The sequence below is a fragment of the Salmo salar genome, chromosome 06 (assembly GCF_965601325.2).
Source record: "Salmo salar chromosome 06, fSalSal1, whole genome shotgun sequence".
NCBI lineage: Eukaryota > Metazoa > Chordata > Actinopteri > Salmoniformes > Salmonidae > Salmo > Salmo salar.
Genome location: NC_138296.1, coordinates 69,650,996 through 69,723,084, shown reverse-complemented (window position 1 = coordinate 69,723,084; position 72,089 = coordinate 69,650,996). Strand labels below are relative to the sequence as shown.

At 41.3% G+C, this 72,089-nt stretch overlaps 1 protein-coding gene across 2 annotated transcripts; it reads left to right on the top strand.

The window, feature by feature from the left end:
* Positions 1 to 25,578: 25,578 nt before the first annotated feature.
* Positions 25,579 to 69,482, top strand: LOC106607867 (protein cornichon homolog 3-like). Of its 2 annotated transcripts, XM_045720890.2 has the most exons (7): positions 25,579 to 26,126; positions 37,773 to 37,841; positions 42,415 to 42,462; positions 61,124 to 61,236; positions 65,546 to 65,689; positions 66,430 to 66,478; positions 68,835 to 69,482. In XM_045720890.2, the coding sequence occupies exons 1-6, from the start codon at positions 26,049 to 26,051 to the stop codon at positions 66,443 to 66,445; spliced, it is 468 nt and encodes a 155-aa protein (XP_045576846.1). In that variant the 5' UTR covers positions 25,579 to 26,048; the 3' UTR covers positions 66,446 to 66,478; positions 68,835 to 69,482. The 2 variants fall into 2 exon arrangements, with proteins under 2 accessions (XP_045576846.1, XP_082833052.1); XM_082976926.1 differs by lacking the exons at positions 61,124 to 61,236; positions 65,546 to 65,689; positions 66,430 to 66,478; positions 68,835 to 69,482 and adding an exon at positions 49,782 to 51,701.
* Positions 69,483 to 72,089: the final 2,607 nt, after the last annotated feature.

Sequence of the window (72,089 nt, the reverse complement as noted above, 5' to 3'; positions counted from 1 at the left end):
CTCAGGCGAGCAAAACCCTGAGACTTCCTTAGATATTATGTACCAGCTATTGTTTACAAATATGCATAGGCCCCTGACCCGTGTCTTACCAGAGGCTGCTGTTCTGTGCTGCCGATAGAGTGTATAACCCGCCAGCTGTATGTTCTTAATGTTGTCGTTCAGCCACGACTCGGTGAAACATGAGATATTACAGTTAAATGTCCCGTTGGTAGGATATATGTGCTTTCAGTTCATCCCATTTATTTTCCAGCGATTGAACGTTAGCTAGCAGAACGGAAGGCAAGGGCAGATTAGCCACTCGTTGACCTGATCCTCACAAGGCATCCTGATCTCTTTCCGTGAAAACTACATTTCCAGTGAATCATGGGGATCTGGGCCTGGTCGGGTGTCCATAGTATATCCCTCACGTCCGACTCATTGAAGAAGAACCCCTTGTCCAACTTGAGGTGAGTAATCCCAGTTCTGATGTCTAGAAGCTCTTTTCGGTCATAAGAGACGGTAGCAGCAACACTATGTACAAAACAAGTTATGAACAATGCGAAAAAACAAACAAAATAGCACGGTTGGTTAAGAGCCAATAAGACGGCTGCCCTACCCTCTGGCATCGTCTTTAAGACCGAGTCTGCGTCTCTCAAATAGATAGGCAGACAATTTAATAAAAATGTAACTCTATAGGAAAAACCCTGCCTCCAGATGTTTGCTTAGAAATTATTGGGACAATAAGGAGGCCTGCATCTTGTGACTGTAGTGTACATGTAGGTATGTATAGCAGGACCAAATCGGAGAGATACTGTAGGTAGGAGCAAGTCCATGCAATGCTTGTAGGTAAGCAGTAAAACCTTGAAATCAGCAAGTACATCACGGGGGCCAATCTTCTTGTTATCCAGGACCTGTATACCAGGTGGTGTCAGAGGAAGCCCCATAAAAATTGCCAACGACTCCAGCTACCCTAGTCTTAGACTGTTCTCTCTGCTACCGCTCGGCAAGCGGTAACGGAGTGCCAAGTCTAGGTCCAAAAGTCTTCTTAACAGCTTCTACCCCCAAGCCAAAGACTGCTGAACATATAATTAAATGGCTACTCGCATAATTAGCATTGGACCCCGCTTTTTTAAATTTTTTTATATAATACAGTTGAAGTTGGAAGTTTACATAAACTTAGGTTGGTGTCATTAAAACTTCTTATGGCTCAAATCCCGTTAACGAGATCGATTTGACAACATCCGATGAATGGCAGAGCGCCAAATTCACAAAACAATTATTACAAATATTTAACTTTCATACATTCACAAGTGCAATACACCAAATTAAAGCTGAACTTCTTGTTAATCTAGCCACCATGTCAGATTTCAAAAAGGCTTTACGGCGAAAGCAAACCATGCGATTATCTGAGGACAGCACCCCATCAAACAAACACAGACAATCATATTTCATCCCGCCAGGCGCGACATAAAACTCAGAAATAACGATATAATTCATGCCTTACCTTTGACGAGCTTCTTCTGTTGGCACTCCAATATGTCCCATAAACATCTCAAATGGTCCTTTTGTTCGATTAATTCTGTCGTTATATATCCAAAATGTCCACCGGTTCCAACTTGCGCAACATGACTACAAAATCTCTCATAAGTTACCTGTGATCTTTGTCCAAACATTTCAAGCAATTTTCCTAATACAACTTTAGGTATTTTTTTACGTAAATAATTGATAAAATTTAAGACGGGATGAACTGCGTTCAATACTGGAGGAAAACAAAGTGGAGCGCGCTTTTCAGGTCACGCGCCTCTATCAAACAGTACACTTCACTCTACCTACGTTCTGAACAGGGCTACTTCTTCATTACACAAAGGAAAAACATCATCCAATTTCTAAAGACTGTTGACATCCAGTGGAAGCGATAGTAACTGCAAGCAACTGCCTTAGAATTCTAGATTCTCAATGAAAAACCATTGAAAAGACAGTGACCTCAAAAAAAAAATCTTGGATGATTTGTTCTCGAGGTTTCGCCTGCCAAATATGTTTTGTTATACTCACAGACATCATTCAAACAGTTTTAGAAACTTTAGAGTGTTTTCTATCCAAATCTATCTATCTATATATCTATATATATATATATATATATCTATATCTATATATATATCTATATATCTATATATCTATATCTATATATCTATATATTATATTTATATATATTATATATATATATTATATATATATTCTATATATATATTAAATATATATATATTAATATATATATTATATATATTTTATATATATATATCTATATCTATATCTATATATATATATATATATATATCCTAGCTTCTGGGCACATTTTTCATCCGGATGTGAAAATAGCACCCCCAAGCCATAAGAAGTTAAAGCAAATTTTTTAACCAATCCACAAATTTCTTGTTAACAAACTATAGTTTAGGCAAGTTGTGCATGACACAAGTAATTTTTCCAAAAATTCTTTGCAGACAGGTTATTTCACTTATAATTCACTGTATCACAATTCCAGTGGGTCAGAAGTTTACATACACTAAGTTGACTGTGCCTTTAAACAGCTTGGAAAATTCCAGAAAATTATGTCATGGCTTTAGAAGCCTCTGATAGGCTAACTTACATCACTTGAGTTAATTGGAGATGTACCTGTGGATGTATTTCAAGGTCTACCTTCAAACTCAATGCCTTTTTGGTTGACATCATTTGAAAATCAAAAGAAATCAGCCATGACCTCAGAAAAACAATTGTAGACCTCCACAAGTCTGGTTCATCCTTGGGAGCAATTTTCAAATGCCGGAACTTACCATGTTCATCTGTACAAACAATAGTACGCAAGTATAAACACCACAGGACCATGCACCCGTCATACAGCACAGGAAGGAGACGTGTTCTGTCTCCTAGAGATGAACGTACTTTAGTGCGAAAAGTGCAAATCAATCCCAGAACAATAGCAAAGGACCTTGTGAAGATGCCGGAGGAAACAGGTACAAAAGTATCTATATCCACAGTAAAACGAGTCCTTTATCGACATAACCTGAAAAGCCGCTCAGCAAGGAAGAAGCCACTGCTCCAAAACCGCCATAAAAAAACCCAGACTACGGTTTGCAACTGCACATGGGGACAAAGATCGTACTTTTTGGAGAAATGTCCTCTGGTCTGATGAAACAAAAATAGAAATGTTTGGCCATAATGACCATCGTTATGTTTAGAGGAAAAAGGGGGAGGCTTGCAAGCTGAAGAACACCATCCCAACCATGAAGCACGGGGGTAGCAGCATCATGTTGTGGGGGTGCTTTGCTGCAGGAGGGACTGGTGTACTTCACAAAATAGATGGCATCATGAGGCAGGAAAATTATGTGGATATATTGAAGCAACATCTCAAGACATCAGTCAGGAAGTTAAAGCTTGGTCGCAAATGGGTCTTCCAAATGGACAATGACCCCAAGCATACTTTCAAAGTTGTGGCAAAATGGCTTAAGGACAACAAAGTCAAGGTATTGGAGTGGTCATCCCAAAGCCCTGACCTCAATCCTATAGAAAATGTGTGGGCAGAACTGAAAAAGCGTGTGTGAGCAAGGAGGCCTATAAACCTGACTTAGTTACACCAGCTCTGTCAGGAGGAATGGGCCAAAATTCACCCAACTTACTGTGAGAAGCTTGTGGAAGGCTAACCGACACGTTTGACCCAAGTTAAACAATTTAAAGGAAATGCTACCAAATACTAATTGAGTGTATGTAAACTTCTTACCCACTGGGAATGTGATGATAGAAATAAAAGCTGAAATAATTCATTCTCTCAACTATTATTCTGACATTTCACATTCTTAAAATAAAGTGGTGATGATAACTGACCTAAGACAATACATTTTTTCTAGGATTAAATGTCAGGAATTGTGAAAAACTGAGTTTAAATGTACTTGGCCTAGGTGTATGTAAACCTTTTATCGTTTTGTAATTATTATATTTATTACATTTTTTGAATTATTATAGATTTTTTTAATCACGTTTTAAAACCTTGAAATCAGCCCTAGCCTTAACAGGAAGTCAGTGTAGAGAGGCTAGCACTGGAGTAATATGCTCACATTTTTGGGTTCTTGTCAAGATTCTAGCAGCTGTATTTAGCACTAACTGAGTTTATTTAGTGCTTCATCCAGGTAGCGGGAGAGTAGAGCATTGCAGTAGTCTAATCTAGAAGTGACAAAAGCATGGATGGTCTTTTTTGGATAATTGTTGGACAAAACGTTTTTTGCAATAAAAATATGGAAAATAGCTACCTATTAAATATTCTTGATATGTTCGTCAAAAGAGAGATCAGGGTCCAGAGTAACGCCAAGGTTCTTCACAGTTTTATTTGAGATGACTGTACAACCATCAAGATTAATATGTCAGGTCAAACAGCAGACCTCCTTGTGTCTTGAGACCTAGAACTAGTATCTCTGTTATGTCAGAGTTTAAAAGTAAAACATTTGTTGCTTTCCACTTCCTTATGTCTGAAACGCAGGCTTCCAAAGTAGGCAATTTTGGTGATTCACCATGTTTCATTGAAATGTACAGCTGTGTGTTGTCCACTTAGCAGTGAAAGTTGACATTATGTTTCTGAATGACATCACCAAGAGGTAGAATATATGGTGAAAACAATAGTGGTCCTAAAACGGAACCTTGAGGAACACCGAAACTGATTAATATATATATTTTTCATTTATTAGGATATCCATTTGCCGATGCGAATGGCGACAGCTAGTCTTACCTGACATACAACAAAAAATACATTACAGACAAAAAACTTTACATACATTTAAAAACATTAACGTGTAGTTTGAGTGTGCATATATCAGTTACACATACATGTCAGTATATACACACAACAAGTAGGTCACATGGGGGAGAAACGTTGTTTTATTCATTTTTTTTAAACCAGGTTTGCTGTTCACTTGCACTAAATAAGATGGAAGGGTGTTCCATGCACTGATTGCTCTCTATAATACTGGGGAAAGGGGGATACCTCGTCAATTGTACAACTGAATGCATTCAACTGAAATGTGTCTTCTGCATTGAACCCAACCCCTCTGAATCAGAGAGGTGCGGGGGGTCTGCCATAATCAACATCCACGTCTTTGTCGCCCAGGGAACAGTGGGTTAACTGCCTTGTTCAGGGGCAGAACGACAGATTTGTTTATTTTGTCAGCTCGGGTATTCGATCCAGCAACCTTTCGGTTACTGGACCAAAGCTCTAACCACTAGGCTACCTGCCGCCCCAGGTAGCCTAGTGTATGTATCTTTGAATTTGTTCTGAACCTGGGGACTGTGAAAAGACCCCTGGTGGCATGTCTGGTGGGGTAAGTGTGTGTGTAAGTTGACTATGCAAACAATTTGGAATTTCCAACACATTAATGTCTCTTATAAAAACAAAAAGTGACGCAGTCAGTCTTTCCTCAACTCTTAGCCAAGAGAGACTGGTGTGCATAGTATTAATATTAGCTCTCTGATTACAATGAAGAGCAAGACGTGCCACTCTGTTCTAGACCAGCTGCAGCTTAACTAGGTCTTTCTTTGCAGCACTTGGCCATATGACTGGACAATAATCACGATAAAAATAGAGCCTGGAGGATTTGCTTTGTGGAGTGTGGTGTCAAAAACCTCTTTATTATGGACAGACCTTTCCACATCTTTACAACCATTGAATCTATATGTTTTGACCATGACAGTTTACAATCTAAGGTAACACCAAGTAATTTAGTCTCCTCAACTTGTTCAACAGCCACACCATTCAATACCAAATTCAGCTGATGTCTAGAACTTAAGGAATTATTTTAACCAAATACAATGCTATTAGTTTTAAGAGATCTTCAGGACCAGTTTATTACTGGCCACCCATTTCAAAACAGACTGCAACTCTTTGTTAAGGGTTTCAATTACTGAATAAGCTGTGGTTGCTGATGTTTGAATCATCAGCATACACGGACACACATGCTTTGTTTACTACCAGTGGCAGGTCATTGGTAAAAATAGAAAAGAGTAGAGGGCCTAGAGAGCTGCCTTGCGGTACACCACACTTTACATGTTTGACGTTATATAAAGCTTCCATAAAAAAAACTCAGTTCTATTAGATAGATAGCTCTGAATCCACAATATGGCAAAGGTTGAAAAGCCATAACACATGTTTTCTCAACAACAGATTATTGTCAATAATATCAAAGGCTGCACTGAAATCTAACAGTACAGCTCCCACAATCTTCTTATTATCAGTTTCTTTCAACCAATCATCAGTAATTGTGTCAGTGCGGTACATGTTGAGTGCTCTTCTCTATACGCATGCTGAAAGTCTGTTGTTAATTTGTTAACAGAGAAATAGCATTGTATTTGGTCAAACACCATTTGTTCCAACAGTTTGCTAAGACCTGGCAGCAAGCTGATAGGTCTGCTGTTAGAACCAGTAAAGGCCGCTTTACCACTCTTGGGTAGCGGAAAGAATTTGGCTTCCTTCCAGGACTGAGGACAAAGACTTAGCTCTAGGCTTAGATTAAAGATATGACAGATAGTAGTGGCCATGGAGTCAGCTACCATTCTCAGTAGCTTTCCATCTAAGTTGACAATGCCAGGAGGTTTGTCATTATTGATCAATAAAAATAATTTTTCCATCTCTCCCACACTAACTTTACAAAATTCAAACTTGCAATGCTTTTCTTTCATTATTAGTTTTTTATATGCAAGAGTATGATGGCTCACTGTTCGTTGTTGGCATTTCCTGCCAAAGTTTGCCCATTTTGCCAATAAAGTAATCATTAAAATAATTGCCAACATCAAATGGTTTTGTGATGAATAAGCCATCTGATTCGATGAAAGAAGGAGTTGAATTTGTCTTTCTGCCCATAATTTAATTTGAACTACTCAAGTTTTTTTTGTATCATTGGTCTTGGCTTCATAATACAGTTTCTTCTTCTTTTTGTTGAGTTTAGTCACATCATTTCTAAATTTGCAGTGAGTCAGCCAGTCAGATGTGCAGCCAGACTTATTGGCCAGTTCTTTTGCCCCATGTAACGTGTGCACTAGGAGTCGGAAAGCAAGGACAGGGAGTGAATATTTAATAAACCAACGAACATAGAACAAAACAAGAAACACAAAAAACGTGATGGTACCCCCTCCCTGACGTGTGGCTCTAGCCGCAGGACGACAACCAGAGCGATGTTCCCGGAGACCAGTAGCGGGCAGATCGCTTCTGCTGAGGTGCGGGAAACTGTCGAGCCGGCTAAGGCATGGGAGCCTGATGAACCGTAACGATGGTGACAGGTGTGCGTAATAATAAGTAGACTGGCGACCTCGAGTGCTGGAGAGGGAGTATTTCACCTATACAGTTTTTCAATTCCTCATCAATCCTTGGAGCCTTAACAGTTCAAACAGTATGTTTCTTAATTAACAAGTGCATGTTTATCAATAACTGGAAGAAGCAATTTCATAAATGCATCAAGTGCAGCATCTGGATGCTCCTTATTAATCACATCAGACCAACAAATATTGTTTTCATCATTCACATAAGAGTCACAACAAAATCTTTTGTAGGATCTCTTATACACTAGTTTAGGGCCAGCTCTTGAAACTTTGTTCTAAAGCTGTATCCGTACCCATTGGATGCAGTGATCACAATAGAGTGGCTATATCCAAGAAAGACAAAGTTCTACAGTATTAGTACAACTGTGATCAATACATGTGGATGATCTTGTTCCTGTAATGTTTGTAAACACCCTGGTAGAATGATTTATAACCTGAACCAGATTACAGGGACTGGTTACGGTAAGAAGCTTCCTCTTGAGCGGACAGCTTGATGAAAAACAGTCAATATTCAGGTCCCCCAAAAAGTATCTGTTTACATCACATTCACTTAGTGGCTTATAGCAACACCCCAAAAGAAAAGGCTTTAGATGTGCCAGGTGAATCTGCAGCCACAACAATTCAATAACACTTGACATAAGATCTTCTCTAAGCATTACAGGGATATGGCTCTGAATTTATACAGCAACGCCTCATCCATAAGCATTCATGTCTCTTCTATAGATATTATATCCTTGTATTGCCACTGCTGTATCATCAAATTAATTATCTAAGTGAGTCTCAGAAATAGCTAAAATATGAATGTTATCTGATGTTAGCAAGTTACTGATTTCATTAACCTTATTTCTAAGGCTACATATATTAATATGGGTTATTTTCATCTCTTTCCTGGGTAGCTTATCAGAGATAGACATAATATGGAAAAGAGCAAACAAAGCAATAGAAAAATAATTTGTTGGTGTGTGTGTATGTGCTGCAGTATTGAAGCTGCAAACCCATAGGTTTGGCTCTCTCATCCTTTCCAGGCTTTTGGGAGGGATGGTGAACAATGAGCCTGTCATAGCAGATGTAAGCAATGTCCCCATGCACTCTGGCAGCTTTCATGGCTGGGATGAGTTATTTCCTCTTCTGGCGTACAGCTTCAGTATAGTCCTCATTGAGGAAGATATATACGTTCCTGTCAAGTTCTTGGCTCTTTCCAGAACAGCTACCTTGTCCTTGAACCTCAGGAACTTGACCACTATCGTCCTGGGCCTGTCACCTGGGCCCATGGTGGGGTTTCTAGTCCTGTGGGCGCGCTCCACCTCAATCTTCCATCTTCAGTTTCTCCGAGATCATTTCCCTCACTTTGTCCTCAGACTCTGTCCAGGTCTCATGTGGAGATTCTGCATTTCCGTCCACAACCATGTTGTTCTGCCTTGATTGTCCCTCGAGATAATCTGTTTTCTCTGTCATTGTTATCGTGGATTATTTTATTAGTTGACTAAACAGGTACTTGGACAAAACACTTGAAGCTATTTTCTTGTTGTAACAACTGCTTGTAGAACTATTTGTGTTTGTTATAAAATATCCTTCTCTTGTGACAGAGAGACACCACTGTCCTCAACTGTACTCCCGCCGTCTTTGGTCTTTGTCATGGTAACAACAGTAGGTTATGCTGTTAATCATCGCAGTTCCAGATAGGACAGGTCGCAGGGAAGATTGAAAACAACAACAACAAAAAGCAGGGGTTTACAGTAGACTGCCACAAGCCCAGACAAACCATCCACAAAGACGAACTGATATCTTTCCAACAGATAAGATCTAAACCAAGCAAGAACTTGTGCGTGTAGACCAATTAGGGTTTCCAATCTCACCAAAATAATTAAAAGGTCATTTATCTCCTTTAAGAGTGCAGTCTCAGTACTATGATGGGGTCTAAAACCAGACTGGAGCATTTTGTATACATTATTTGTCTTCAGGAAGGCAGTGAGTTGCTGTGCAACAGCTTTCTCAAAAATGTTTAAGAGGAATGGGAGATTTTATATACAGTAGGCCAATAGTTGTTTTTTATTTACCGGGTCAAGGTTTGGCATTTTCAGGAGAGGCTTTATTACCGCCACCTTTAGTGAGTTTGGTACACATCCGAAGGATAGGGAGCCGTTTATTATGTTCAACTTAGGAGGGCCACGCACAAGAAGTACCTCTTTCAGTAGTTTAGTTGGAATAGGGTCCAGTAGGCAGCTGGAAGGTTTAGAGGCCATGACTATTTTCATGAATGTGTCGGGAGATACAGGATTAAAAAACTTGAGTGTCTCCATTAATCCTAGGTCCTGGCAGTTCTGTGCAGACTCAGGACAACTAAGTTTTGAAGAACTAAGCAGATTCAAAGAGGAGTCCGTAATTTGCTTTCTCAATGATCATGATCTTTTCGTCGAAGAAGTTATTGAATTCATCTCTGTTGAAGTGAAGGCCATTCTCACTTGGGGAATGCTGCTTTTCAGTTACACTATATATACAAAAGTATGTGGACACCCCTTCAAATGAGTGGATTCGGCTATTTCAGCCACACCTGTTTCTGACAGGTGTATACATTGGCAGTTTAATGGCCTTACTGAAGAGCTCAGTGACTTTCAACATGGCACCGTCATAGAATGCCACCTTTCCAATAAGTCAGTTTGTCAAATGTATGCCCTGTTAGAGCTGCCCCGGTCAACTGTAAGTGCTGTTATTGTGAAGTGGAGACGTCTAGGAGAAACAACAGCTCAGCTGCGAAGTGGTAGGCCACACAAGCTCACAGAACGGGACCGCCGAGTGCTGAAGCGCGTAATCTTCTGTCCTCGGTTGCAACACTCACTACCGACTTCCAAACTGCCTCTGGAAGCAACGTCAGCACAAGAACTGTTTAACTTTATTTCCATTGAACATGCCATACAAATAAAGGCATTTTAATTAGTTATATGAAGAGTGCCTTGGTCCTCCTTTATTTTTGATCTAGTGGAAAGCATTAGCACAAGCATTAGCACAAGCATTAGCCTCTGTCTTCAGACTGTCTTCTGTAAACAAGCGCTGTAACATGGAAATGTGGCAGTGAGGGAACCCTAATTAAGAATGTGTACTAATTTAACTTTTTTTTCTTTATTTTTTTTTAGTTCCAAAATGTTTCCAAAACTGTATCGCAAACGAGGTGTTTAGAATGCGCTTCGGTTTAGCATTGGAGCGTCGGTTCATTTCCCCTCAGCTAATCGAAACGGATGTGGAATCATGAGAAGTGCCTACTGTAAGTTTTACATTTTAAATTCATCCATTGAAAAGGTTAAAAAAAACTCCTACAGTATGCAGCACAGGAAGGCATATGCATGTAAGTGTATATGTAAAATAGCTAATGAAGAAGTAAATAAATGAGAACTGCTAAGCTAAATAAGCTGAAAGAAAAGAGGCATGTATGCTGCAGGGGTATTCAAATGCACTGTGGGAGTCTGTAACAATTTATCCAACATGCCCGTGGCCATTGTTCAAACCCAAAGTCATTACCACTAATACAATTATATTGGCCTTATGGCATCTGAAATATCACAACACAACAACATCAAAACAAAACAACATCTATGATTAATGATATACAGTTTGCATAACAATGCAGTCATACGGCAGTCATTTGTATCCACATTACAAATGTGCTGACAACAAACGGTTTCAGTCAGTAACTTAAGATGAGAGGCTTTCACGTTCAGCCCATTGAAAACATTCAAAAATTGATCTGTTTTTAAAGGCAGCCATGAACGGCAGGCTTGCTTGCTGTGATTAAATCCTAATCAATACAACAACAACCTCTAATGAGGTTGCCAACTTTTTAAGTTGTGCAGACTCCTTATTAGCAAATTCTCTGAAAGAAACTCCCTGGCAAACCGTTTTCCAGAGCATGATGGTGTTTGTGAAAAGGTAAACATGCCTTACCTTATGGTCTTGGTCTTACTCTATGAGCAGGAGGCAAAAGATGGGTCAACATCACAGAACAGTTGAAAATATATGGCAAATAGAAATCAAAACTGGATCGTCTTCAGAGATAGATGGGAGGGGTTGAGGTTGCTGAAGGATGGGACTAAAAACAAACAAAATATAACTCTTGTAAATATACTGTGTCTGTAAAATGTCTATAGTATATACAGTATAAGCTGGAAGTAGAAGCCTAAGGAGGCTGAAGAAATTTGGCTTGTCACCAAAAACACTCACAAACTTTTACAGATGCACAATTGAGAGCATCCTTTCGGGCTGTATCACCGCCTGGTACGGCAACTGCTCCGCCCACAACCGTAAGGCTCTCCAGAGGGTAGTGAGGTCTGCACAACACATCACTGGGGGCAAACTACCTGCCCTCCAGGACACCTACACCACCCAATGTCACAGGAAGGCCAAAAAGATCATCAAGGACAACAACCACCTGAGCCACTGCCTGTTCACCCCGCTAACATCCAGAAGGCGAGGTCAGTACAGGTACATCAAAGCTGGGACCGAGAGACTGAAAAACAGCTTCCATCTCAAGGCCATCAGACTGGTAAACAGCCATCACTAACATTGAGTGGCTGCTGCCAACATACTGACTCAAATCTCTAGCCACTTTAATAATTAAAAATTGGATGTAATAAATGTATCACTAGTCACTTTAAACAATGCCACTTTATATCATGTTTACCTACCCTACATTACTCATCTCATATGTATATACTGTACTCTATACCATCTACTGCATCTTGCCTACGCCGTTCGACCATCGCTCATCCATATATTTATATGTACATATTCTTATTCATTCCTTTACACTTGTGTGTATAAGGTAGTTGTTGTGAAGTTGTTAGATTACTTGTTAGATATTACTGCACGGTCGGAACTAGAAGCACAAGAATTTCGCTACATCTGCTAACCATGTGTATGTGACAAATAAAATTTGATTTGATTTGAAGTGTTGTTGTCCATTAGTTTACTCCACATAGGGGAGGGGTGGTAGGGTTAGGGGAAAATAATAAAGGAAAATATATTTAAAATAACATATATTTTATATATATATATATATATATATATGAGGGATTGGCAATGATGCAGATATCTGCAATATTAAAGCTGATCTACCACTTAAAATCGCCTACAAATTTAAAAAAGGATGGGTTTAACCTTTCTGGTTTTATTCATAAACATAATGGAATAGGCTAGTGGAAGTAGTAAATAATCATTCTGGAGAAATAGGCAAAAAACAAACAATGAACAAAAATAAAAATCTAACTGAAGTCAATCCAAAACGGGATAGAATAAGGTTAGGGGTAGGCCCACTATCAAGACAAAGTATAGTCTAACCACATGGATACTCTCCTGTTCAGAGTTTACAGAAGTTTGGCGGTCAGCTCTAGGAAGAGTCTTGGTGGTTTCAAACTTCTTCCATTTAAGAATTATGGAGGTCACTGTGTTCTTGGGGACCTTCAATGCTGCAGAAATGTTTTGGTACACTTCCCCAGATCTGTGCCTTGACACAATCCTGTCTTGGAGCTCTATGGACAATTCCTTTGACCTCATGGCTTGTTTTTTGCTATGACATACACTTTCAACTGTGGGACCTTATGTAGATAGGTGTGTGCCTTTCCAAATCATGTCCAATCAATTGAATTTACAACAGGTTGACTCCAATCAAGTTGTAGAAACATCTCAGGGATGATCAGTGGAAACAGGATGCACCTGAGCTCAATTTCGAGTCTCAAAGCAAAGGGTCTGAATACTTATGTAAATATGTTTTTGCTTTGTCATTATGGGGTCGTGTGTGTAGATTGATGAGTTAAAAAAAAAATAATCCATTTTAGAATAAGGCTGTAACGTAGCAAAATGTGGAAAAGGGGAAGGGGTCTGAATACTTTCCGAATACACTGTATGTGGTAGTGGTAATTTGTGTTATCTAGATCAAGTTTAGTATATGTGGTCTAAAAAGCTGTTGGAGACAATAGGCAGTGTCAGCCTGTGTTACCTTGTCAAGGAATGTTCCCCTGAAACCCTCAAACTCAACTCTGGACCTCGAAGCAAGTTCCACTGCATTTTTTCATCGTTCCCCTCTAATTATGGACTGATTTAGACCTGGGACACCAGGTGTATGCAATTCATTATTAGGTAGAACAGAAAACCAGCAGTCTCCGGACCTCGTAGGGTAAGAGTTGAGTACCCCTGCCGTAGAAACTTTGTCCAAATATTGATTTCATCAGTGCCCGCTGGAGATCTGAAATCAGCTCGCTCAATCTACTGGTCGCTCTCATGACCAAACACCCTTATTTGCGCTACATGCTTCAGTCAATTTGACACTTTTGCTTTTTCCCTGTTCTTTCTATCAAAGTTGAAAAGACATTCTTGCTTGATTGAAAATACATTGAACAACATTGAACATTGTCCTCTTGAACCTACTTACCCTGTCCCAACCCCTCTCGCTACAGCCTCAGCCTCCGCACCTGGTTTCCTGCAACCCACCCAAGCTTCCCCTGGCCTGCACTCCATCTTCCCCCTGTGTTTCAATAAATACCATGGTTACTTCATCCCACTCTCCTCGTCTGAGTCTGCCCTTGGGTTCCCCTGTTCCACTCCGCGTAACATTATGAAATAGTTAAATATAATTAAACTGCTAACTACAGGGTTGATAAATGTGTCAAAGACTATATTGGGTGATTTAAATGTTTATATCTGAAGGGAAACACATGCTGTTTGAAAAACTGGCTGTCAGATAGTCTTGCTATTGGCTACATACAGTGCCTTCAGAAAGTATTTACACCCCTTGACTTTTTCCACATTTTATTGTGTTGCAAAGTGGGATTAAAATGGATATAATGGTCATTTTTGGTCAATTACCTACACAAAATGCTCTGTAATTTCAAAGTACAAGAAAAATTCTAACGTTTATTTAAGAAAATATGAAAAATAAAACACATCTTGATTTGATAAGTGTTCACCCCCCTGAGACAAAACATGTTATTCTTCTTAAAATTCTTCAAACTTTGTCAAGTTGGTTGTCGATCATTACTAGAAAGCCTTTTTCAAGTCTTGCCATAGATTTTCAAGCAGATTTAAGTCAAAACTGTCAAAACTGTAACTACTGTAACTACTACTAGGAACATTTAATGTCGTCTTGATGCGGCCACCACCATGCTTGAAAATAGGAAGAGTGGTTCTCAGTGATGTGTTGGATTTGCCCCAAACATAACGCTTTGTATTCAGGACAAAAAGTTGATTTCTTTGCCACATTTTTTTGCAGTAATACTTAAGTGCATTGTTACAAACAGGATGCATGTTTTGGAATATTTGTATTATGTATCGTTTGATAGTGTACCGTTTGATAGTGTATTAGCACAATGTTGTTGATCCATCTTCAGTTTTCTCATATCACAACCATTCAATTCTGCAACTGTTTTAAAATTCCCGTAGGACTCGTTGAAATCCCTGAGCAGTTTCCTTCCTCTCTGGCAACTGAGTAAGAAAGGACTCCTGTATATTTATAGTGACTGGGTGTGTTGATAAACCATCTAAAGCCGAATTAAGAACTTTATCTTGCTCAAATGGATATTCAGTATCTGCTTTTTTTCTTTTCACACATCTACCAATTGGTGCCTTTCTTTGACAGGCATTGATTGAAAAACCTCCCTATTCTTTGTGGTTGAATCTGTGCTTGATATTCACTACTCGATTGAGGGACCTTACAGAGAATTGTATGTGTGGGGTAGAGAGATGGGGTAGTCATTCAAAAATCATGTTAACCACTATTATTTAACACAGAATGAGTCCTTGCAACTTATTATGTAATTTGTTAAGCACATTTTTACTCCTGAACTTATTTAGGCTTGCCATAACAAAGGGGTTGAATACTTGACTCTCAGCTTTGAATTTTAAATTAATTTCGAAAAATATCTAGAAACAGTTTTACATTATGGGGTATTGGGTGTAGATCATTGACAAAATCTCTATTTAATCAATTTTAAATTCAGGCTGTAACACAACAAAATGTGGAAAAAGTCAAGGGGTGTGAATACTTTTTGAAGGCATTCTAGGTCTATAAACTATCAAATTGTGAAATGTCATTAAACAGCTCACTATAGGGTTGATAAATGTGTCCAAAACCTTTTGGGGTGATTTTCATGTTTATCTATAATGTGAAACCAATACTGATGGTTAAAGGACCTATCAGATAGTGTTTCTGTTGGCTACAGATGTCTATACACTCTTAAATGGGAAAGGGAAAGGGGGATACCTAGTCAATAATACAACTGAATGCATTCAACTGAAACGTGTCTTCCGCATTTAATCCAACCCTCTGAATCAAATGGTGGATATCATTCAACTGTTCTCTATGGTTGATAAATGTCTCCGAGACCATTTAGGTAGATTTTTATGTTGATTTACAAAGTGAAACCCATACAGATGTATACATGGGCCATCAAATAGTGTTTATGTTGGCTCTAGAGGTGTCAATACACTATCAAATGGTAAAATTCACTATGGGGTTAATACATTTGTCAATGTCCATTTGGGGGATTTTTATGAATCATCATTTCTGAAGGGAAATACATGCTGATAGAAAAAGTGTCTTTCAGATAGTGTTTATATTAAAGAGATACTTCAGGAGTCAGATTAACTTGTGGATACCATTTTTATGTCTCTGTACCCAGTATGAAGAAAGTTAGAGGTAGGTTCGCGAGCCAATGCTAACTAGTGTTAGCGCAATGACTGGAAGTCTATGAATATCTACTAACATGCTAGCAGATACCCATTTAGGACAATTTTGAATTTTTAAATTACTTTCTGACCTTAAAATTGCCAGTAGTCCGTCTCTCTTACAAATCCCAGACCTTAATCAGGAGCATCAAAACAACAAATCTGTTCCTAGACTTGTTCTTAAGGTTATAAGGTACTGTAACTGCAGGGTCTCTGGGGAGCTCATCAGAGATGGGGAGGTAGTTAGGGACAGAGTTTGAACTCCTCAGCCTGGAGGCGCTTTAGGCACACGTTTCGTAGCTTAGTGATGGTTGTCCTGAACTTCCTGGTTCCATTAAGATTTTCTGTAAATAAAAGAAACAGGAGAAAGAGAGTAACAACACTGAACACAGCCAATTAACTGTTTGTGTGTTTCATGATCAGTGTCTGGGGCTAACTTTATCCTACTCCTTCTCACCTGCATAAACATATGGCAGTCCTGTGTGAAAGGTGTAAGTGTGATCTGTTTGAAGAACTCGAACACATTGGTCTGTGAGTCGGCCTGCAGAACCATGGCCTGGTAGTGTCAGTTAATGGCTAGAGCCGCACAGAACGGGTTCTTACAGGCCTCATAGAATCAAGCAGTACCAGATCATCTTCCTATGTCAATACAAAATGTAAAAATCTGATATAGCCCCTGTTTCACTTAGCTCGGCCATAAGGTTCCCCCCCCCCATGTGTTTCGGTGTCTATATGACCGATTCTGTTGGACCAAACCATTGAAAATAGTGAGTTGAAATCGCTTGTTGTCAGAGAGGAAGAAAAGTCATCTTTCATCTTTGCTGTTAGTGGCAGGGGGAGGGGCTTGGTGTGTCTGTAAATGGAAAGGTGGGTGCACAGTCACAGCAGAATGATCATAGGAGACAAGACCAAAAAGACAACATGAGTACAAGCGGACATAAAATGCTAATAAAAAAAGAAAAATATATAAAACCTTGATTCTTGCGATACAGGCATTTGGAATATTGTGCAAAAACATACATTCAAATCAAATCAAATGTTATTTGTCACATGCGCCGAATACAGTGAAATGCTTACTTACAAGCCCTTAACCAACAATGCAGTTTTAAGAAAATACTGATAAAGGTAACAAATAATTCAAGAGCAGCAGTAAAATAACAATAGCGAGGCTTCATAAATGTATTTGATATATCGTGCAGTCCTAATTGATATCTCTATAGCCAACAGAAACAATATCTGACTGGCCCTTTAACCATAAGTGTGCATTTCAAATTAAATCTAATCCAATTGTATTGGTCACATACACATGGTTAGGAGATGTTATTGTGAGTGTAGCGAAATGCTTGTGCTTTTAGTTCCGATAGTGCATCAATATCTAACAAGTAATCTAACAATTCCACAACTACCTAATACACAAATCTAAGTAAAGGAATGGAATAAGAATATATACATATACATATATGGATGAGCAATGACAGACCTGCATAGGCAAGATGCATTTAAATGGTATAAAATACAATATATACATATGAGATGAGTAATGCAAGATATGTAAATATTATTAAAGTGGCATTATTAAAGTGACTAGTGATCCATTTATTATAGTGGCCAATGATTTCAAGTCTATGTAGGCAGCAGCCTCTCTGTGTTAGTGATGGCTGTTTACCAGTCTGATGGCCTTGAGATGGAAGCTGTTTTTCAGTCTCTCAGTCCCAGCTTTGATGCACCTGTACTGACCTCGCCTTCTGGATGATAGCGGGGTGAACAGGCAGTGGCTCGGGTGGTTGTTGTCCTTCATGATCTTTTTGGCCTTCCGGTGACTTCGGGTGTTGTAGGTGTCCTGGAGGGCAGGCAGTGTGCCCCCGGTGATGCGTTGTGCAGACTGCACCACCCTCTGGAGAGCCCTGCGGTTGTGGGCGGTGCAGTTGCCGTACCAGGCGGTGATACGGCCCGAGATTGGAGATGAACATGAAAATCACCACAAACGGTCTTTTGACACATTTATCAACCTTATAGTGAGCTGTTTAATTATATTTCACCATTTCATGGTGTATTGACAGCTCTATAGCCAAACGAAGCACTATCTGATAGGCTCTTAACCATCAGTATGGGTTTCACATTGTAGATAAAGAGGAAAATCTACCCAGTGGTCTTTGGCACATTGGATTTGGGTTTTTCATTGGATTTTGCTCTCCTTTTGTCTTTTACAACCCTGCTGTTCACTTGTGTATGAGAACCTCTAGTGGTATAAATTGGCACTGCTGCATTTCAGCATATTTAAAGCAAGATGGAAAGGAAAGAGAGGAGCTCCATCATGAGTCCAGTACATCAAGAGAGTTTTATTCAACTATAAATCAATCAGTCACTACTATTATAATTTGATAATTAGTAATGGAGTTAATCGGATCTTCTCTGTCCTAATCTCTGCCCCCCTGGCGCCGCTCATGTTAGCTTAGCTAGCTAACTTGCTACAGGGTTTGAGACTAACATTTTTCATCACTGTGTCAGAATCGTCCCAAACCAAAGATGAACCATCCCAAATTGATTTGAATGACCTAGGACCTAGGACCTAGGTCATTCAGAGTGATTTAAAAGACTAATAAGAGTAGCCTACTACTGAAGTAGAAAAATGGGGCTGTCAACTGAGCCAGAAATGCACATACAAAAAATATGAATAGCCTAATTTTAATGAGACTTTTAATTAGGAGTAATATCAGGACTCTTGAACAGAGAAACCCTGCGACTGCACACTTCATGGAGGCTCGTCACAACATCAGGTCTCTGAGATACTGTAACGGCCGTTGCAGGGAGTAGACCAAGGCGCAGCGTGGTTAGTACTCATCATGAATTTATTGAAAGGAACACTGAATCAAAAACCAAAGTGCAACAGCTAAACAGTTCTGTCAGGTAAGATAATACTACAAAACAGAAATTAACCACCCACAAAAGACAATGAGAAAACCCCTACATAAATATGGTCTCTAATCAGAGGCAATGAGATTCAGCTGCCTCCAATTAGAGACCAACCCCAAACAATTCCAACATAGAAACAGAAAAACTAGATATTTAAACATAGAAATAGAATAACATAGATCAACCCAAAAACCCTAAAACACACAAAACAAACACCCCCTGCTACGCCCTGACCAAACTATCATAACAAAATGACCCCTTACTGGTCAGGACGTGACAGATACATTGGTATCAAGCATGTTAAGCCTCCAAGAAAAGGGGGAGATAGATGCTAATCTATTACTGAGAAGAGAATTGTATTGGATTCACTGTTTGTCCACCATGTCTCCTAAAGGTCTGAACCAAGAGTTTGATATCAGACCATTTCTTACATGAATATGTTACAATGTAGCGTTGCGTGGGTAAAATCACTGGGGAAGCCAAGACAGAAAAAAAGCCATATTACAACCTATGTGTTGCAATAATTGAGTTGTTTGCTCTATAACTTGTTAGTTTATATGCCTTGCCACCGTGATATATAGGCCTAAGGCCGAGACAATTAAGAAGACACAGTAGCAGAATAAATTCAACCATTTCTTTGTTTCATCACAAAACAGGAGAGCAATGTGTCCAGTGAAGTCAACAAAACAAATTGCATGTAACAAACAGTTACATGACCTACAGCATGATTAAGCAAGTTAATGTTTCCCACATTTTCGGACTACTAAACAACCATTGATTTAGAACCACGGAGAGTTACCGCAAGTCACAAAGAAAACAAGAGCTGCCTCCACTGTTCCAGCACCATTTCCATTTCAACATCATTAAATCACCAATGCTTAGTCTAATATAGTGACTAAAAGATACCAAAAACAATTTAGTCCAGTCAACGTTAGCTAAATATGATGTGGCTGTCCATGGTTCCGATTTGTGTGTGTGTGTGTGTGTGTGTGTGTGTGTGTGTGTGTGTGTGTGTGTGTGTGTGTGTGTGTGTGTGTGCGTGCGTGCGTGCGTGCGTGCGTTCGTGCAAGTAGAAAAACATGTTTACCTACCCTACTTGTTGAGAAATGCCAATGCCATCCTCCTCTCACAGTACACGCTTTGTAACGCCCTGGCCATAGAGAGGGGTTTTTGTTCTCTATTTTGGTTAGGCCAGGGTGTTACATGGGTGGGCGTTCTATGTTTATTTTTCTATGTTGGTTTGTTTCTTTGGTTGGCCGTGTGTGGCTCCCAATCAGGAACAGCTGTAGTACGTTGTTGCTGATTGGGAGTCCTACATAGGCAGCCTGTTTTTCCTTTGGGGTTTGTGGGTGATTGTTTTCTGTTTAGAGTATTTCCTGACCGGACTGTTTTGCTGTCGTCTTTTGTTTATTTTTGTAGTGTTCTCTTTTTCAATTAAATTTCAAGATGAACACACGTCCTCCGCTGCACCTTGGTTTCATTACTACGACAGCCGTTACACGCTTTTATGTTATGTTGTCCTTGGCTACCTGGCTAAAATGCTTGCTCGCTGGACTAACTTACCTTTCATGTGCAACGTTAGCTAGTTAACATTAGCCTTCTACATCTAACTACAGATTGAACTTCCATCCTCTCAGTCCAGGGGCACAATGTATGAATTTATGGTTGAATAAGATTCGTTGTTATAATCATTGGCCAATACGGAGAATTAAGTAAAACCACAAGTCCAAATCCCTATCTCCATCCATGGCTAATTTAGGAAAGGGCCCATGTTAGTTAGCTAGCCACTGGAGGATGACAACACAACAAGATGCAACAATTCAAGTTGTTTCAGTCAATAATATATTTCTCTCGATGCGATGTGATGGGAGTGAAGCCAAATCCAAACTGGCTTCCCTTAACACTTTTTTGGGGTGCACTAGGACCATTCACAGTTGAGCTCACTCAGTTTAGCTCAACGCTGATTGACTATTATTTTATAATTTTTTTAATCATTCAATGCTGCAGGCGCAAACAATGTCATACTCTTTTTTACCAGACAGCATCAGATAGATGGCCTACACAGAGGGGCGCTGTTTCGCTCGCTTAGATGCTTTTCCGGTGAGATCAATTCGCAAGAGGCTAAATGTAAGGAAAATTATGAAAACACAGAGAGACAAAATATACATTATTTCAATGTTTTTGGGGGGAAGCCTGCCTTCCCTTGGCATCCATGAATACACACCACTGTTGTTACATTGATTTCTCTTGCCATCCAGGTCTCCACTTGGTTACTTTGCACATATGTATACGTTAGGTTATCTGTGCCCATCTCATTGATTTCAAATGATTAGAGGTACACAAGTTGTTTTTGAAATAGGTCACTGTAATTATATCTACAGCCACCATGTGTCCTGTGTATAAAGCATAAATCATAGTCCACAGATGCTAGCTAGGACGGGATAGTCCGCAGGCTCATTGTGACATAGCAACACGTCTCTGAGACCACCATCCATGGGGAACACACAGGCCGAACGCACACCTCCCCACAATTCCCAACCAACGTGTCTCCGGTACTCGTCCTCTATTCATTTGAATGTGTTGACAGTTGGAGAAATTTCTTGAGCTACGCTAAGAATTATATTATATGAAAGCCAATGCTCCAATATTCTAGAAAACTGCTGTGCGCACTGTACACGTTTTGGACTATGATAAATGAGCGGGTATTCCAACAGTTTCCAACTCAATCTTTTTTACTGTTGCCTACGTTTTAACTCTGACCGATTTGTACGTATATAATCCTTTATGACAATATGTACCTCTGTCATTAATTGACTATACGCAAAAGTGAATTGAATCAGGGAGGAAGAGACGAAGTGAGAGGGGTAACTCGGCCCAAAATCTGTCTTCTCCAGCAGGTGGAATGTATTTATTTTTTGCTCACCAAGGAAGGAGATTCTGTATGGAGGTCAATGAGGGTGTCGAATTTTGTCAACAAAAATGTAATGAATGGCTTATTTGCTGAGTGAGGTTAATTTGATTAAATATACTTTTTGTAATTCTTAGGTCTTTAGATCTCCCCTCTTTCTAAATATCTTACTGATATTTTCATCTGTATCACATGAAACCGCTAGCATCAGCAGAGCTCTTTCTAGAACAGTGTGTTCCTGCTTATTGAATTTTGGAACATTCATGCATAGCCTACTGCTGTGTGTGCATTGCTGCGCTTATAATGTGAAGAAATAATAGTTTATCAACATTTTAAGCGAAACGTTCTGATCGGTTGCATTAGCCTCATTGCTTTTTAACCGTTTTAGATGTACTGTAGTTGTACGATTTTGGACCTATTGTCCAAGAACTGTCCGAGAGTCGGTTTGAACTGTCCCAGAAATGATTTATTTTGTATCCCCAGGACGACAGGACGTCCTTAATTTTGAACTCTGGCTACATAGTCTATCCAGAGAGAAAGCACATCTTTCCCTCTCTCTGACTGTTGGATGATCATTTATCAGTTTCTCTCCCTTGCTGTGTTGGCTCTAGTACTGATTGGTAAGACTGGGGGGCGGTCAGGATACAGCGAACGCGGAAAACTAGAATTATGAGGGAGAAGTATGTAGCTAGCTAGTGCTGGTTAATTAAATTGTTGTTCTCACATCATTTGTGATGACTGCCTGCTGAGGCGTCTTTAAACACCAACGACAGTGTCCACACACGCACAAACCCGAGCCTTTCTCTCCCTCCCTACCACTCACTGATTCACTCACTCACTCAGCAGCAGTCTGCCTCACTCCCTGATAGTCAGCAGTAGCAGGTCACAGTGAAATTATCATTTTTTAAAAGAGAAATGCCATGGTGGCCGCAATGTAATTTAGAATTGCCGCAACATCGTTTTCAAAGTTGCTCAATTTGCAGAAAAACTGGACATGTCAACCCTGGGCTAACCTGTCACTCCAAAACCAGTTGACAAATAGAAAGGCATCATCTTAGGCTCCCTTTTTAATAACCCTGCCTACATGGAATGAATGCACCAAATCGTTGCAACCACAAAAAAAGGCAGTGAAAGCAAAGGGCAGGGTAATGTAACCAAAGATTGCAGGCAACGAGGGAAGCGTTTCAACGCAAACGCACTATCATTGAAAAGGTTTCACAGAATTTTTTTGGGGGGGGGTTTCATTTGTTCTTGCTTTTCCAAATTATTTCCTTGCAATTGTATTTATTTTGCTCTCTTTTGGATTCATGTTTTTCTTTCAATATCATTATTTTTGTTTGCAGTTCTAAGAATTTAGTTCTCTAATTCACAAGGTTTGCTTGATATTAAAAGCACAAAAGTAATTCCATAGACTATTCGCTAGAGCCCTGCACGGGCATGTATTTTAAGCCCAGGACCTACCTATGCCGGTGACGTTCAGACCCTACCCTATCCAGGCCCGATTGTTTCTGCAAAATTTAAGGACCGGCCCGACCCTGCCCGAAACCCAAATTCAGAAATAACTTCCTCCATTAGTAAATCCATTAGCTGCTCCTCTCTGTCTGTCACTCGCTCCCTGAGCACTGCTCACTCTGCATGCTCTCTGCTCTGAGTCTGTGAGTATCCATAGCAGCAGCTCCACTTGGTGTCACATCCTGACCATAGAAAGCTTTTATTTTCTATGGTAGAGTAGGTCAGGGCGTGACAGGGGGTTTTGTCTAGTTTATTTATGTCTATGTTGGTTCTAGTTTATTTTTTCTATGTTGGGGGTTTTGTCTAGTTTATGTATTTCTATGTGGAGTTCTAGTTTCTGTATTTCTATGTTGTTGTTTTTTGGGATGATCTCCAATTAGAGGTAGCTGTCTCTAATGAAAAACAGGCCCTACCCAGCCCTAACTCGTTGTATAATGTTGGGGCATGTCGGGCTTGGGTCGGGTATCAGAGCTCTTCTAAGCAGCCGCTAGGGGAACATGACCAAACAAAAACTCAGTCAGGATCTCAACTTACTGTTAAGAGTTAGAAAAGTAGAATACACAAGGTTCAATTTTGAAATGTAGATTTCTAGGTAAGTTAGTCTAGCCAGCTATCTAAACCTTGTAGTAATCATCACCAAATGACCATCCGGGCGCACAGGGCATGTGCTCAGGGGCCCTGACCTCCAAGGTTTTGTTAGTCACTGTCACTCAGAATTTGAACATGGCATAAGTTGTGATAAAGTGTGAAGATTTGTAGGAAATTAGCTTTAAAACTGCAAAAATATCTTTCTTAGGGCCCCAAAGAGGCTAAAGGTGGCACTGACAATAGGCCTGTAAGAAAAGCTTGTAACCTAGGCTAAAAGGACTCCAGTCACATGCAAGCTGTTGCTAGTGGAAAATTACAAACTTCTCTGAGAGGTATGAAAAGGGTTACTTGTGCAAAGCATAGAAGGGTTAGGCCTATGCTACGTTGGTAAGTGGCAGATGTGTGACCTGTCATAACAGCTTTGACTATGAATTTGCTCAATATTTGTGAAGCATCTATGTTGGTATTTTAAAGGGTTTATAAAGGCTTCAATCATGGAGACATTTTGTACTAATTAAAAACGTCATAATTGTCTTATGTGTCACAACCATAGAGACCACTATTACTAGTTTTTTACTAGTAGTATTCTAATTCCTAATTATATGGTCTGAACATCAAAGTGGCGCTATTATTTGTATGGTCAGACAGTAATCACTAGATGGCGCCAACAGACAAATTACTAGGCCTATATACACAACATGACCAAAAGTATGTGGACGACCTACTCGTCGAACATCTCATTCAAAAATCATTGGCATTAATATAGAGTGGCTCCCCCTTTGCTGCTATAACAGCCTACACATTTCTGGGAAGGTTTTTCACTAGATGTTGGAACATTGCTGCAGGGACTTGCTTCCATTGAGCCACACAAGCATTCGTGAGGTCGGGCACTGATGTTGGCCGATTAGGCCACTTCACAATAACAGGACATACAGTTGACCGAGGCAGCTCTAGCAAGGCAGAGATTTGTTGAACTGACTTGTTGGAAAGGTGGCATCATGTGACAATGCCACGTTGAAAGTCACTGAGCTCTTCAGTAAGACCATTCTACTGCCTATGTTTGTGTATGGAGATTGCATGGATGTGTGCTCGATTTTATACACCTGTCAACAACGGGTGTGGCTGAAATAGCCGAATCCACTAATTTGAAGGGGTGTCCACACACTTTTGTATATATAGTGTATAATTGTGGTAGGCTATTAAACGTTTTTTATAGCCAAGACCTATATGACTTCTTCATAATGGTGCCCTGTCAAATGTCCGTAAATTGGCAAAGGCTTTGGCACAATCTGTAACTCCATCACAATATATCACAATATATCCATCCAAACTATACTCAAAATTTAAATAATCTATGGAATAATTTTAGGCGTTCTTTGATTTTTAAACCCTGTCTATGTGAATGTGTGGCTTATGTGGGATGCTCTGTCTACTATTCACATGACAACCATATAGCCTAGAGTAGCCTATAGTTGTAAAAAACAAAATGAAGCCTAAAAAGCATGTGCTTTTGAATGGGAATTGGGAAGATACAGTTGATAAACCCTACAGCTTGAACGCTGGCCCTTTAAATCCACCTGTTGGGGCGCCAGACTCTGCGCCTTCGGTGTGGTGGAGCTATAGGTTAACTGTGGTTTGAAGACGCTGTTTATTATGCCTAGTGCCAGGATTGTTGGGGAGATACCATCACATAGTAGCCGACAAGATTCTCTTTAGTCACTGTATGGATAACATTTACCTGTCAAAAGCAGTATTCCTAACCTGGATGCTTTTGTGCATCATTTGGATCTCTTGATATCAATTTCAAGACCTCGCTTGGACTTTGCTATTGTGTAACAATGTCTGTCCGTTTTCACCACGTCGAGTCCACTGGTCTAATTTCCAATTAAAACATTTAGCGGCAACACGTTTGGACTTCAAAGTGAGACCGCGGACGAGCGTTTCGTTGGACGTTTGCAACAATTTGTTGCAACATTCAGGGCTAAGTGATGGTGTCATTATCACTTATTTTTGCCATGGCAACATAATCATTTAAAAAAATAATTCAGCCGAGTCCTCTTTTGGGAGATATTCCTCGTGGTATTCAATTATGTTCACTTTCGCTGCCTTCTGCTATATGCTGTCGCTGGTCCTCTGTGCTTCTCTGATCTTCTTTGCGATTTGGCATGTAAGTGGAGTTTTTATTGATATATAATTATTATTTGTGTTATGAGTTTTAAAAAAATACCGCCTTTTGGGGGATTTTGAATGGTTATGGATAATATTGCGTAATGGTGCGTAGGCTAATGTGTGTATTTACCTGCTCACATCCCCAGTGCCTTGCTCAAGATAATTAATACATTATTTGATGTTTCGAAAGGTGCAGTTTCAATGCCTCCTTCAATGCTTCCTTTGTAAACCCACCCACCAGCTCTAACGGGCAGGGGGAAAAAATAATCCCAAAATTGACAGGTGTGCACCTATATCTCGGACGTTCAGCCCAACACAGAATTCTTGGCTTTCATTTTCACTTCATTCTACTACATGATGGTCATATCGGTTTTATTTTGTTATTGCATATTTTGTTAAATATAGTTTTATCAAAAGGTTTTACAATAATTAGCTTGACTCGGGCATTACGCACCGCTCTAGAATTTTGGTGAAATCTGTTGGAGACGTTGGACACGCTGTTCTGGCCCACTGAGACAAATTCACTCCCTCATATTTGTATCTGGGCGTTATTGTCTTTGTTAAAATCCCTGCAATACAGAAACTCCAATATGAATGCATTACAGTATTTTAATAATCGAAATATTTACTCTCAAAGCCTTCGCGCCCTCCTGCGGCGTTTTATGTGACGGCAGATTTGGGTCAGGTCGCAATGCCCTTGGCCCCCGGCGTGCCTTTGCATAGCAACAGACCTGAGATTGAAGAGCTTCAGGTGTACTACTGAGGCCCAGCAATTACAGGAGGAGGCATGGCACCTGTCTGTCAGGCCCATGTAGGACTACAGAGCAGTGGACAAATCCCATCTAGCATATAATGAGACTGTCTGCAACTCAGGAATTGAAGAACACATTACAGTTACACAGCTTATTACCTAGAACATTATTCTCACACATAGCTGTTTTCATTATGTTTATATCACTGTTATATACTGTAATGTGGTCATTTAACACACTCTTATCCGAAATGACTTACAACTCATACACATTTCAATGTATTTGGGCCATGCGGGAATCAGACCCACAACCCGTGATCTCTTAAAGCACCATGTTCCAAACCAAACTGAGACATATGGGAACCACAATGCTTATGATGGCAGGGTGGAGATATCTCTAGCAGACAGATTCTCATTCACAAACACGGGCATGAGATACAGACAAAGCTACAGTATTCACTGTACAGTAAGTAAGCATAATGGGAATAGCCTGTTATGCAGTCTACCATCACATTTATAGAGAAAAAAAATAGGTTTTAAATTATCAGCCCTTTTCACATTACAGCATGGCTGTCATCTAGACACGATCTGAGTGATTGCAATACATGGTCCCATGCACTTTGACAGTGAAATGTGCCCATACATGCTACAGTGAGGAACAATATTTTTAACTGTCTTTCATCTAATTGTCCTGCCCATTATCTTATCCCTCTACTTGACAGGTTTATTATAGTTCTGCTTGTTTTTAAGTGGACCTGACAGGTTTTAACATGCCCTACATATCCTCCTCTTTCCTCTCCTGACATGCTCTAAACTCCTCTGTCTGAGCTCTCATATTTACAGAGGGAAAGGTACTCAGAAGGAAGGACGTTTGGAATATCAGTACATGTCTTGTCATTAATCGCCGCCTGTTAACAAGCAGCCTCATCTCTCACAGGGCGTGTACTGTACTGGGGGATGACTGATGAGAACCCTGTCAGACACGACGTTGACTGATGTATATGATTTGTTGAGATGTCGTGTCCAAGAAACCATCATTTCAGTCTCAGTGATGACGCTTCTTCACATGTCCAGACCGCACATCACATTTTCATGTTAGTGCCAAAGACAAGCTGACGTTCAGTCGTCAAGTTCTTTGAATGATCTGAAACCCTTGAGTCTATCTACTTTAACGTGTTGTAACAAATGCACTTTAGATGAATCCTAATTGATTAATCCATGGCAAACTAGCTCAAGGTTGATCGACACTCCTACAAGTCACTCCTCACTGGTTAGTTAGCTAGGTTCTGTCCAGATTGAAATATCATTAGTCAATCATGTAATCCCAGTTACACCATCACTACTGGGACTGCTTGTGACAGATTAGAGGGTATTTTAATTAACATACAAGGTTAACTGTGTTCTCCTAAACTCCACACTGCTCCGCACACACAGACACAAAATGGTTGAGTGATTTCCCTCGGTGTACCAGAGCCCCTAATGTAGAGCTGGGTGACAATAAACCGAAAATGATCGATCCCGATCATTTATCGGGGACAATTTACTGATATCGATAATAACGATAAGTAGCCTTTACTAGAAGAATGTGAAGTTTGAAATGAAACGGGCCAATGATAGCCACAACATTCAAAGTAGTAGTGGTAGTAGTAGTAGTAGTAGTAGTAGTAGTAGTAGTAGTTTTAAGGGTGGTATAAAGAAGGAACTGATGCACATTAATGTTATAAACGTATTGTTCAATTGATTGTTATCGTGATAATTCAGTCAATTTATTTTTGTCCATATCACCCAGGTCTGTCATGATGTATTATGAGTGTCCATTAACAGGTCCATGTGAACAGCTCCAGTGAATTATGGGAAAACCCTCCGTACCCATATGATGTGTTAAGCCCCATTGGCGAAGAGGGCATACGTTAAGTTAACATCATTCAATCTCATGGTGGCCATATGTTGTTTTCATTTTTCTGACATTTAATGGATGCCGGTTAGTAAGCGTAGGTGGGAACTGTGAAGGAGTCATATGTATTAGTGGTTTCCCTCCTGCTGATTCAATGTGTGCCTCATACTGGTGCCTCTAGCAAGTACAGGACATTCACAAGTCTAACGAACCCTCACACTGACTCCTCCACTCAATGCTACTGGCCTCTGAGCATGGTGTTACGTGGGAAGGACATATTGCTTATAATTTCGATCTATGTGCAGTATAATAACATTTATCTTAATCTTGCAGGCTGTGAGTGTACAAAACATTAAGGTCATTCTCATGAAACCATTAAAATACCATGGCAGTAATGATTTTAAATATAAACATGTAATTTAGTAATATAACAAAATATTATAATAAAGATTATAGTGTTCTCTACCTTGCACAAAGAGTCATTGCAATTTAGGAATTAATTATTTTTGTGTTTTGTTGCATTTTCTGCTGAACTTCTCATTACCCCAACGCATCCAGCTCTGTCTGAAGTTGGAAGTTTACATACAACTTAGCCAAATACATTTAAACTCAGTTTTTCACAATTCCTGACTGTTAATCCTAGTAAAAAAGTCACTGTCTTAGGTCAGTTAGGATCACCACTTCATTTTAAGAATGTGAAATATCAGAATAATAGTAGAGAGAATGATTTATTTCAGCTTTTATTTCTTTCATCACATTGCCAGTAGGTCAGAAGTTTACATACACTCAATTAGTATTTGGTAGCATTGCCTTTTAAATGGTTTAACTTGGGTCAAACATTTCGGGTAGCCTTCCACAAGCTTCCCACAATAAGTTGGGTGAATTTTGGCCCATTCCTCCTGACAGAGCTGGTGTAACTGAGTCAGGTTTGTAGGCCTCCTTGCTCACACATGCTTTTTCAGTTCTGCCCACAAATTTTATATGGGATTGAGGTCAGGGCTTTGTGATGACCACTCCAATGCCTTGACTTTGTTGTCCTTAAGCCATTTTGCCACAACTTTGGAAGTATGCTTGGGGTCATTGTCCATTTGGAAGACCCATTTGAGACCAAGCTTTAACTTCCTGACTGATGTCTTGAGATGTTGCTTCAATATATCCACATCATTTTCCTACCTCATGATGCCATCTATTTAGTGAAGTGCAGCAGTCCCTCCTGCAGCAAAGCACCCCCAAAACATGATGCTGCCACCCCCCTGCTTCACGGTTGGGATGGTGTTCTTCAGCTTGCAAGCCTCCGCCTTTTTCCTCCAAACATAATGATGGTCATTATGGCCAAACAGTTCTATTTCTGTTTTATCAGACCAGAGGATATTTCTTCAAAAAGTGCGATCTTTGTCCCCATGTGCAGTTGCAAACCATAGTCTGGCTTTTTTATGGCAGTTTTGGAGCAGTAGCTTCTTCCTTGCTGAGCAGCCTTTCAGGTTATGTCGATATAGGACTTGTTTTACTGTGGATATAGATACTTTTGTACCTGTTTCCTCCAGCATCTTCACAAGGTCCAATACAATTTTTTCTGAGGTCTTGGCTGATTTCTTTTGATTTTCCCATGACGTCAAGCAAAGAGGCACTGAGTTTGAAGGTAGGCCTTGAAATACATCCACAGGTACACCTCCAATTGACTCAAATTATGTCAATCAGCCAATTAGAAGCTTCTAAAGCCATGACACAATTTTCTGGAATTTTCCAAGCTGTTTAAAGGCACAGTCATCTTAGTGTATGTAAACTTCTGACCCACTGGAATTGTGATACAGTAAATTATTGTAATTGTCGTGTGTGTAGGTGGCAGGGAAGTCAGGCACAGGAGAAACCAACTTGGTGTAACTGGAGTAGTTTAATTTATATAAAACAAACTCCAACAAACCAACGTACACAAAAATAAACATGAGTAAACATACCAGTCGCACACCTATACAAAATACATGAACACATATCCACAAACAATCTCCGACAAGGACATGAGGGAAACAGAGGGTTAAATACACAGCATGTAATTAAATTAATTGGAACCAGGTGTGTAGGAAGACAAGACAAAACCAATGGAAAATGAAAAATGGATCAATGATGGCGAGAAGATCGGTGATGTCGACCGCCGAGCACCACCCGAACAAGGAGGGGCATCGACTTCGGCAGAAGTCATGACAATTATAAGTGAAATAATCTGTCTGTAAATAATTGTTGGAAAAATTACTTGTGTCATGAACAAAGTAGATGTCCTAACCGACTTGCCAAAACTATAGTTTGTTAACAAGAAATTTGTGGAGTGGTTGAAAAACAAGTTTTAATGACTCCAACCTAAGTGTATGTAAACATCCGACTTCAACTGTATGAAATAGTTGTGATCATGAAACCCGTTTAAACATATATGATGTGAGAATATACAGTACCAGTCAAAAGTTTGGACACCTACTCATTCAAGGGTTTTTCTTTATTTTTACTATTTTCTCCATTGTAGAATAATAGTGAAGACATCAACACTATGAAATAACACATATGGAATCATGTAATAACCAAAAAAGTGTTAAAAAAATCTCAATATATTTTAGATATTAGATTCTTCAAGGTAGCCACCCTTTGCCTTGATAACAGCTTTGCACACTCTTGGCATTCTCTCAACCTGGAATGCTTTTCCAACTGTCTTGAAGGAGTTCCCACATATGCTGAGCACATGTTGGCTGCTTTACCTTCACTCTGTGGTCCAACTCATCCCAAATGATCTCAGTTGGGTTTAGGTCAGGTGATTGTGGAGGCCAGATCATCTGATGCAGCACTCCATCACTCTCCTTCTTGGTCAAATAGTCCTTACACAGCCTGGAGGTGTGTTGGATCATTGTCCTGTTGAAAAACAAATTATACTGTAGTCCCACTAAGTGCAAAACCAGATTGGGATGGCGTTTCGCTGCAGAATGCTGTGGTAGCCATGCTGGTTAAGCGTGCCTTGAATTCTGAATAAATCACAGACAGTGTCACCAGTAACGCATCCCCACACCATGACACCTCCTCCTCCATGCTTCACAGTGTGAACCACACATGCGAAGATCATCCGTAACAGTTGATGTTGAGATAGGCCTGTTACTTGCACTCTGTGAAGCATTTATTTGGGCTGCAATCTGAGGTGCAGTTAACTCTAACAAACGTATCCTCTGTAGCAGAGAACTCTGTGTCTTCCTTTCCTGTGGCAGTCCTCATGAGAGCCAGTTTCATTAGAGCGCTCGATGGTTTTTGCGACTGGACTTGTAGAAACTTTCAAAGTTCTCGAAATTTCCCAGATTGACTGACCTTCATGTCTTAAAGTAATGATGAACTGTCGTCTCTCTTTCTCTTTGAGCTGTTCTTGACATAATATGGACTTGGTCTTTTACCAAATAGGGGTGGTATACAGTAGATAGCCCTATCTTGTCACAACACGACTGATTGGCTCAAACACACTAAGAAGTAAAGAAATTCCACAAATTAACTTTTAACAGGGTACACCTGTTAATTGAAATACATTCCAGGTGACTACCTCATGAAGCTGGTTGAGAGACTGCCAAGAGTTTGCAAAACTGTCATCAAGGCAAAGGGTGTCTACTTTGTAGAATCACAAATATAAAATATATTTTGATTTAACACTTTTTTGGTTGCTACATGATTCCATGTGTGTTATTTCATAGTTTTGATTTCTTCACTATTATTCTACAATGTAGAAAATAGTCAAAATAAAGAAAAACCTTTGAATGAGTACTGTAGGTGTGTCCAAATGTTTAACTGTTACTGTATGTGTATGTGATGCTTAAAACATAAGGTGATGCCAAAGAAAAATGTCCCATCCTGAATGGACAATACAGTTTTATTCAATTTAATTTTTCTGGCGAAAGGAGGTAGGGATTTTGTTATTCTGATCTGGGGGAAAGAACAACATTGTCATGCTGGTCTTTGGAGATATACTGTAGGCCTACACAGATGTGAGCATGTAAGGCCAGTCAATCATGAGGAAGCTGAACCATCCCTCCCCACATACGGCGCCATGTCATTTAAATCATTTTGGATAGAAAACTTCAGTAAACGCAAAATAAATAAAAACACAGTATAAAGTCCATTCCCCCCATGTAGCTCTGCTACTGCTGCCGGCTGCCACTTCAAAAAGAGCAGCAATCCCCAAATGGGCAATCGCCACGCACCGTGGAAACGTTTGTGAGGCTTCCAAGCGGTTGCACTGGGCACATGTCACACATGTAGAGCATCAGCCTGCAGTGACTGTGTGCAGTCCAGAACAGACCTTTCAGTCCATGATTACCTTTCCAGTTTTAGAGATGTACTGCACCCAGTCATCAAACCATTTTAATTGTATTCTGCTCAGGGTTGATTAAAAATGTACCTTGAGAAAATGAACCCATCTCAGGCGGTTTAAAATCCTCCTGAATAAGTAGCCATAGCTGCTTAATATTATGAACATGAAACTTGTAGTCTTTTGCATTGGAATTGATGTTTTCTGCATCATGTTAGAGGTGTTATTTTTAATGCAGTATGGCAGTGACATAAGGTAGGGGACGTGTCCAAAGAGGGTCAGGGTCTCCCACAAACAAGCAGACAACAACAGTTGAGTTGCCAGTCAACTGTCTGTGGCCAGTCATGCTCATGAATGGATGTAACGTACACATACACCTGATGTCAACTGTGTGCATCCAAGATGTCTCCTCATATGATGAGGATAATAAGCATGAATACTGTATATGGTGTGTATTTACAGAATATTTCATCCTCTCATCACTAGGGCTGTGGCGGTCACAACATTTTGTCAGCCAGTGATGGTCAAGCAAATAACTGTCGGTCTCACGGTAATTGACCTTTAATTAACATAAACACATTTAGCATCTCCTGGCTTCCACACATAGCCTACAAGACATTTTCAAAGTCAAATAAATCCATGTAATATAGCCTACACCTTCACAATACATCCATTATTTAATTTAGACAGGTCTAAAGAAACATGATATGAAGAAATTGTAGCGTATTTCAGAAGAAAATAATAGCATACTCTGAGTTGTCCTTATGTTAGGTCCTGATGTGGCTATGCCAAATGACTGTGGGCTACACTAGTTCATTTAGCAGACAAACTTGCTTATAATTCTGTGGCATTATTTTATATTATTTTGTAGTATGAATAATACAATTGAACAAAACTGAATAAAATATAAATATTTTCTCCAAACAATATGTCACGTCCTGACCTTAGAAAGCTGTTATTTTCTATGTTAGAGTAGGTCAGGGTGTGACGGGGGGTTTCTAGTTTAGTTTTTCTATGTTGTCAGGTTCTAGTTTTGTATTTCTATGTTGGGTTTTGTTTGGGATGATCTCCAATTAGAGGCAGCTGGTCCTCGTTGTCTCTAATTGGAGATCATACTTAAGTAGGGGTTTTTGCCACCTGGGTTTGTGGGAGATTGTTTCTGAGTTAGTGTATGTTTCTACGCTGTGTCACGGTTTGTTGTTTTTGTTCGTTCAGTTTATTGTGTATGTATTGCAAAGTTTCACAGTGAAAATAAAATGTGGAACGACACACACGCTGCACTTTGGTCCGCTCCTTCCTACGACAACCGTGACACAATTTGAGGGAGTGCGCACATGCGGCTCTTCTGTGTTGAGTAGTTAACAAAGAAATAGGTATTCCTATGTGCTTAATTTAGAGTTATTAATGTAACTTTAGTTGTTCTACAAACGTTGGGCTATATGTTTACACTTTTAATAAATTGTAAGGATGCATGATGACTCTAATGATTTGATAAAAGTTGCTTGAAAGGCATGAGCTCTGCTTTGTTCTTTAAGCAGGATGTACACATTCCAATAGTCTCTCATTCACAATTTTCTCACAGGCTACAGGTGAAGACAAACACAAATGCGCGCATCCTTATCCAATTCCAAGGTACATATTGAAGATATTGGAAAAACTGTCCACATTTACTTTTCATCAGTCAACAAGATGAGTAAGCCTAACGAACAGCAAAAGCACTAGCCTATGTCAATCTATTATCGCCCATAGTACAAAGGTCGACCTATTCTATTCTGTGCAAGAAATATATATTCCAAACATAGTCTGGGACAGTTGTGGGATGCGATAGATCCCAAATGAATACAACCACTAGCATCAAAAAGCATGTTTTATGCAATGTGGCTGACGCAACGTTTATCTTAATGTGGATAAACTATTAGGCTATTTCTTCTCATTATAATAAGTGCAGCAATGTGCACGTGGTAGTAGGCTATAAGCGTGAATGTTCCATTAGCGGAAAACGCCATTATCAAAAGTGACCGCAAATGCAATTATTTTATTATAAAGGTGGATTTTAATGGTAAAAATATTCTTCCCCAAACTTAAAACTCAAGCGATTCTAGGCAGTGTTGCAAAGAAAAAGCCATATGTCAGACTGGCCAATAAAAAGAAAAGATTAAGTTGGGCAAAAGAACACAGACACTGGACAGAGATATGGCTTTTTCTTTGCAACTCTGCTTAGAAGGCCAGCATCCCGGAGTCGCCTCTCCACTGTTGACGTTGAGACTGGTGTTTTGCGGGTACTATTAAATGAAGCTGCCAGTTGAGGACATGCGAGGCGTCTGTTTCTCAAACTAGACACTTGTCCTCTTGTCAGTTGAGCACCGGGGCCTCCCACTCCTCTTTCTATTCTGGTTAGAGCCAGTTTGCGCTGTTCTGTGAAGGGAGTAGTACACAGCGTTGTACGAGATCTTCAGTTTCTTGCCAATTTCTCACATGGAATTATTATGTTAAAAATGATCATCCCCAAACTTGAAAGTCACTCGCTGCTTATATATGCCAGTTACACTCTACACCCCTTGTAAAGGGGATTAATGATTCATGATTAATGTGCTTAACTTTAAGAAGCTATTTGGCCACATTAGTTGTGATACAAACCTTATCAAAACATATAGGCCTATAGGCTAGACTACATGAGGTGTGTGACTATGATTAGAAAAAGTAGAAAAAAAAGGCATTATTTCTTATGCTGGGCATCATTCACAAGTGATAATATATAATTCACAAGTGCTAGGCTAATATTGTCACCCATCAGACTATTCTTGAGTTAATCTTGTCTTTACATGTACTAAATAAGTGTGGTTGGATTTAGAATAGACCATTATCATGCACCTGTCTCGCAACAGGGGCATCGTAAAAAAAATGCATGTAATCTTTGCACTTAAATAGCGAATGGAGGACGCATTTGCCCGTGGTTTATTTTCATGCCAGCCAGGTAGGCTATACTCCTGTTGTAAAGAGAAGCAATGTTCTTAATATTAGGAAAGTTGAGAAATAAATATAGTAGGCCTAGCCTATAGAAAGCTGATGAGATCCTCGTCTTTTTATTAGTGGCCATCACTTTGTTTTCTCCCGCAATTGCACAGCTTATAGAAATGTTGCGCAACATGAGCTCATGGGCTCTCATCAAGTGTTTGATTAGATTTTCTAATACATTTGCATTGATGTCAGAGTGATTAGAGGGACAACAGAGTGCTGAGTACCAGGCAATTATCAAGTTTGGTAGGCTACTAATGACCATCAGCAGCATCAGAGCTTGGAGATGTCTAATTACCGTGACTAAACGGTAATGTGGAATTTGACTGCCTTCATGACTTGTGACCGCCGATGTGGCGGTAATACAGTCACCGCAACAGCCCTACTCATCACACCCCACTGCCCCAGGTGTTTACAAACAGTCCATCCATGCTGTCTGCCATCAATGCTCCTTCTACTGTGTGTTGTGGAAGCATCAACACACAGTAGAACAGGACAGAATCCCACCACCGAGAAATATGTCTGGCTGTGTGTGTGTGGACCAGGGGAAATAACCCAGCCCAGCATCATGCTACTGTTCCAGCTGCTCTCTGTCTTCAGTAAAACCCCTCTACCACGCACTTATGCACAAATATTTGCCAATAACCCCACAACAAAGGCATACATACATACACACACACGCACGACCCAGAGGACTCAGCTACATACACACACGAACATATACTGTAGACTCCCTGCCTCTGCCCCTGCTGTGCCTCCGTATGGCCACAGGGATAACACTGTAATAACCACTGTCTCTATAGAGTCCTACTGCTGCTCTGTCTGTCTATCTGTCTAATTGATCCTGCTGGTCACGCTGTGTTGTGAACACTGTGCTATTTCTCAGATGGCCCATACAACCACTGACACAGCCAGTGACACAAACAGTGACACAGGTACTAACACGGCCACTGACACAAACAGTGACACAGGTACTAACACGGCCACTGACAAAAACAGTGACACAGGTACTAACACAGCCACTGACACAGACAGTGACACAGGTACTAACACAGCCACTGACACAGACAGTGACACAGGTACTAACACAGCCACTGACACAGGTACTAACACAACCACTGACACAGACAGTGACACAGGTACTAACACAGCCAGTGACACGGACAGTGACACAGGTACTGACAGCCAGTGACACAAACAGTGACACAGGTACTAACACAGCCAGTGACACAAACAGTGACACAGGTACTAACACAGCCACTGACACAGACAGTGACACAGGTACTAACACAGCCAGGGACACAAACAGTGACACAGGTACTAACACAGCCACTGACACAGACAGTGACACAGGTACTAACACAGACACTGACACAGACAGTGACACAGACAGTGACACAGGTACTGACAGCCAGTGACACAAACAGTGACACAGGTACTGACACAGCCAGTGACACAAACAGTGACACAGGTACTAACACAGCCACTGACACAGACAGTGACACAGGTACTAACACAGCCACTGACACAGACAGTGACACAGCCACTGACACAGACAGTGACACAGGTACTAACACAGCCACTGTGACTGATAAAGACTGGTGTTAACAGAGATCTAAAACACGTTTCCCCCCTCTCTCCCGCTCTCACTCTCTCTCAGATAACAGCCTTTGATGAGCTGCAGGCAGACTTTAAGGTCCCCATCGATCAGGGCAATCCACTCCATGCGGTATGTATGTTTCTCTGCTGTGGTAGTACACTCACATGTTACTCATGTATTACTGTCAAACATGCTCTCAGTTCAGCGTGGCGAATGTGTGTGGAATATGTGAGCATGTGACAAGTGTTGTGTATGATGTGTCATGAGTGTATTTTCGGGAATATGTGTGTGTGCGCAGCGTGTTTATTGTGCGTTAGTGTGAGTTTGGGTGTATGTGATGATTGTTTTGGGGAATTATGTGGTGCGTGTGTTTGAATCTGCGTGTGTGTGTCTGCGTGCGTGTGTGTGTCTGCGCATGTGTGCAACTTTGTTGTGTGTGTGTGTGTGTGTGTGTGTGTGTGTGTGTGTGTGTGTGTGTGTGTGTGTGTGTGTGTGTGTGTGTGTGTGTGTGTGTGTGTGTGTGTGTGTGTGTGTGTGTGTGTGTGTGTGTGTGTGTGTGTGTGTGTGTGTGTGTGTGTATGGGCTTGGCAGAGATGTGTGATCTGCAGCTCTGCATTAATAATACAGGAAGCAGCTGGCTGCATGCTGTTCTGTTCCTCCTTACCTCCTCCTCCGGACTGGGGCTGACTGACTGGTAGATACCTCACATCACAGGTTTAAAGGCTGCAACGCCCTGGCTGCATCTGAAATAACACTCTATTCCCTCTATAGTGCCCACATAGGGCTACCAGGGCCCACATAGGGCTATCAGGGCCCACATAGGGCTATCAGGGCCCACATAGGGCTAACAGGGCCTACATAGGGCTATGGTCAAAAGTGATGCGCTACAGTATGTCGTGCCATTTCAGATGCACACTCTGAATCAATTATCGTTCCTCTCCTTTGATTCCCTCTGGGGTTTGTTGTTTTTTAATCCCTCTGACTCCCTTAGTGATTTGAGCAGTTTATGTATGATGTTCCTGTGACAACATACTGTAGTTTGAAGGTGACTTTGACTTACTGTACTGTCGCAGCACTTGAATTTTGACAGCTGTGTGTCCTTTGAAAAGTTGGATGGAGAGACAACGTACTCATGGACCAGGATTGCTGAGCAGTTTCAAAATGCACATTTATGAATTACTTTTCTTGGAAGTCATTGTCGTAGCTTTGAAAATTATCTCAAATTACAGCAACACTGTCAGATTTTGCCGCATTTGCGTTGCATGTAATCATTAACTGCATCTGGATGCTACACTTGATACAAATCCCTTTGATCTCAGAGAGAGAGAGACTAACAGTAAGTCAAAACGTGTCGTTATCACTGTGCAACTTAAATACTTTGAAATAGAAGGTCTTTAGTGAAGTCCACTGCACAACTTGTCTTTCTCCCCATGGCCTCCGTCCTATCCACTGTGACATGGATACGACCCTCCCTCTTTCTCTCCTTCCTTCCATCTCTCTCCTTCCCACCCTCTCTCCTTCCCACTCTCCACCTCAACCACATCATGAGTCCTGAGGGGAGTGTTGGAGATTGATGGCTTCCTCCCTGGGCACCACCCTGCTCCCCTGCCACCCTTGCCACCTCTGGTACCTCAGCCTCACACCCAGGCAGCAGGCTAATTAGGGGCTGACTGTCATCATCCCCTCCCCCAGGGGGCACTCTGGGAGTCAGGGCTGACCCTGGAGGAACCGCAGGGAGGATCCACCAGGCTCTCACAACACACACACACAGAGAGAGAGAGAGGCAAACACACAAACCACAAACACAAACATACAGCTGTGAGTATCTATGGTTCTGGGGCTACAGGCACAGGTATAAAGACAAGGCCTCTTATTATTGGGACTATAATAGGTAGTAGTACCAACACAGAGAACAGTGGACTGAAAAAAGTAGGTTTATTCCTAGAGTTGGTGTGTGTGTGTGTGTGTGTGTGTGTGTGTGTGTGTGTGTGTGTGTGTGTGTGTGTGTGTGTGTGTGTGTGTGTGTGTGTGTGTGTGTGTGTGTGTGTGTGTGTGTGTGTGTGTGTGTGTGTGTGCGTGTGTGTGCGTGCGTGCGTGTGTTAGTATACACGTCCTCTGGGTCTTGCAGTTTATGGGGACGCACTCTCGGCCCAGATGTATTTCAGCCCTGTCAATGTTGTTTATTTTGAGGAGATCAGTGCCTAGCTACCTATCTCTTCTGAGACTCTCAGACGACACACCAGTGCTGCGCCTGATGCGAAAACATGATGCTTTAATATTCCCCACAGCGCTCAGGGCCCTGCTTGTCCTTTGTGATGCTGATTACATCTGTTGCTTCTCCAACTCTGGACTAACTTTCTATCAGCTATGATGGCCCGCAGCAAATAATATCATCTTACTCTCGCATTTCAAATCTGACTGATAAAACAGTGAATAAATTAATTCCAGAGAAGGAGTGTCCATAGTTTCATTATCATACAGAGAGAGGAGTATTTCTTGTGTTATGATTGTATTGCCCTAGACTGGTCATGGAATTGCATACTACCCATGTGCTCATACTACTGTATAGGTTACATTTTAATTCATTCTTTAGTAAAATTCTATGTTATTGTTTCCACAAATGGTGAATTAGGACCTGGTGGTTTAGATTACTGTAAGAGTGGGTCCTGGCTAGAATCAGTGGGTTTCTTAACTTGTTTGGACACAGGAAAACTACAAAAGCTTTATAGGTTAGGTAACCACTGGCCCATGTAATTGACCGGATACTGAACTTGGGTTGTTGGCTCACTGCCTTAACCCCACTCCCTTAGAAAACAGGGTTCATAATAAAGGCTTTTTCGGCAGTGTTAGAAGCACGGAGACCTCAGATCTCAAGTCCTCAGTCACAATAGGAAGCGAACTACCTGCACAATACTGACAATACATCAACCTCCCTATTACTGGATCGTCATTTCACCTCTCCTCTCCTGCAGGAAGTGAACCAGTAATTAGCCCATATCCATTCAGTCCTCCGACAAAGTGCTGTGTGTACTTTAGTGTACTCTGTGAAGGTACACTCCAGAGAAGGCCTTCTAACCTGACAAACACTCCTCTTCTTTTCTCAACAGTTCCTTCAGACTTCTCCTTCTCTCCTCTCCCTTCTCAGCCTCAGTTTACATTTGTTTATCATATTTACAGTGCCCCGGCACACTTGCTTGTCAAGCAAATTCTTGCTGAGTAACATTTCAACGCGAACCCAGTCTAATTGCTTGCTAATGAGAAGTGTTGATACGTCGGCAGTTATCTGCCGTCTCCATGGCTGCCACTGGAATATATTAGCATGACCTCGTTCATATTCCTCCTCAAGATGGAGAGAGGAGAGGAAAATTCGGGTTCGCCCCAAATAAGGTGCTGCAGTCTCATAATAGAGCTAATTTACTGTATCTTCTCATAGATGTTGTGGTTTTCTTATGCTGATGTGCTGCAGTGGGTCGTGAGAGGACAGGGGGAGGGAGCAATATCTGTTTGGAGAACATGAAAGTACTCTGCAGATTGAGTTCATGAATGTATATGAGACTACCCGCAGCTCAATTTCATATCTCCTCAACCCCAACCTCTTTCATACTTCTACCTAATAGCACATTTCTCCATTTTAAAGACAGTGGATTGGACTTAAGCTAAAGTGAACATTGAAAGTGAATTTAAAACATGTCAAGACGCTTTGCACTTTTAAAATTGAATAACAGTATAGTAACAGGAGGTAATTTAAGAAATGTTCCACCGTCTTTACCCAAAACAATTTCAAGCAGGCTGAAGTGTAGATAATGTGCCCTATCAGATTTTGAGATGAGAGATAAAAATGGCAGAGACTAACTGTCTGATGCTCAAATCAAGATTAGCCACCAGACTGCACATTTCCCCGACAGAGTGTGCCCGTAGAACCATTACAATGGTCTTAGTTCCAACATACGCTAGGCTGGCTCCTCTACAGTAGTGTTACCTCAGATTACATTATTTAGAGGCGTACAGTGGGCCTCATGATGAATTATATCCACCAGAGGTTATTCTGTAGTGGGGGGCCTTTTCACCAGCACCCCGCAGTGGCTGATAAGCCTGTTTGGACGTCATTCATATACCATTCATCCTCCAGATAGCACATCAACCAAGTCTCTGATAGAGACCAAAATAGGAAACGTTTCTATGTAATCGCCATGTGCCATGCTGCTCAGATGCGCCATTCAATAAGTAGTGCCCGCCTCCTCGCCTCGTCTGGCATTGTTTTTTCTAAATATGGCCCTTGATAGACAAGTGCTTTAAGCATTGCTGGGTTGGCTTGACAAAGTCCCAGCACCACACACAGACAGACACAGGAAAATGCAGCGTCTGCTTAGAGCTCACCAGAGGTGGGGAGGAAGGAACTAGCCTCCTCCATGTCTCACTGTAGGCCTGCACAGCGCAAATCCAGTCTCACAGGCCAGTCAAATCATGCTACCCTGAACACTCCGGAATACCACAGTCATTCTTACCAGCTTGTTACAGATGTACTACAGGCCTTGGTGGCTAGACAGATGGGCTCACTACACTCTCTAGTCTAGTCACTAAGGTCTGTAAAATTCCCCTATTTTGTGGACTGATGCACCTCATTTAGGCAACTGTTGTGTTTCCATATGTATATTTAATGTAAGGATATAACTGTTTCCTGTTTCCTGTTTGGCCCCTTCAGAGAGAGCGACTCCGGAACATTGAGAGGATCTGCTGCCTGCTGAGAAAGGTAAATAGTTACTGAACACTGTCCTATTTAAAACACTTCCATTCATTACTTCATATGATTATGTCATTTAGCCTACATTTTAGAGCCACCAAAGTCTATATCTAGACTTTGCACAGGCGTGAGTACAGTGCTGTACTTACTGTATGTCAAAACATTCATATTCCTGTTTAGTCAACTGACATTATGAATGAGAAACGGTTTTGGTGAAGATTAAAGCTTGTCCTTGCCTTCAGAAAGCTGCCTTGTCTTTATAAAAAGACAGTGTGTGTCCAGTGCCTGTGGTCTGTGAGCCTGAGGTTACCGTCTGGGACTGAGAGACAAAAGGATTCTTTCAGCTCAGTCTCAGCATGACATCTGTTTCAGTGGCCTGTGAGGCTTCATCCTACCTCTGCCCTCTCTCTCTCTGTGTGTGTGTGTGTGTGTGTGTGTGTGTGTGTGTGTGTGTGTGTGTGCGCGCGCGCCTTGGGCTGATGGAGTGGAGGCTGTTGTTGTTCTTTATCTCTGTTGTGGACACTGTGCCTGAGGCTCATCTGTCACCCCTGGAGACTACAGTGTGGAGCTACACCAACACTACATCAGAACAGTGGTTGACTCTTATTGTCCTACCCTGCCTGGAGTCATAGAGCTCATTTGTGCGAGTTCATCGTTTCTAGAAGCTCTTCAACACAGCATGGACAATGTTACTGAAGATATGGTTATTGTTTGCTCCTTGTATGTTCCAAATGTATTCCTTCAGCATTTGCCGATCTGAGCCATATTACTTAAAATACTATATTGATCTTATTTTTGATAGATTGTAGGGTTTATTTTTTATATGGGCTTGTTTTTTTGGCAGCAGGTGCTGTGCGTTGCGATACAGTCTCAGAGAAGCACTAGCTGGAGCCTTTATTTCACACAGTTTGGTTTGAGGGTCACAGCAGCAGAACCAACCATAGAGTGCTGCTCATCTATCTTTCTCTTTTTGATTTTGGTCTCATTCTCCCTCCCCAGTCCCCACACACCTCAGTGAGTACTGAAGTAGAATCATAGCAGCAAGGCCCTGGAACCTGCATCACCGCTTTGTCCTGATCCCAAAATACACAAGAGGACCGTTTTCTCTCTCCTCTTTCGTTGGAGGGAGATAAGAAGGAGAGAGCAATGGAGGTAGATGAGAGAAAGTTATAGAGATGGAGAGAGGGGGGGTAGAAAGAGAAAGGGAGATAGAGAGATGAGGGAGAGCTGCTGCGCACCGGTGATTCAGAGCCAATCAGAGCGGCTGTATGGTGTTGAGTCATGGAGGATTCCACTCCCTCCCACAGCACTTGGCTGGACCCATGCCATGCCACCATGTCTGACTGTACAGACAGCCTCCAGTCCTTCAGGCTGCACTACCACAGACTGAACAGACAGCCTCCAGTCCTTCAGGCTGCACTACCACAGACTGAACAGACAGCCTCCAGTCCTTCAGGCTGCCCTACCACAGACTGAACAGACAGCCTCCAGTCCTTCAGGCTGCACTACCACAGACTGAACAGACAGCCTCCAGTCCTTCAGGCTGCGCTACCACAGACTGAACAGACAGCCTCCAGTCCTTCAGGCTGCACTACCACAGACTGAACAGACAGCCTCCAGTCCTTCAGGCTGCGCTACCACAGACTGAACAGACAGCCTCCAGTCCTTCAGGCTGCGCTACCACAGACTGAGCAGACAGCCTCCAGTCCTTCAGGCTGCACTACCACAGACTGGACAGACAGCCTCCAGTCCTTCAGGCTGCGCTACCACAGACTATTTAACACAGCAAACTAGACTTCTCACAACACTTCAACAGGTTCTTTGGCAAATGGATGGGGAGTGTCATGTTGACCTACTGTTTTACCTCTAAGCACAGTTCAGCTCACGGAGAGTTCTCAGAACACCTCGAATGCAGTTTCCCAGTGTAAGGGGTTATAAAGTGATAAGGAGCGTAATCCTTCTAATCTGTCCTACTATGTGACCACAAGTTTAGCACATCAAGCTGTTTGCACTTCTCTTCTCATGCTGTTTCCTAATGTAATGGGGTAGAAAGTGATAGGTCGTGCCATTACTAGTCAAAGAAGCATATATCCTCTTTGTGTGTGTCTGCATGTTGCAGTTTGTACTATTAACGGAGAACGGTTGTACTGTATGTTGCACACAGATATGATGATGAAATATTCATGTAAATCTATGACACAACCCAGGAGGAGAGGATTACCATGGATTACCATTAGAAAGTCTTGGTAGATAGCCGTGTTTGTGGATCTGTCTTCACGGGATATTGAAAATGGATTTTGAACTGTTAATACTAGACCTCTCTTACTTGACTCTACCTTAGTCCTCTTGCGTTTCTAACAGGTCACCCCAGTTCCCAGAGCCATATTATTACACTACAGTAGGAGATGTAAAAAGAAGTAAAAAAAAACCAACAACTCTTCCTCAAATCCTGCATGGAAATGTAGCATACTGACAGAACAAACAAATCCTTGTGAGCTCAGCACTGATAAGGAATAGGACTGAGTGTTTCCTCAACACCCTCCCTCTGTCCCTCGCCCAGGTGCGTGAAATTGCATACTTCTCCCCAGCCAGAATAATCAGAGCTTATGCAAAAGAACTGGAGCTCTGATCCCAGGCAGTGGCAGAAAGGGAAAAAACACTCACCTGGCGATTCACAGCCCCCGTTAAGAAATTGAAATGAATAATAATTATGCCAGCGCATTGTGTTGGGAATTGGAAATGGAACCGGGATTTGAGGAGTACAGAACATAGGTGTTGGTGTTGTTTTCTTGCAACCCAGTGGATGTAAAATATAAAGGTAGAATGAGGTTTGCATTCATCTAATAATGAATTTAATACTGCACATTGAATCTTGGATTGATTCATTCATGTTTCCATTTATTATTTCTCCAAGTCATTATCCAAGTTATTCATTGATTTGGGTAACTTATGCAGGAGTTGTTCCTGTAGACTCCAGTATTTTGATTGGGCCGCTGCTTTAGTGCTACTCTGCTCCTCTGCTTTGATGCTCAGGCTGTTGAAGAATAAAAACGTCCCCGGCAGGAAGACTTCTCCAGCACTTACCATTACACCTCTGTCTCTGCTTCTTATCCCTTGTTCAGTCCTCTTCTCCTCCCTAATGGAGTAAGGTTCATGTCCTGGTCGCACAAAACCTCCTGGATGAAGAAGCCTTGTTTTGTATTTCTTCTCCAATGTGAGTGTCATGGTGAATCTCCCTCACAGCCAATCAGTGCCCAGCGAGCGGAGGAGCACAGAACAGTCCCCGGTGGTTGCCGTAGCGCTGCGTGTTTATTCTTCAAACAAGGAGCTACTTTTGATGTTTCAGTACAAAGGTTTCCGCACTCCCCATAGGATGAGTGCTGCTAGATGGGAAAGAAGATGTTTACCAGGGTACAGACACAAGTGGCGTGTGGCGTAGTCAGATGATATAGCTACAGAGGAGCTGCTAGTTTGATGAAGCTCCTGTAAGGACTGTTGATGTGGAGCAGGAAGTACGACATGGTACACTGCACTGAGGACCTGGGGCTATACTTACTGTGATTCTGGGCTTTCTTGTCACACTGGGACCTTATGTGTGTTATTTCAAGTGTATGATGTCCAAACTGTTGCTGGTTTTCTCCTCACCTTCTATATGGTTGGATAGTGGGATGCATATTCATTCTCACTGTAACACATCAAGTTGTATTTGTCAAAAAAAAATGTAACCTTTATTTAACTAGGTTAGTCATTCAAGAACAAATTCTTATTTGCAATGACGGCCTACCGGGGAACAGTTAGTTAACTGCTGTTGGCAATTTATGTTATTCTTCAATAACACAAACTCCAAAGCAAATCAGGGGGAGAAAAATAGGTTTATTCCGAGAGGACAAATCAAGATGTTGTGCTGGGAGTCAGATGTTCAGTCTTCCCTGTCCTCAGCTTTTCCCCCTCGAACAAAGGAACAGGATGTCATTTATAACCCCCCACCCTAGCCTGGGGTTGACCAATCAGAAGTCCTTGCAGTACAACTTGGCCAATGGCCAAATAACAAGTATCCTGCCCCCGACTCAATGTGCAGACCAATGACAACGTGGCACACGTTGCTCTGAGTTCAGGAGTGACATTCCACAGATCCTAAACAAACTTTCAGTTACTGGCCCAACGCTCTAACCACTAGCCTACCTGCCGCCCCTGCGCCGAATACAGGTGTAGACCTTACAGTGAAATGCTTACTTACAAGCCCTTAACCAACAATGCAGTTTTAAGAAAAAATAAGTGTTAAACAATGAATAAATAAAAATGTAAATGAAAAAATAACAAAATAGAAAAATAACAAATAATTAAAGAGCAACAATAAAATAACAGTATGAGGCTATATACACGGGGTACCGGTACAGTCAATACGGGGGCACAGGTTAGTCGTGGTAATTGAGGTAATATGTACATGTAGGTAGAGGTAAAGTGACTATGCATAGATAATAAACAGAGAGTAGCAACAGCTTAAAAATGGGGGGGGGGGGGGGTCAATGCAAATAGTCTGTGTAGCCATTTGGTTAGCTGTTCAGGAGTCTTATGGCTTGGGGGTAGAAGCTGTTAAGGAGCCTTTTGGACCTGGAATTGGCGCTCCGGTACCGCTTGCCGTGCGGTAGCAGAGAGAACAGTCTATGACTAGGGTGGCTGGAGTGTTGCAGCTGTAGAACTTTTTGAGGATCTGAGGACCCATGCCAAATATTTTCAGTCTCCTGAGGGGGAATAGGCATTGTCGTGCCCTCTTCACGACTGTCTTGGTGTGTTTGGACCATGACAGTTTGTTGGTGATGTGGACACCAAGAAACTTGAAGCTCTCAACCTGCTCCATTACCGCCCCGTTGATGAGAATGGGGGCGTGCTCTGCCCTCCTTTTCCTCTAGTCCACGATCATCTCCTTCATATATATACAGTATATTAACATATTTGCCCAATTTGAGTTACTATAAAAAATGCATGAAAAATATTTTTGGTGGAGGACCTCGGGCTGCATATATGCTACAGTATGCTGTACTGATAGACAGCCACAGACATAGTTAGACAGAGCGAGACAGTTGTACTGGAAATCCCCCAAATCATCGGTTCAGACTGTTGAGCACATTAACTCACTTTGGCAGATATTGTGAACTGCATAAAATCAGTGCTCATCTCACTGTCATTTCTCTGTGCATGATTTGAATGAGCAGGGCGCATGTTTTTCAATTTTCACCTGAAATGACATACCCAAATCTAGCTGCCTGTAGCTCAGGTCATGATCCAAGGATGTTCTCGCCTTGCCATGATTAAATGCGGTGATATGTGCTTTCAGCTTTGCGCGAATGCTGCCCTCAATCAATGGTTTCTGGTTAGGGTAGGTTTTAGTAGTCACAGTGGGTACAACATCTCCTATACACTTCCTTATAAACTCGCTCACCGAGTCAGTGTATACGTCAATGTTATTATCTGAGGCTACCCGGAACATATCCCAGTCCACGTGATTGAAGCAATCTTGAAGCGTTGAATCCGATTGGTCAGACCAGCATCGAATAGACCTAAGCATGGGCGCTTCCTGTTTTAGTTTCTGCCTATAGGAGGGGAGCAACAAGATGGAGTCATGGTCAGATTTGCCAAAAGGAGGGTGGGGAAGGGCCTTGTATGCATTGCGGAAGTTAGAGTAGCAATGGTCGTGTGTGTTACTCGCTTGTGTACAGCAATTGATATGCTGATAGAATTTAGGTAGCCTTGTTCTCAAATTAGCTTTGTTAAAATCCCCAGCTACAATAAATACAGCCTCAGGATATATGGTTTCCAGTTTGTATAAAGTCCAGTAAAGTTCTTTGATGACCGTCTTGGTATCCGCTTGCGAGGGGATATACACGGCTGTGACGATAACCGAGGAGAGTTCTCTTGGGAGATATTTGATTGTGAGGAATTCTAGGTCCGGTGAACAAAAAGACTTGAGTTCCTGTATGTTGTTAAAATTACACCAAATTGATCATGAAACATACACCCCCGCCATTCTTCTTACCGGAGAGATGTTTGTTCCTGTCGGCATGATGCACTGAAAATCCCATTGGCCGTATAGACTCTGGCAGCATGTCCCCAGCTAGCCATGTTTCCGTGAAACAGAGTATGTTACAATCCCGGATATCTCTTTGGAAAGCAACTCTTGCCCTATCTGGGCTAGCTAAAGCCAACTTCATAAAATTACTACTAGGTGGCTAGTAAATCAAATCAAATCAAATGTATTTATATAGCCCTTCTTAGATCAGCTGATATCTCAAAGTGCTGTACAGAAACCCAGCCTAAAACCCCAAACAGCAAGCAATGCAGGTGTAGAAGCACGTAGTATTACAGAGAAACAACAACAACAACAACAACAACAAAAAATATATATATATATATATATATATCTTGTTTTTTCGCAGGACACATCTGAAGGGGCACGTGCCCCTGTGCCCCCTATGGGCATTACACCTCTGTTCCAACCAGTGTCTTGATCAATACGATCCTCTAGTATAGTCTACACATTGTCAGTCTGCACATTGTCAAGCTACACATTATCAGTCTACACATTGTCAGTCTACACTTTGCCCTTACTTTTTATGTCATTGTATCTTGTTCTACCTCTCTTAGTAGGCTATAAGAGTGAGTAAGGCATGTCTGAGCTTAGTTCATGATCCCATGACTCTTTCAGAAGAGGTGTGAGGAGCAGAGCAGGTCCCTGCATATTTCTGCTTTGTCCCTGGACACTAGACCAAAGGGGCTAGCAGCAGCATACTGCCTAGACATTTGCACTTCGGAGTGTTGATATATCCCTGGATACTCAGGATGAAAGGTCTAGTAGCAGAATATTGCAGAGATACCAGTGGTCTACTTAATTGTCAAGTGTCATCTGAAGTCATGCTAGCTCATGCTATATAGACACAGAGTTTTGATTCTGTTTCATTTCTATTACTCTGGGGTATAGTGGTCATGGCTTTCACCAAAGTGGATTGCAATAGAATTCTAAACCCAAGACATTTCGTACTGTAAAACAAGAGTGGTCAGCAGACTTTGATCTTCAGAACATGGACAATGTTTAACCTGATTAGAAACAGGTTTTCCTGATTTACTCTATCTTCAAGCATGTAAAATATCAGAGGTGCTGAGTTGAAAAAATAATTCAGACAAGACTTTGGAGTTACTGTATGATGGACTATCAAAGCAGTGGCAACTCTATATCTTTATAATGAAAATATACATTTCTGTGAAATCAGTTGGAAATGTATGTATGTGAAGAAATTCGTCTTGGCCCCTAAGACTCTCATGAACTTCTACAGATTGAGAACATCCTGTTGGGCTGTATCACCGCCTGGTACGGCAATTGTAAGATTCGCAACCGCAGGGCTCTCGAGAAGGTGGTGCGGCCAGCCCAGCGCATCATCGAGGGCACACTGCCTGCCCTCCAGGACATCTACAGCACCCGGTGTCACAGGAAGGCCAAGAAGATCATCAATGACCTCTGCATCAAAGCTGGGACTGAGAGACTGATAAACAGCTTCTATCTCCAGGCCATCAGGCTGTTAAACAGTCACCACTAGCCTGCCTCCACCCAGTACTCTACCCAAAACCTTAGTCATTGTTACTAGCCGACTACCACCCAGTACTCTACCCTGCACCTTAGAGGCTGCTGCCCTATGTACATAGTCATTGAACACTGCTCACTTTAATAATGTTAACATACTGTTTTACCACTTTATATATATACTGAACAAAAATATAAATGCAACATGCAACAATTTCAAAGATTTTACTGCGTTACAGTTCATATAAGGAAATCAGTCAATTTAAATAAATAAATTACTTCCTAATCTATGGATTTCACATGACTGGGAATCCGGATATTAATCTGTTGGTCACAGATACCTTAAAAAAAAAGATAGGGGCGTGGATCAGAAAACCAGTCCGAATCTGGTGTGACCACCATTTGCCTCATGCAGCGCGACACATCTCCTTCACATAGACTTGATCAGGCTGTTGATTGTGGCCTGAGGAATGTTGTCCCACTCCTCTTCAATGGCTGTGCGAAGTTTCACATCGATTAGTACACATCGATCCAGAGCTTCCCAAACATACTAAATGTGTGACGTCTGGTGAGTATGCAGGTCATGGAAGAACTGGGGCATTTTCAGCTTCCAGGAATTGTGTACAGATCTTTGCAACATTATCATGCTGAAATATGGGGCGATGGCAGCAGATGAATGGCACGGAAATGTGCCTCAAAATCTCGTCATAGTATCTCTGTGCATTCAAATTGCCATCAATAAAATGCAGTTGTGTTCATTGTCTGTAGCTTATGCCTGCCCATATCATAATCCCACCGCCACCATGGGGCACTCTGATCACAACGTTGACATCAGCAAACCGTTCGCCCACACAACACCATATACGTGGTCTGCGGTTGTGAGGCCGGACGTGTTGCCAAATTCTCTAAAACAACGTTGGAGGCAACTTATGGTAGAGAAATGAACATTCAATTATCTGGCAACAGCTCTGGTGGACATTCCTGCAGTCAGCATGCCAATTGCATGCCACCTCAAAACTTGAGACATCTGTGGCATTGTGTTGTGTGACAAAACACATTTTAGAGTGGCCTTTTAATGTCCTCAGCACAAGGTGCACCTGTGTAATGATCATGCTGTTTAATCAGCTTCTTGATATGCCACACTTGTCAGGTGGATGGGTTATCTTGGCAAATAAGAAATGCTCACTAACAGGGATGTAAACACATTTTTGCACAACATTTGAGAGAAATAAGCTTTTTGTGCGTATGGAACATTTCTGGGATCTTTTATTTCAGTTCATGAAACATGGGACCAACACTTTACATTTCAAGTTTATATTTTTGTTCAGTATACTATATTCTAGTCAAGGCTCATCCTATTTAACTACTGCTATTCACTCTTTTTCTATTCACATACTGTCCATAATGTCTATACACACCATTCACATACATATACTGTATATTATTTATATACCGGGCTAATTTCTTGCAATTTTATAAATTTTGCCATGAGGTTTTGTGCTGTGTATTTATTATTGACATAGCTCATTCTAATATTTCTACTACTGTACATTGCATTTTAGTTAGGCTGTTTATACACACCGCATATTTATTTATGTATTGGATTCTTGGCATAGTTCACTCTAGTATATCTACTGCTGTACATACCATTCCTAGTATATCTGGTGTAAATTCTTCCAGTGTAGATACGTATAGATTGCATTTGGATTACTGTTACACTGTTATTTGGGTTGTTATTGGATTTGTTTAGAAATGTTTTGATTTCTTGTTACGCTTTCTGTTTTTTGTTTTTTTAAAGGTATTATTTGTGTACCTGTTTGACATTTTACTGCAGTCTTAGGAGCTAGTAACATAAGCATTTTGTGCACTCGCTATAACATCTGCTAAACTGTGTAGGTGACCAATAACCTTTGATTTGATTTGACGTGTATGGAGGTGTACACTAATGTCCTACAGAGGCGTTCCAGTCTAGCCTTTGTGGCCAACTTTTCATCTACCCGCAAAATTTGATGAACTAAATGTACTGTGGATTCATCTGCTACCAGGTCTCAGAGGAATACGTATCTTTTAAAGAGAAAATATGTATAATTATTTGCCGCACTTAATTATCGTTGCTGTTGTAAGGGGAGAGACAGTAATTGGAGAGTAGGAGCTCTTTTGATCTCTGGCGACAGCGGAGGACACGTTCTGCTGCTTAAATGAGAGCTATATCCAGGTTAGTCATGAACCCAAAGGCGCTAGGAAGAACAATATTTAATACATGATTGTATATCTGTTACCAGATGACCTTTAGTTAGTTTCAACCCCTTTTCTACATCAAGTTACCTGGAGGAATTGAATGTATTCATTCCATAATGAACATACTGCTACTGTATAATTATGAATATGAATACTGAATATAGGACCTGGCGCTGTCATGGCCCTTGACACGAGATGAGTTTGCTGGGTTTGGTCTTTGGCCTCAGTTAGTAAACCCTGTTTCTTCCCTTTCATGTTTTGTCTGTTTTTAGCCATTGTCTCTCAGCTATGATAGCAGTTAAAACCCAGGCAGGATTTTAGGAGCAGAAGGTATGATCTCTGAAAATGAAACTTAGTCTGTCTAAAACGTATTTTTGGACCGTATGATCCTCTGGTTCCGTTGTACTGGGAGCGTACTGAAGGCTACATCATAAGGGGCCCTTGTCCTGTTGAGGGATGTATAATCACCGTTAAGTGGTGTTAATTGGCTGTTGCAAGCGACCCGCCGTCGAGTGGCATGAAGAAAACTCCACAGCCTAATAACTCCACCATCAGCAAGCAGAGAATGAGTGAAGGACTGTCAAGGAGAGGGAGAAGAGGATGAGAGTGGAGTAGAGGAGAGTGGGTGCTAGCTCTGTAGATCGCCTGAGTGGAGTAGAGTAGCAGCAGTCGGTCCACAGCAGCAGCAGCAGCAGCAGCCCTCTCTCATTAACTGTATGCTGTAGAGAGCCTGCCTCCCCGTGTTGCTCTGCTCTCCCTCCCAGGGGGCGCCTCAAAAGTCACACTTGAAAAGGACTCTGGCCTCTTGAACTGTGGCTGAATGGGGCCCTCGCAGACATCAGCTCGAATTGGCCAACAGGTTAAACACTGCTTCGCCACTGTCTGGGGCTGTGGAGTGGATTGGCTCTGGCTTGCAGCAGTGCAGGCCCTAGCTGTTATTGGAATATTGGCTTGGCATGTTAGAGGGAAATGTGGGTGTTTGTATTGCATTAGAATGAATGAGATGGAATTAAAAATAATATGTAGTGTGAGGTGTATGTGTAAATGTAAAGAGTGATCTTTGGAAGAAAGAAAACCTTGCAGAAGCTCTGCAGCAGACATGCAATAGGTGTTGCTGGTGTGTATGTGTCACCTTCTGGGGTTCCTCTCCTTTTTGAAGTAAAGATCAGGAGAGAGAGATGCACAAACGGCCTCAGTTAGTTCTTACTTCTTACAGTTAGCTACAAGTTGACTTCTCGTCGAGGAGTGGAGTCGAGGAGGTATCAGAATGTGTCTGTGCCCCGGGGTGGTCAGATGTGGAAGGCAGGGAGGGAGGAACCCTTCAGGGCTCATCGCCCAGAGACAGAGCCCTGATCCTAGCCCTGATCCTTCAGAGCCCTGATCCTTCAGGGCTCATCGCCCAGAGACAGAGCCCTGATCCTAGCCTCGCTCGTCCCAGATGAGCCCCGAGCTCCACAGAGCTGGATCAACCCTATACCCTCTATATTCAGAACCGCATTCCTTTAAAGCTTAGAGAGGATCTCATGTTAAATACTGTTGAAGTCATATGGCTACAGGTTCATCTGCCTCACCTAAAGCCCATTCTGGTGGGAAGCTGATATAGACCACCAAGTGCTAACAGTCAATATCTGGATAATGTGTCGTGGAAATTCTTACACAGGGACACTCGAAGTCAATCCTAAATGAATCATTGTTTATTGTCAGCGTGCTGGAGAGGTTCCAACTAACTTGATGCACCATAGTGAACGTCTGTCAGGAGCTCTAACGGGGCAGTCCCGTTTAGTTCCCTTATATACTGGTTACAAACACGTTACATAGGCATAGTTCATATGGTTGGTTCCGACATGTGTCTGGCACCATCTCCTATCTTAACTTAGAGAACAAACTCTGGGCGTTCAGCCAAATAGTCTGAACACGTTACATAGGCATAGTTCATATGGTTGGTTCCGACATGTGTCTGGCACCATCTCCTATCTTAACTTAGAGAACAAACTCTGGGCATTCAGCCAAATAGTCTGAAGGAGGAGGTCATGACTGCCCTCCCCCCCCCCCCCCCTATATCTTTACCAGGCACAGGCAGGAGGATTGTTTATGACACCAAAGACAAGATGCACAAAATAAACGTTCCTTCGCATGTGTGACATATATTTTCCGGGTGATTTCTATATTGACTGGCTTTCATCAAGCTGCCCACACAAGAAAAAGCTTCAAACTGTAACTAGTGCCTGCAACCTGGTTCAGGATATCAGGGTAGTTACAAATAGCACAGGAATTAAATCATCAACATGTATTTATCACATCTTTACCAATGCTGCAGGAAGAAATGTGCTTTAAAGCAGTATCCAAATCCATAGGATGTACTGTAGTGATCACAATATAGTAGCCATATCTAGGAAAACCAAAGTTCCAAAGGCTGGGCCTAATATAGTGTATAAGAAGTTTTGTAGTGATTCTTATGTTGATGATGAATATTTGCTGGTCTGTGATGTGTAATGAGGAGAAACCAGACGCTGCACTATTCCAGGTACTAATAAGCATGCACCCATTAGGAAAATAACTGTAAAAAATGTTAAATCCCCTTGGATTGGTGAGGAATTGAAATCGTGTTTTGTTGAGAGGGATGAGGGAAAAGGTATGGCAAATAAGTCTGGGCAGCACAACCGATTGGCAAATGTACTGCAAATAAAAAGAAGAAGAAACTATTCTATGAAACAAAAAGGCAAACTCGGCTCTATCATTCATTGAATCAGATGGCTCATTCATCACAAAACCAAGTGATATTGTGAACTACTTTAATTATTTTTTCATTGGCAAGATTAGCAAACTTATGCATGATGCTGTATGCCAGCAACAAATGCTGACACTACACATCCAAGTATATCTGACCAAATTATGAAAGACAAGCATAGTAGTTTTGAATTCCGTAAAGTGAGTGCGAAGAAGTGAAAAAAATGATTGTTGTCTATCAACAATGACAAGCCACCAGGGTCTGACAACCTGGATGGAAAATTACTGAAGGTAATAGAGGATGATATTGCCAATCCTACTTGCCATATTTCAATTGCCTGTTACTAGGGATGTTACTAGGCCTGTGGCTGTCACAACATTCTGTCAGCCGGTCTCACGCTAATTGACCGTTAATTAACATAAACACATTTATGGCACCTGGCTTCCACAGGTGCTGATCTTTGGAACATCTACATGTTAAAAAGTCGAATAAATCCATGTAATATGGCCTACACCTACACAATAAATCCATGTAATATGGCCTACATCTTCACATTACATCCATGTAATATAGCCTACATCTTCACAATAAATCCATGTAATATGGCCTACATCTTCACATTACATCCATGTAATATAGCCTACATCTTCACAATAAATCCATGTAATATGGCCTACATCTTCACATTACATCCATGTAATATAGCCTACACCTACACAATAAATCCATGTAATATGGCCTACATCTTCACATTACATCCATGTAATATAGCCTACATCTTCACAATAAATCCATGTAATATAGCCTACATCTTCACAATAAATCCATGTAATATAGCCTACATCTTCGCAATAAATCCATGTAATATAGCCTACATCTTCACAATAAATCCATGTAATATAGCCTACACCTACACAATAAATCCATGTAATATAGCCTACATCTTCACAATAAATCCATGTAATATAGCCTACATCTTCACAATAAATCCATGTAATATAGCCTACATCTTCACAATAAATCCATGTAATATAGCCTACACCTACACAATAAATCCATGTAATATAGCCTACACCTACACAATAAATCCATGTAATATAGCCTACATCTTCACAATAAATCCATGTAATATAGCCTACATCTTCACAATAAATCCATGTAATATAGCCTACATCTTCACATTACATCCATGTAATATTACCTACATCTTCACATTACATCCATGTAATATAGCCTACACCTACACAATAAATCCATATAATATAGCCTACACCTACACAATAAATCCATGTAATATAGCCTACATCTTCACAATAAATCCATGTAATATAGCCTACATCTTCACAATAAATCCATGTAATATAGCCTACATCTTCACAATAAATCCATGTAATATAGCCTACATCTTCACATTACATCCATGTAATATTACCTACATCTTCACATTACATCCATGTAATATAGCCTACACCTACACAATAAATCCATATAATATAGCCTACACCTACACAATAAATCCATGTAATATAGCCTACATCTTCACAATAAATCCATTATTTATTTTAGACAGGTCTAAAGAAGCATGATATGAAGAAAATGTAGTCTATTTCAGAAGAACAGAATAGCATATCCTTATCCTTATCCTCATACATCCTTATGTTAGGTCCTGATCTGGCTATGCCATATGGCTGTGGGCTACACTAGTTCATTTAGAAGACAAGATTTGCATATAATTCCGTGGCATTATTTTATATTATTTTATAGTATGAAGAATACAATTGAACAAAGCTAAACAAAATACAAAGGATATTTTCTCCAAAGGATTTGAGGGAGTGGACACATGCAGCTATTCTGTTTTGAGCGGTTAACAAAGAAATGGGTATTCCTATATGCATAATTTAGAGTTATTAATGTAACATTAGTTGTTCTACAAACATTGGGCTACATCTTTAGATTTTTTATACATTTATAAGGCTGCGTGATGCGACTCTAATGATGATTTGAAAAAAGTCGCTTGAAAGGCATGAGCTCTGCTTTATTTTTTTGTGCAGGCTGTGCACACTACATCATTCACAATTTGACCAGCACTTGGTAATGCCTAGAATTTCACAGCAGCATCCCCTTTGTGTGGCCATAATGCATCCTAAACAAATCCATGCCTTTTGCGGCCAGTGGCCGTTGTGCCCTTCTCCCTGAGTGCTGCGGCTCCATCATGTGAACTGGTCTTTCTCACAGGCTACAAGTGAAGACAGACACATCGGGGACGCAACTGCGCGCGTCCTTATCCAATTCCGAGGTGCATATTGAAGATATTGGAAAAACTGTCCACATTTACTTTTCATCAGCCAACAAGATGAGTTAGCATAACGAACAGCAAAAGCACTATAACATTGTAATATTGTTGTATGGTGGTATTATATATTTTGTATTGTAGATATGTAGTGGTGTAATAATGTTATATGATGTACTGTTTTATATTTTCTTTTATAAGTAACATAAGTGCCTTAATGTGTTTGGACCCACGAAGAGTAGCTGCTGCCTTGGCAACAGCTAATGGGGATCCCTAATAAATACATATACAGTTCATCAGTTTTGTTACTCTCCCCTCGTTGTTACTGTAGGACTACAGTATCATGTAGCTTTGTTGCTCTGTGTGCCTCTGCCTTGCGACCAAACCCTTTGTCTTATATAATCTCACTGTTTTAGTCATGGTTGATGTGATGACTACTACTCATGTTTTATGTGCTTATAATGTATTTTGTATTGTAGGTTAAATTACGTTATGCCTGGTACATTAGCATGGGAGTGGTTCATAATGTTTGTCTGCGTTCAGCAGGAGTTTAGCCAGTGACAGCGAGGGTAGGGACTTGATGGATGGGGGCTGAGAATTAGCGGGGGTAATGAAAAGGTTAGCGTGATTATTTGTGTTTTAATGAGCGTGGCGGCGTGTCGTGTGTGTATGTGTGTGTATATATAGTTCTGTTTGAGGAGCAGTTTCTCCATCACCTGCTGTTGAAGAGCTCCTCCACTGGGCTCCAATGTATTTTTATGTTATTAGGAAGTATGTAGTGCTGTGAAGAATGTAGTCCAGGTGTTTCAGACAGGGCTCCAGATATGCCTGTAGTGTGTTAAATATACATGAAGGGCTTCGGAATAGCATTAAGCATAGATACAGTTGAAGTCGGAAGTTTACATACACTTTAGCAAAATACATTTAAACTCAGTTTTTCACAATACCTGACATTTAATCCTAGTAAAAATTCCCTGTCTTAGGTCAGTTAGGATCACCACTTTGATTTAAGAATGTGAAATGTCAGAATAATAGTAGAGAGAATGATTAATTTCAGCTTTTATTTCTTTCATCACATTCCCAGTGGGTCAGAAGTTTACATTCACTCAATTAGTATTTGGTAGCATTGCCTTTAAATTGTTTAACTTGGGTCAAACGTTTTGGGTAGCCTTCCACAAGCTTCCCACAATAAGTTGGGTGAATTTTGGCCCATTCCTCCTGACAGAGCTGGTGTAACTGAGTCAGGTTTGTAGGCCTCCTTGCTCGCACACACTTTTTCAGTTCTGCCCACAAATTTTCTATAGGATTGAGGTCAGGGCTTTGTGATGGCCACTCCAATACCTTGACTTCGTTGTCCTTAAGCCATTTTGCCACAACTTTGGAAGTATACTTGGGGTCATTGTCCATTTGGAAGACCCATTTACGACCAAGCTTTAACTTCCTGACTGATGTCTTGAGATGTTGCTTCAATATATCCACATAATTTTCCTCCCAACATGATTTTGTGAAGTACACCAGTCCCTGCAGCAGCAAAGCACCCCCACAACAGGATGCTGCCACCCCCGTGCTTCACGGTTGGGATGGTGTTCTTCGGCTTGCAAGCATCCCCCTTTTTCCTCCAAACGTAACGATGGTCATTATGGCCAAAAAGTTATATTTTTGTTTCATCAGACCAGAGGACATTTCTCCAAAAAGTATGATCTTTGTCCCCATGTGCAGTTGCAAACTGTAGTCTGGCTTTTTTATGGCGGTTTTGGAGCAGTGGCTTCTTCCTTGCTGAGCGGCCTTTCAGGTTATGTCGATATAGGACTCGTTTTACTGTGGATATAGATACTTTTGTACCTGTTTCCTCCAGCATCTTCACAAGGTCCTTTGCTGTTTTTCTGGGATTGATTTGCACTTTTTGCACCAAAGTACATTCATCTCTAGGAGACAGACCGCGTCTTCTTCCTGAGCGGTATGACGGCTACGTGGTCCCATGGTGTTTATACTTGCGTACTATTGTTTGTACAGATGAACGTGGTACCTTCTGGTGTTTGGAAATTGCTCCCAAGGATGAACCAGACTTGTGGAGATCTACAATTATTTTCTAGGGTCTTGGCTGATTTCTTTTGATTTTCCCATGATGTCAAGCAAAGAGGCACTGAGTTTGAAGGTTGGCCTTGAAATACATCCACAGGAACACCTCCAATTGACTCAAATTATGTCAATTATTCTATCAGAAGCTTCTAAAGTCACAATATCATTTTCTGGAATTTTCCAAGCTGTTTAAAGGCACAGTCAACTTAGTGTATATAAACTTCTGACCCACTGGAATTGTGATTTATAAGTAAAATAATCTGTATGTAAACAATTGTTTGAAAAAATGACTTGTGTCATGCACAAAGTAGATATCCTAACCAACTTGCCAAAACTATAATTTGTTAACAAGAAATTTGTGGAGTGGTTGAAAAATGAGTTTTAATGACTTTAACCTAAGTGTATGTAAACTTCCGACTTCAACTGTAGTTTAACTTGGCCTGTGCTTCTCTCCTGCTTCTCTGAAGCTTTTTTTCTTTATGAATGGTTACATATTTTAGAGTTTTTAACAGCTTACATCTGTGCTGCTAAGTAGCACAAATCCTGGTATTGTTGAGCTGCTTTTTGTGGTAACTTTTGTCCCACCGCCTCAGCCTAGGATGAAACCTTCTGTATGAGTCAAACATAATAACCTAAAAACCCTTTCTGTGGGTTCACACAGACACAGAGCTGGAAACAGGACATACACCGTGAGTATTCAGGACTCAAGACATTGTTTTATCAGCTCTGGGGTGGCCATGCATTGAATTTCAGGTTGAATGCACACATGAATACTACCACTAATCGTGTTGTATTAACATATGGATATTGTAAGTCTTCCACCATTAAGGGCCAATATATTCAATGGGATACTTTTATGACTAGCGCATTTGATTCATGTCGTGATCATATCCACAAAGTTCTTTAAATCTCTTCAGAGCAGACGCAATTTAAACCACAGCTTTCATTTTTGACTTGCAACTTTCTTTGGGAAGGCTCCGAGCTGCTTCCAAAATCTTAATTTCACACAGCGTTAATTTCACCACATGAAAGATGAGGCTTGGCGCTGGCTCTTTGGGGAGCGAGATGCTGTATGTGGTGCAGCTGTAATATCGGTGCTCACTCTTTGCCAGACTCTAACCATGTTTGGAGCTCTGCTCTAATGACTATCTGCTGCTGCTGGATTCATTAATGTGACTGATGGAGGTTTGCCATCTTGTGTTTAACCACACTCACTAATCTTCTCTGCTATCTAAAATACAACATTTGGTCTTACTGAGCAATAAATTATGTAGCTTATGTTGAAGGTTTCAAAACCCTGATGATAAGGTTGCTGTGTCACATCTTGCAATTTTGATTACATTTGATAAAACCTAGGTACAGTAATGCTTAGACACATGACATGGCACAATAACAGTTAGTTTAGGATATTTGCCAATGTATTGACATAAGTCCTTATCCATGCTAGCCAGTTGCTCCATGACATCATGAAGCCTTGCGTGTAATTGTCTCAAGCTTTCTATGATTGCCGTAGAGATAGTGTCTTTCAACAGCTGTAGAAGCCTGGCTAGCACGTAAGGTTACCGTAACGATGACCCCTTGTCTATAATGGATTATTATGTATGTTTAATGTCAAATGGTGATGAATAATCTGTGAATGAGAAGATGTAAAATGACCTCTCTCAAGAGCATTTCTCTTTCGATCCCCTCTTCTCCCTCCCTTTCTCTCGGGCTCTCCCACTCTCTCTCTCCCTCCCTCACGCCCTCCTTCTCTCCCTGTCAGTTGGTGCTCCCAGAATACTCTATCCATGGGCTGTTCTGTATCATGTTCCTGTGTGCCCAGGAGTGGCTGACAGTAGGCCTCAACATCCCCCTCCTCTTCTACAACACATGGAGGTAACTATCGAAGCTGGACCAGTCTACTTTGTCTTTCTCTCATTTGTAAGATATCATGAATTCAGTGTGGTGCCCAGAAGATAAGCACTGATATTGAAATATTCATGAGACATTCATAGACAAAGGCCAACATAAAACATTGACATAAATTTGACTGACAAAGTAGAGTTTAGTGGAGTCTGCAGTCATTGTAAATATGAACAGATTGTTTTGTCTCTGCACAACAAAGGGACAAACAGTCTTTCAATACCTTGCGTTTTTGTTAGAAATCCTTTAGAGCTTTTCAAAGGTTACCGCAATAAAGAAAAAGATTGTATTTTTTTAATGAATTGAACACTTCAATAAGTTGAAATTGTAATTATGACTTTGGTTATGATTATCTGATATCACACCCTGAAAATGGGTCACCTGTCACGGCTCCCTCCCATTAACACGTTATATTCTCTTTTCTTTTGGCTTGTTCTTGTTTCGTTATTAGATGTGAATCACTTGCAGAACTCTGTGGTTGTTTTGCTCAGCCGGTTGAAGTTACGCAGCAGTGCTCTCTGACTCATTAATTGCAGACTGCCAGATGCCCAGTGGCTACAGATGCTGTTCTCTCTGCACAGCTGAGAGGAGACAGGGAGAGATGGAGGGGGAGAGATGGAGGGGGAGAGATGGAGGGGGAGAGAGAGAGAGAGAGAGAGAGAGAGAGAGAGAGAGAGAGAGAGAGAGAGAGAGAGAGAGAGAGAGAGAGAGAGAGAGAGAGAGAGAGAGAGAGAAAACGGAAGAGAGGTGGAGATATGGGGTGGGAGACACACAGCAGCTATAGATCTGTCCGTCTGATTTCCTTCCCAGTGAGTACAGCTGATGCCTAATGTCTTCAGCTCGTCCCCCTCCTCCTTTATCAGCCCCCACATGCAGCAGGGGCTCAGTGACACACAGCCACATCAACAGGGGAGATTTGTAGACTTAGGTTGAGCAGCAGCAACACAGTGGAACGGAGCATCACTACCTGTGTAAAGCAGACACATACTGTTTATTATTTGTATTTTTGATTTCACCTTTATTTAACCAGGTAGGCCAGTTGAGAACAAGATCTTATTTACAACTGCGACCTGGCCAAGATAAAGCAAAGCAGTGCGACACAAACAACAACACAGAGTTACACATGGAATAAATAAACGTACAGTCAATAACACAATATACAAGTCTATATACAGTGTGTGCAAATGAGGTAAGATTAGGGAGGTAAGGCAATAAATAGGCCATAGTGGCGAAGTAATTACAATTTAGCAGTTAAACACTGGAGTGATAGATGTGCAAGTAGAGATACTGGGGTGCAAAGGATAAAAAAATAAAAATAACAATATGGGGATGAGGTAGTTGGGTGGGCTATTTACAGATGGGCAATGTACAGGTGCAATGATCTGTAAGCTGCTCTGACAGCTGATGCTTAAAGTTAGTGAGGGAGATATGAGTCTCCAGCTTCAGTGATTTTTGCAATTTGTTCCAGTCACTGGCAGCAGAGAACTGGAAGGAAAGGCGGCCAAAGTAGGAATTGGCTTTGGGGGTGACCAGTGAAATATACCTGCTGGAGCGCCTGCTATGGTGTAACGCCCTGGCCATAGAGAGGGGTTTTTGTTCTTTATTTTGGTTAGGCCAGGGTGTTACATTGGGTGGGCGTTCTATGTTCATTTTCTATGTTGTCTGTTTCATTGATTTTGGCCGTGTGGCTTCCAATCAGGCACAGCTGTTGTTGGTTGTTGCTGATTGGGAGTCACACATAAGTGCCTGTTTTTCCGTTGGGGTTTTGTGGGTAATTTTTTCTGTTTCATTTCGCACCTGACAGGACTGTTTTGGCTGTCGGTTTTCTTGGTTTTTGTATCGTGTTCTTACGTTAATTAAATAACTATGATGAACACTAACTCCGCTGCGCCTTGGTCTACTCTCTCTCCCGACGGCCGTTACATATGGGTGGGTGCTGCTATGGTGACCAGTGAGCTGAGATAAGGCAGGGCTTTACCTAGCAAAGACTTATAGATGACCTGGAGCCAGTGGGTTTGGCGACGAATACGAAGCGAGGGCCAGCCAACGAGAGCATACAGGTCGCAGTGGTGGGTAGTATATGGGGCTTTGGTGACAAAACAAATGGCACTGTGATAAACTGCATCCAATTTGCTGAGTAGAGTGTTGGAGGCTATTTTGCAAATGACATCGCCGAAGTCAAGGATCGGTAGAATAGTCCGTTTTACGAGGGTATGTTTGGCAGCATGAGTGAAGCATGCTTTGTTGTGAAATAGGAAGCCAATTCTAGATTTAATTTTGGATTGGAGATGCTTAATGTGAGTCTGGAAGGAGAGTTTACAGTCTAACCAGGCACCTTGGTATTTGTAGTTGTCCACAACTGAAGTCAGAACCATCCAGAGTAGTGATGCTGGACGGGCGGGCAGATGCGGGCAGCGATCGGTTGAAGAGTATGCATTTAGTTTTACTTGCATTTAAGAGCAATTGGAGGCCACAGAAGGAGAGTTGTATGGCATTGAAGCTCATCTGGAGGTTAGTTAACACAGTGTCCAAAGAAGGGCCAGAAATATACAGAATGGTGTCGTCTGCGTAGAGGTGGATCAGAGAATGACCAGCAGCAAGAGCGACATCATTGATGTATACAGAGAAAAGAGTCAGCCCGAGAATTGAACCCTGTGGCACCCCCATAGAGACTGCCAGAGGTCCAGACAACAAGCCCTCTGATTTGACACACTGAACTCTGTCTGAGAAGTAGTTGGTGAACCAGACGAGGCAGTCATTTGAGAAACCAGTCTGCCGATAAGAATGTGGTGATTGACAGAGTCGAAAGCCTTGGCCAGGTCGATGAATACGGCTGCACAGTATTGTCTTTTATCGATGGCGGTTATGATATCGTTTAGGACCTTGAGCGTGGCTGAGGTGCACCCATAACCAGCTCGGAAACCGGATTGCATAGCGGAGAAAGTACGGTGGGATTCGAAATGGTCGGTGATCTGTTTGTTCACTTGGCTTTCGAAGACCTTAGAAAGGCAGGGTAGAATAGATATAGATCTGTAGCAGTTTGGGTCTAGAGTGTCTCCCCCTTTGAAGTGGGGGATAACCGCGGCAGCTTTCCAATCTTTGGGGATCTCAGACGATACGAAATAGTGGTTGAACAGGCTAGTAATAGGGGTTGCAACAATTGCGGCGGATAATTTTAGAAAGAGAGGGTCCAGATTGTCTAGCCCAGGTGATTTGTAGGGGTCCAGATTTTGCAGCTCTTTCAGAACATCAGCTATCTGGATTTGGGTACTGTACCTGCAGTTGAAAAGCGGTGGCTACATTTCTGTGAAAAATGTCTCAGTTTAAGGCCAATTCCATATAGCCTCATCATAAGAGGACCATTACGCTTTCCCAACAGTGCCTAATGCCTGTGGCTCTTAGTGCCCAGCATAGCACCTCGCTAGTCAGACTGAGCTGGTCCACCCCCCCCCCAAACCCCCAGTGCAGCCATCTCCAGTCTCTGTTACCTGGAGGGTAATGCAGCTGGGTCCACTGGAAGAGCACTGCTACAGTAGAAGGGATCCCTCTGTCTCTCTGTGTTGAGACTGAACTCACCCTGGTAGCAGACACAGACATAGACAACTGCCCCCCCGTCCCCACTATGCCCCCACCATTTCCCCCTCACCGTCTCTCTCTATCAACCTCCACCTGGGTCCCTCTCTCAGTGCCTGTACCTCTCTCTTCTTCAGGTAGTGTGAGAGCTAGTGGAGCTGAGGTTACAGACAGACCCCCCCCCCCCCCCGATGGGAGAGGTACATATGTGTTAATAGTATGGGCAGAATGGTTGTGATTCTGGATTATTTATTATTGACTAACCTTTATTTTACCAGGTACATTAAGCTGACTGAAAACACATTCTCACGCCCATTCTCATTTATACTGTAGCAATCTTGTTCCACACGGATTTTAAAAACCCTGTCATCATTTATTTAAGTCTGTCTATAGTACAAATTACTTATAAACCATTATTTAATAGTTTGTTACCCATTAGCAAACTATTGGTAAATCACTATAAACCATGTGTTCATGTATCTATTCACATAAGTAAATACATGGACCTATGTTCATAAACCATGCATTACAATTACTACTACTACCTGTAGTCATGCACAACTTAATCATACTAATCATGAACAGTCAGATGTTTCATGTAAAGAGGGTGTCCCCCCTACTCATCCTCCATCTCTCCATTCTTCCTTTCATCGTCCCCTCTGTCTCTACGGGTCAACTACCCCTCGTGTGTCGTGTCCCTATTCGGTAGGTACTTCCACAGCCCCACAGACACTAAGGAGCTCCTCTACGACCCAGCCTCGGTCATGAACGGAGACACGCTCAAGTTCTGCCAAAAAGAGGCCTGGTGCAAGATGTCCTTCTTCGTCCTCTCCTTCTTCTACTATCTCTACTGGTGAGTGACGAATGCACTTTCCACTGTGTTTTTTGGTAAGGTGTTAAGATGCAGACAACAATCATCTTTCACCTCAAAGTGACTAACTACAGTATAGTTGTTACTCCTTTTCAGGGCTGTTACATGCTTTTCAGACATGTATATGTATACATGCTGTATTGGCTGTTTAAAGTTTAAAGATCCCAAGTGTAGATTTCTACTGTGCCTAAACCAGCATCTGAATTCACAAGGACATTATGTCCTTTCAGTATGTCATGCAGCCAGCAGTGAGCCTCCTAGATACCTGTTCTTTTTTCACTGTGTCAGTACTTGTTGATGTTTACATAGCCATGCAGTACATTACATAGTATATCCTCAGTATGTCATGCAACCAGCAGTGAGCCTCCTAGATACCTGTTCTTTTTTCACTGTGTCAGTTCTTGTTGATGTTTACATAGCCATGCAGTACATTACATAGTATATCCTCCAGTCACAATGTATTGGCCCTGCAGCCCTAAGGGCAGAGGTAAATTTCAGTTTAGCCAATTCAGGTAATTTTCAGTTTAGCCAATTCAGGTTATGGTTGGGACATTTTCAATTCCTGAACTAAACCGTTTTAAACAATCACTTATATTGACTAAATCTAAATTGAATTGACCCTACAGCTCCTGGTAGTAGTAACATCTCACCAGAGTGAATTTGTAATTGACCAGTCGGAAGTGGTGAATGTGGTCATTTGACTCTCTTTCCCTCGGCTGTAGCGTGTACTGGACCTGACCTGCCATGTGGTGCTCCGCTGGCCTTCTACTAGTGAGTCTCTCTTCAGTGGGTTTGTCACCTTGTGATTCTGACCCCCTCACTGACCCACTGACCCCTGCACACACTCTTTCTCCCCCCTCAGCGATACTGTAACACTGATGCACAACCTTGCCTGGAGAATGGGCCTCTTGAGGGAGATCATCTTTAACCCCTAACCTCTGACCTACATTACTCCTGCCCCCCTGACCTACTGGTGTTTGTCACAGGGGAGGCGGTCACTCTAGTGGAGTCCGATATGGAATATAACATAGCAATATAATAATATGGAGTCCTCCATTGTTTAACCTTGATGAGATGTGTGATCTTTCCTAATGTTTAATCACTGCTAGGGATGTTATGTTACGTTACTGTATATGAATGCTTCCCTCTTTGTCTACTTCTGTAATACTGCTCCAAAGCCTACCCACTCTCACTCACATCTCCACTTGTCTTTGGCATGATCTCTAAACCTTTCCTTACATACATACACACTTACAAACAAATGCAGAGGCACACACTCACTCACTCACTCACACACACACACACACATTCATACTGTACACACACTCACTGCCTGAAACTATCGAGCATCAACTGCATAATGCTCTCCACCTCACAGATTGATGGGAAATCAAAGATTGACTGGAGGCATAACCCTCTCAATTACAATGGCCAGGTTTGCCTCGGCTCATTAGCCCAACATCCGTTTAAATATAATGGAACTAGAAATTACAATGTGGCTTTGATAAGGAAGCCGAGCTCAATATACAAGTTTATTAGCTCAGTGAGGAATATGCTGTATTCGCCTGTGGAAGCCAAACTACTGGGTGAATTAAAACTACCTCAATGACATTCAGACAGATGACAAGCTGACAGCAAGGACATACGTAGCATGTCTGTCCCCTCTACCACGATGAACAGTCTGGAGATGAAATGTGATCTAATTCACATCTCATACTGTAATGTAATATCTAAGGCAATAGTATATTAGTGCAGTTATAGTAACTCTTGACAACATTCCAAGTACAGGGCTTGTTACACTGAAGGTGTTTAACAGTACCCGTAAGTGGGAGATCCAATAGCTAGAGAGTGTCTGTTCCACACATCCCCTCAGCTGTTGTTCAGCTTGCTGTCGCACTGTTTGGAGACTAGGTTTGGTGTTCATCACATGACCAGGGGACTAAACCAGTCTTTTTTCACCTAACAGCTGAGTAATAATGGAGATGTTTGTACAGTAGATTAGGAACAGTGATCCTGTGATGAGATGCAATAAGTAGATGCCGTGGTGAGGAGAAGTAGCTTTGGGCTAAGGCTACTAATTCATCTAGCTACAGCTCTGAGGGGTGATTAAACCTGGGGCTGTTAGAGAGACATCATCTGCCTAATCTGCCTCTGGTTCTCCTAACACTGGGTGTAAGACACCTCCAGGCCACCATACTTATTGTGCCTCCATTACATTAGGAAACATGGATATTGATAACCCAGACCGACAAGAGAGCTCAGGCTTCACCGCAGCAGGGATTAGTGCCTCACATGCCAGAAGATAGCAGGATTCATGCAAATGTCTCAGTTTTGGAGTAGCTAGGTGATCCTGCTTAGTTTAAGCACTAAATGTGCTGTTGTAGCAGACTTAGCTAGGAGGCGATCTTATTTTCGAAGATGTTTATTCGTTTACCTGATGCTAAGAACAAATGTTAAGTGTTGGCATCTTGGAAACCTACACTTGTCTGACCAGTTCACAAAATGTTGTTATGCTAACATGAATCATGGTTTGTGAAGAGCAAAACTGTCCTCATTTGAATAAACCATCAGATTGTGTATTTCATGAGCAGTGTTGTGTGTGCTAGGACATACAGTAGCCCTACCTCTTATTTCGAGCCCAGTTCTTCAAATAAATATTTCATATTTAAGTTTGATTTATCGATAAGATTACTCAAGCAGAACTTTACCGCAGCCTGACATATATTTCTTGCTTATTTAGTGGCTTGTGTTTTAAATAGGCAAAATGTGTATCCTTTCTACTTGAAAAGCCCATATGCACAACATTAAAGGGCTATTTTAATTGCAACTTGAAATAAACAAACACAAACAAAGTCTCAGTGAATCTGGCAGCCACCCAGGCACCCAGCCTGAACACATCAACCACTACTAAACCAAGCATGGATTTATCAGACGTTTCTTAAACACTTTAACACAACGCTTGAATGCTCCTTTCTTGAATGCGTATTAATTCCAGCGGACCAGTTTATAATCAAATAGTTTTTGTCAATGTTGTTTGTAATTGTTGTTGGTTTTACTGTTTGGGCTAATCATATAGTCTCAGTCATTGATTTGGATTCTTGTGTTTTTTCCCTCTCTTGTCTTCCAGTATGGTCTACTCCTTGGTAACCTCATAACAGCAGAACTCTCTGTATTTGAGCCATCCTCCGGATATCAGAGACTGATTTCTGGAATATGATTTAGCTAGCGCAAACAACAACTTTGGAGCAAAAAAGAGCACTTTGTGTCACAGCTTTTCTGTTTCATGAGAAGAAGGACAGTTGTTGAGTCTGGGCTGTGCTGGTCTGGTCTGGGGGGAAAGGAAGGGTTTCAGCACCAGTCCCGATCGTCTCCTCATGTAACGAGACCTTACAGTACTGTTTACAGTACTCTGTAGGTCAACAGCCCATGATGAGTCACAGCGACCACCATATCTACTTTTGTCTGTCACTGCCTGGCCAATGTTTGTACTCACAGCCTGTCCTGGAGAGGTTCAGTAGCACCACCACTACCATAGTAGGACATAGTGGTGTTTTTTTCCCTCGTTTTTTGGGAGTGGATCAGCTTAATATTGCAGATAGATTGTGGCTTCAATCAATGTAATTGTCTGCGTCATTTCCAATCCCTCATATATTTTCGGGGGATAATATGTATTTTTGGGGGGGTTCATATTTATACAGTTCCAGTCAAAAGTTGGGACACACCTACTCATTCAAGGGTTTTTCTTTATCTTTACAATGTTCTACATTGTAGAAAAATAGTGAAGACATCAAAACTATGAAATAACACATATGGAATCATGTAGTAACCACAAAAGTGTCCATCAAAGTAGCTACCCTTTGCCTTGATGACAAATTTGCACACTCTTGACATTCTCTCAACCAGCTTCATGACGTAGTCATCTGGAATGCATTTCAATTAACAGGTGTGCTTTGTTAAAAATGTGTTTCTGGAATTTATTTCCTTCTTAATGCATTTGAGACAATCAATTGTGTTGTGACAAGGTAGGGGTGGTATACAGAAGATAGCCCTATTTGGTAAAAGACAAAGTCCATATTATGGCAAGAACAGCTAAAATAAGCAAAGTGAAACGACAGTCCATCATTACTAAGGTCAGTCAATATGGAACATTTCAATAACTTTTAAAGTTTCTTCAAGTGAAGTCGCAAAAACCATCAAGTGCTATGATGAAACTGGCTCTCATGAAGACCACCACAGGAAAGGAAGACCCAGAGTTACCTCTGCTGCAGAGGATAAGTTCATTAGAGTTACCAGCCTCAGATTGCAGCCCAAATAAATGCTTCACAGAGTTCAAGTAACAGACACATCTCAACATCAACTGTTCAGAGGAGACTGCGTGAATGAGGCCTTCATGATTGAATTGCTGTAAAGAAACCACTACTAAAGGACACCAATAAGAAAAGAGACTTGCTTGGGACAAAGAAACATGAGCAATGGACATTAGACCAGTGGAAATCTGCCCTTTGGTCTGATGAGCCCAAATTTGACATTTTTGGTTCCAACCGCCGTGTCTTTGAGAGGCGCAGAGTAGGTGAACGGATGATTTCTGCGTGTGTGGTTCCCACCGTGAAGCATGTAGGAGGAAGTGTGATGGTGTGTGGGTGCTTTGCTGGTGACACCTAGTATCAGGTAAACAAATAAACATGAGATGTTTAGAATTCAAGGCACACTTAACCAGCATGGCTACATTTACATTACATTTTAGTCATTTAGCAGACGCTCTTATCCAGAGCGACTTACAGTAGTGAATGCATACATTTCATACATTTCATGCATTTAAAAAAATAAATAAAATTGTACTGCCATAGCATTCTGCAGCAATACGCAATCCCATCTGGTTTGCGCTTAGTGGGACTATCATTTGCTTTTCAACAGGACAATGACCCAACACACCTCCAGGCTGTGTAAGGGCTATTTGACCAAGAAGGAGAGTGATGGAGGGCTACATCAGATGACCTGGGTTCCACAATCACCCCACCTCAACCCAATTAAGATGGTTTGGGATGAGTTGGACCGCAGAGTGAAGGAAAAGCAGCCAACAGGTGCTCAGCATATGTGGGAACTCCAGGTGAAGCTGGTTGAGAGAATGCCAAGAGTGTGCAAAGCTGTCATCAAGGCAAAGGGTGGCTACTTTGAAGAATCTAAAATAGAAAATATATTTTGATTTGTTTAAAGCTTTTATGGTTACTGCATGATTCCATATGTGTTATTTCATAGTTTTGATTTCTTCACTATTATTCTACAATGTAGAAAATAGTAAAAATATTCATTAGATAGTACCCACAAAACACCAGTCTCAACGTCAACAGTGAAGCGGTGACTCCGAGATGCTGGCCTTCTAGGCAGAGTTGCAAAGAAAAAGCCATATCTCTGTCCAGTGTCTGTGTTCTTTTGTCCATCTTAATCTTTTCTTTTTATTGGCCAGTCTGAGATATGGCTTTTTCTGTGCAGCATCCCGGAGTCGCCTCTTCACTCTTGATGTTGAGACTGGTGTTTTGCGGGTACTATTTAATTAAGCTGCCAGTTGAGGACTTGTGAGTTGTCTGTTTCTCAAACTAGACCCTCTAATGTACTTGTCCTCTTGCTCAGTTGTGCACCGGGGCCTCCCGCTCCTCTTTCTATTCTGGTTAGAGCCAGTTTGCACAGGTCTGTGAAGGGAGTAGTACACAGCATTGTACAAGATCTTCAGTTTCTTGGTAATTTCCCGCATGGAATAGCCTTCAATTCTCAGAACAAGAATAGACTGACGAGTTTCAGAAGAAAGTCCTTTGTTTCTGACCATTTTGAGTCTGTAATCGAACCCACAAATGCTGACGCTCCAGGTACTCAACTCGTCAAAAGAAGGCCAGTTTTATTGCTTCTTTAACCAGGACAACCGTTTTCAGCTGTGCTAACATAATTGCAAAAGGGTTTTCAAATGATCAATTACCCTTTTAAAATGATCAACTTGGATTAGCTAACACAACGTGCCATTGGAACACAGGAGTGTTGGTTGCTGATAATGGGCCTATGTACGCCTCTGTAGATATTCCATAAAAAATCAACAATGTCTACACTGTATTTCTGATCAATTCTATGTTATTTTAATGTTCAAAAAATGTGCTTTTCTTTCAAAAACATTTCTAAGTGACCCCAAACTTTTGAACGGTAATGCATATTTGGTTTTATTTATGTTCCTTTATTATTTTCCTCTAACCCTACCATTCCTCCCCTAATTGGAGTAAACTAATGAACAACAACACTTAGGCTTCTACTTCCAGCTTATACATACTCTGTACATTTTACAGACACAGTATATTTTACAGGAGTTATCTTTTGTTTGTTTTTAGTCCCAACCTTCAGC

Coding starts and splice junctions, on each gene's coding strand:
- LOC106607867 (XM_045720890.2), top strand. CDS start 26,049: ATGTTCACTTTCGCTGCCTTCTGCTATATGCTGTCGCTGGTCCTCTGT. Junction 26,127..37,772: donor TCTTCTTTGCGATTTGGCAT/GTAAGTGGAGTT, acceptor ACTCTCTCTCAG/ATAACAGCCTTTGATGAGCT. Junction 37,842..42,414: donor AGGGCAATCCACTCCATGCG/GTATGTATGTTT, acceptor TGGCCCCTTCAG/AGAGAGCGACTCCGGAACAT.